The sequence below is a fragment of the Lissotriton vulgaris genome, chromosome 3_1 (genome assembly GCF_964263255.1).
Source record: "Lissotriton vulgaris chromosome 3_1, aLisVul1.2, whole genome shotgun sequence".
In the NCBI taxonomy this organism is placed as follows: Eukaryota; Metazoa; Chordata; class Amphibia; order Caudata; family Salamandridae; genus Lissotriton; species Lissotriton vulgaris.
In genome coordinates this window covers 1090216760-1090288848 of record NC_141689.1, presented here as the reverse complement: position 1 = coordinate 1090288848, position 72089 = coordinate 1090216760, and positions in this window count along the sequence as shown.

The window sequence follows — 72089 nt, the reverse complement described above, 5'->3', positions numbered from 1 at the left end:
GTCCAATTAAAACTCTTGGACCTGCATTTCTTTTTTCCAAAGATGCACATAACTTTACTTTTTGAACTATTGATTTTCATAAAGTGTGCATCGGCGAATTCATTCAATGTATGGAGACGATTAGAAAGGCCTTTCGGGGTCAGATCTAGAACAAGAATATCGTCTGCGTACATTAGAATGGGTATGGCAGTTCCTCCAATTTTTGGGGCTAATCCCTCACAGTCAGCAACAGCAGTTGACAAATCAGCCATATATAGGGAGAACAAAGTGGGTGCCAGTATGCATCCTTGTTTTAGGCCATTGCGGGATGGGATGGCTTGGGAGAGACCCCTATCACCTCCTTGTAGCACCCGACACCATGTGTTCCAATGCAAGGACTTAACTAAGTCCAATAAATGCCCCGGCATACCCAATGCCGACAGCTTTCTCCACAGCGTTGGTCTGTCCACCCTATCGAACGCTGCAGAGAAATCTATAAATGCTGCATATACGCCTCCACCACGCACACGAACATATTTATCTACAATTACCTGTAGCATGGTTAAATTGTCCAGAGTTCCGTGCTCTTTTCGGAAACCTGTCTGTTCCCTGGGTATAATATTATTTTTATCTGCCCATTCTGTTATAGATATTAATAAAAGTTTAGCGAAAATTTTCCCTATAGCATCCAATAATGCAATTAGACGGTAATTAGCGGGATTAGCCCGGTCTCCTTTTTTAAAAATTGGGATCAGGATGCTTCCCCGCCAAGAGTCCGGGACTGCTCTTGTTTTAAAACACACCTGAAACACTGGAAGAAGGATCCTACTCCAAGTAGTTACATCTTGCTTAATTGTGGACATAGGCACTTCATCTGGTCCCATAGCCCCTGAAGAGCGCATACTCCTGATTGCACTGGCTATGGTGTGCTCAGTGGGGAGTTCCATTATAACGTCAGAATTGAAATCTGGAGCCCAAACATCGGTCCCTACATGGTTGGACGCATATAGAGTAGTCACAAATTGGGTCCAGACATTTTCAGTGATTGCAATCGGAGTGGACGTTGTTACAGATCCACATCCTTGCCTTATTATAGACCAAAAATCTCTGACGTTTTTACACTTAGATGCCTCTTTTAGCTTAATCCATAAGATATCTTCTTTATCTCTTTTTAATTTGGCTCTCAATCTCACCCTCCTTCTTTTTAATAAAGCTAGTTTTAACCCAAGCTCTCCAGATCTATTTAGGTATTGCATCCTAACAACTTTATTAATTTCTTTATTCAACCTTAATAGAGGACTAGGAGAGAAACATTTCTTTTTAAAATTTCCTGAAGTCCTAACTATTTCAGTAATTTTTTGGATAAGGGTTTCGAGGAACATAAATTCCCTTCCCTGCCAATAGTCAAGCTCAGTTAGAAATTGGGTAAGGATGTTTTGTACATCTTTGTTATAACTAGATCTCCAATAACATCTATCTGAGTGACTATTGATGGTGAAACCTCTGTTCTTTAATGACCAGAGGTCAGCTTCAGGAGATGTTAAAGAAACAGTTAATTTAATGATTTTATGATCGCTCAAGGGGGTATAAGAGATTACCAAATCTTTGCAGAAAGAGAACATTTCAAAGTCTGTAATTACGTAATCCAAAATAGATTCTCCCTTGAATGAACCATGAGTGTAATTAGCTGGAGTATCAGAGGGCATTCTGCCGTTTATAATAATTCCCTCTATGGCATTGAGTTCCCCGAGGAGAATCTTGCCCCTTTTATTAGTTTTTATTTTATTGGGCAAAGAGGCTTGGGGGATATTATAAACCTCTTCCTTTGCTTTGTTTCGAAATAAATCTAGGGAAGTGTTAGACACTTTACAGTTTAAGTCCCCCACTAATAATAGGTATGGAGGATCATCCACCTCTAATAGACGCTTTAGATAGGAAAACATACGTTTTAAAACTACCGTAAAATTATCTTCAGGTGGAATATAGGCGTTTACTATGATAAACGAGGTCCGTTGGACACCAGGATCCAGGTTAGAAATAGTTATAACTTGGAATAGATTACTCTCGTCCTTATAGTGTGCGAAATGCCATTGTAGTGCATTAGATAATAAACAGGCAATTCCGCCTTTAGCATGGCCCTTCTTTGATGGCGTTGCGGCAGCCTCCAGGACGAAGTAATCATTTCCAACATGTGGGAAAATATGACACCATGTTTCTTGGATACATAACACATCTGCATTTTGGGAGAAGAGATAATCAAATTTTTCAGGGCAGTTAGTCAAGCCGGCAGCATTCCAAGAGACAATTTTTAAACAATGGTTAAAGATGTGAGGGTGACCGTGGGTTTCTCGAGGTGGTGTTTGAGAGAACTCCAGGTAGCCAGTTCCACATCGCAGAGTCTTCAGTAAATAGATTGTCTGTACTACTAGGTACAGGACAAACCTGGGAAACCATGCGTTTGCCTCTAGAGATCCAAATTTTTAGATCGTTATTACATAACGGAAGGACATCCTGTCCCATGTTTAACTTTGTGTTCCTTTCATTAAGAGAAAGGCACAAATTTTTATTAACATAGGGTAGGACGTCAATACCTCTACATTGAAATGCTTCGGCTTGTTGGAGAACTAGGTTAGTAATTATCTTCGAATAAAATTTTACCCTTATTCGTTGGCCATTTAATGATCTTATTGGGGTAACTAAATCTATATCATTTGATAGGACCAACTTTAAACTTTCAATCTCCTTAAAGCAGCTAAGTAGCAAAGATCTATTCATTTTTAGATCAGCGTCAAATAATGGAAGAAAATCTAGTACACAAGTATCCACATATGAGATTGGACTTTTTACAGATTGTGGTATTGCCTTCCTAACTATCTCCTTCTGAGGCAGAAAAATAGGAGCAGTTGGATTATATACTCGTGTTACTATCGGGAAATATTTATCATCTGTACTTGTAAGTTGGGGAACAGGGGCATCAACTACTAAACCAGAGACCACCATATCCGTGTTTACTTCAGCCGAGGGAAGTCCCTTGGAATCCTCTAAGATATTTTCCACTTCCACCTTCTCCGGACTAACAGGGGGAATACTATGCCCTCTTTCTATGGGAGCAGGTGTTACAGTTATTATATGTTTTGGAAAAATAATCTGTCTAGGTCTTTTCTTTTTATATTTACGTGTAGGTTTCCCCTTTTTTTCTCTTGATTTCATTTTGGTGACTTTTGGAGACCCCGAGGCAGCTTCTGGCTCCTTTTTATCCTGTACAAAAATAGGAAAGAGATCGTGGCCCCCCGTTGTAGGAGCTTCACAGACACTCTCTTCCTGCTCAGGTAACAAAGGCTCAATCCTCAAATGCGAGGCGGGTGAAATAGGTTGATTAAGTGACTTAAGCATCCCCGCCTCTGTGGAAGATCCCAGATGAGCCTCTCCCCTCTCTTCTATAATTTTGTCTGCCTCATTAAGAACAGAAAGACCAGTGTCAACAGGAATAGTGGGAGGCTTAAGTACCTTTTCTACCAATTTCCCATTTTGTGCCAACAAGGCCTGCAGAATCTCAGTAACCGTAGACAAGATACAGTCAGAATTTACAGCAAATTTTCCCATTAGCAATAACATAGAGGATAAAATTTGTTCCAGGGCAATGAGTGACTCTGAGATAGGTTTTTCGTTTTTTGGAAAATTTGAAGATGTGAGGGGACAAATCCCTGACATGTTAAAGTGCGGGGATTGTATCTCAAACTGCGGAGAAAGACTATCTTTAGATTTGATGGAGGGCGTACTACTATATAATAGTAGACCAGATGGGGTTTCACCACGAGGAGTTTTATTACCTACTAAGTGGGGTAAAGATGTCTTATCTATATATCGGCCGCAGAGTTCTAAATCAATGCTGTTGAGTATAGAGATATCGCCCTTATCCTCTTCCAGAATACCATTCCCTATAGGAGTTTCATGGGTCAAGGATTGCGATTTTAGCAAGGGGACAGCATCAATCATATTCACAGCACATGTTGAACGGTTGGCCTCTCCAGTCTGACTCAGAGACCCTTTTTTTCCCTCCGTAAGAGCTGGAAAACCAGCTTCCTCCATATTTGAACAGAGATTCAATTGCGATAGTAGTTCAGTATCATCTTTTCTAGGAACTTCAAGAGATTTACTCAAACTTTTCTCCCAAATTTGATTTAATTGCATCTGACCTTTCATGATGCCTCTATTTGTTTTCTTTTTTCCGACATGACTTAAATTAGGAAATGAATCATAATTCTCCATAACAACTTTCCCAGATCGTAATGTCTTACACTCCATAGTAGCGTATGGAAATAAAGCCTACAAAGATAACCACACTCTTAAAACAACAAACACTGTATAAAATACTATAAATATTCACTCAATGATCATGAGAGAAAAAGTTCATACAGTTAGTGGCGTTCAATCGTTCAATATCTCTAGCAATACTTAAGATTATAATATAATGGCACACCCGAGTATCACAGGGTATACAACTCAATAATCAAAATACCTGAGCCCGGCCCGGCCTACCTCGGCCACTGAGGGCCACAGAGGGCCCGCCCTTTGCCCGGGCTTAGCCCGGCGTCCCGCTCGCGTCCCGCGAGACGGGGGTGACTCTGTATTTGAGCGCCTCCTGGCGCGCGTTTGGCGCGATTAGCGCCGCTAGGGCAGCTGGGTAATGTAGTTTTGCTGCTCCTCTACCGCACTCCACACGGCTGCAAGACCCAGAGATGGAGCAGGGGTCGGCGGCGGGAGGCGGGAGGACAAAGGCACCAGAGTCAGCTGCTGCAGGTAGGTTCAGGGGCAGCCCGGGGTCCACACAGCGTCCGTTTCAGAAAGCAGAGAGTCGCCCCCTCGACCGGGGTGACTCTGTATTTGAGCGCCTCCTGGCGCGCGTTTGGCGCGATTAGCGCCGCTAGGGCAGCTGGGTAATGTAGTTTTGCTGCTCCTCTACCGCACTCCACACGGCTGCAAGACCCAGAGATGGAGCAGGGGTCGGCGGCGGGAGGCGGGAGGACGAAGGCACCAGAGTCAGCTGCTGCAGGTAGGTTCAGGGGCAGCCCGGGGTCCACACAGCGTCCGTTTCAGAAAGCAGAGAGTCGCCCCCTCGACCGGGGTGACTCTGTATTTGAGCGCCTCCTGGCGCGCGTTTGGCGCGATTAGCGCCGCTAGGGCAGCTGGGTAATGTAGTTTTGCTGCTCCTCTACCGCACTCCACACGGCTGCAAGACCCAGAGATGGAGCAGGGGTCGGCGGCGGGAGGCGGGAGGACGAAGGCACCAGAGTCAGCTGCTGCAGGTAGGTTCAGGGGCAGCCCGGGGTCCACACAGCGTCCGTTTCAGAAAGCAGAGAGTCGCCCCCTCGACCGGGGTGACTCTGTATTTGAGCGCCTCCTGGCGCGCGTTTGGCGCGATTAGCGCCGCTAGGGCAGCTGGGTAATGTAGTTTTGCTGCTCCTCTACCGCACTCCACACGGCTGCAAGACCCAGAGATGGAGCAGGGGTCGGCGGCGGGAGGCGGGAGGACGAAGGCACCAGAGTCAGCTGCTGCAGGTAGGTTCAGGGGCAGCCCGGGGTCCACACAGCGTCCGTTTCAGAAAGCAGAGAGTCGCCCCCTCGACCGGGGTGACTCTGTATTTGAGCGCCTCCTGGCGCGCGTTTGGCGCGATTAGCGCCGCTAGGGCAGCTGGGTAATGTAGTTTTGCTGCTCCTCTACCGCACTCCACACGGCTGCAAGACCCAGAGATGGAGCAGGGGTCGGCGGCGGGAGGCGGGAGGACGAAGGCACCAGAGTCAGCTGCTGCAGGTAGGTTCAGGGGCAGCCCGGGGTCCACACAGCGTCCGTTTCAGAAAGCAGAGAGTCGCCCCCTCGACCGGGGTGACTCTGTATTTGAGCGCCTCCTGGCGCGCGTTTGGCGCGATTAGCGCCGCTAGGGCAGCTGGGTAATGTAGTTTTGCTGCTCCTCTACCGCACTCCACACGGCTGCAAGACCCAGAGATGGAGCAGGGGTCGGCGGCGGGAGGCGGGAGGACGAAGGCACCAGAGTCAGCTGCTGCAGGTAGGTTCAGGGGCAGCCCGGGGTCCACACAGCGTCCGTTTCAGAAAGCAGAGAGTCGCCCCCTCGACCGGGGTGACTCTGTATTTGAGCGCCTCCTGGCGCGCGTTTGGCGCGATTAGCGCCGCTAGGGCAGCTGGGTAATGTAGTTTTGCTGCTCCTCTACCGCACTCCACACGGCTGCAAGACCCAGAGATGGAGCAGGGGTCGGCGGCGGGAGGCGGGAGGACGAAGGCACCAGAGTCAGCTGCTGCAGGTAGGTTCAGGGGCAGCCCGGGGTCCACACAGCGTCCGTTTCAGAAAGCAGAGAGTCGCCCCCTCGACCGGGGTGACTCTGTATTTGAGCGCCTCCTGGCGCGCGTTTGGCGCGATTAGCGCCGCTAGGGCAGCTGGGTAATGTAGTTTTGCTGCTCCTCTACCGCACTCCACACGGCTGCAAGACCCAGAGATGGAGCAGGGGTCGGCGGCGGGAGGCGGGAGGACGAAGGCACCAGAGTCAGCTGCTGCAGGTAGGTTCAGGGGCAGCCCGGGGTCCACACAGCGTCCGTTTCAGAAAGCAGAGAGTCGCCCCCTCGACCGGGGTGACTCTGTATTTGAGCGCCTCCTGGCGCGCGTTTGGCGCGATTAGCGCCGCTAGGGCAGCTGGGTAATGTAGTTTTGCTGCTCCTCTACCGCACTCCACACGGCTGCAAGACCCAGAGATGGAGCAGGGGTCGGCGGCGGGAGGCGGGAGGACGAAGGCACCAGAGTCAGCTGCTGCAGGTAGGTTCAGGGGCAGCCCGGGGTCCACACAGCGTCCGTTTCAGAAAGCAGAGAGTCGCCCCGAGAGTCGCAGGGACTAACAAGAACTATGGGGTATATTCCACAAGAGTAGTGTAATGCAACTTCCAACATCGCAGCCTATCGCGGGAAAATAACCCTGTGTCAACGTGGAATTCACAACACAGCGGTAGCATGCAATAGCCTGCTGAAACCAGGAACAATGTTCGCGATACAACCACCTCGATGGAGACAAAAACACAAACCACAACACCAAAAAACCTGCGATGGGCCAAAGCGCGATGAGGAAACCAGCGATAAGCAGCGCCAGGCCTGCAACACACACCTGGCAGGCGGGAAAAATACCCATAAGTGTAGAAGAAACACCCAAACACATACTGACCAACACCCAAGCACCACGGAGACAGCCAGAGCAGGTGCAAGGGACGACCACAACCCCACAAGCACCCCGGAAGACCAGCCTGGGACCTCGGGGACAGGGAAGGGCAAGGACAAGAAGAAGAGGAAGACAAAGTTCAGTCCGCAGGCGAACAGGATCATAGTCACAGAGGTAATGAAACACCATCAACAACTGTTTGTCACCTCCAACGTGTCATTGGGCACCAAAAACGGAATATGGCGGGACATCGTTGACAAGGTGAATGCCGTCGGGGAGAACAAGAGGACAATGGACGTGGTCAAGAGGCAATGGAATGACATCAAGTGGCGGACCAAGGAGAAACTCTCCGCCAACCAGAAGGCAGCAACGCAGACTGGAGGTGGGGCCCAGCGCCACAGCTCGAGCTGGATGACATGGAGGAGCTGTTGTCAACAGTCATCAGTGTGGAGACTGTGGCCAGAGTCGGGGAATCGGACTCTGCTTGACAGGACACAACAGCAACAGGATGAATGACCACCAGGTACTGGGGGGACGGGTGGAGATGACCACAATGGCAAACATGCACAATCAAGCAGAGCACAGTGCACACCCACAATGACTCTGGGTTCTCACCCAGATCTACAGACTGTCACAATGTACAACGCCATGCTGTTTGAATGTCAACATGTACAATGTGGCTACATACATGTGGACACATTGTATTACACCATCTCCCCTTCACATCACAGGGGCACCGTCAACATCTCCTGCAGAGCAGTCCCAGTCACTCTTCACTGATGACCAGGAGGACAACACCAGCATTGACACCCAAACCATCCAAGACATCCTTGCCCTCATCCGCCACTCACCTCCAGGATCAGGGCTGTCTAGCTACATCGAGGAGACCCCACCCACTACCCAAAGCACCCATCAGGAGGCACCCACAGCCCCGGCACTCCCCCAAGACCCCCAGGAACAACACATGGCCCTTCAACGCTGGGTGTTGGAGTGCCAGAGGGAGACAGCAGATCAGGTGCGGTTGGGCTTCGGCAACATGGCAACCAAACTTGACACCATCCTGGAGTGGCTCCAGTGATACCAGCCATGAGCTGCCACACAGGCGGAGGCTCATGGTGGACATAGTGCGGATGGAGGCAGCAAGGATGGCAGCCACCGCTGTACATCAGCGGAATGTAGCTGGGATCTACCATGCCCTGCAGATCCTCATCATGGCATTGCTGTCACAAGGCGTGGCGAGGTTGAATGCTGCTGCCCCCACACCTTCCACATCTCCGCCCCCTGGTGTGTCCATGCCTCCCTGTGCGGCAGGCCTAACCACTCCGGCACCTGATGTGTCAGTGGCACACAGTGTGGCCGACAATCCACCTCCGGCACCTGATGTGTCAGTGGCACAAAGTGCATCCAACAATCCACCTCTAGCACCTGAGGTGTCAGTGGCACACAGTGCCGCAGCCAGTACAGGAACACTCACAGGTGGGATAGGGCACACATACAGGGACGAGGACGTGGATGGGCATGTGATCAGAAGGACTCAGTAGCATTCATTTCCTCCGCCTGGCCTGTTCCTGGTTTGGTCCCTCACATGGCCTCATGACCTTCCACTGACCCCCGATTCACTCAGATGCACTCACCTTGGACAACGACATGGACCGCCACATCCAGTTTGATGACCAATGACATGGCGACCAGACTGTGGACTGCACCCCTCCTCTTCCGCAGTACTTGTCTTCCACGGATGGACTCTGGCTGGCCTCCATGGACCCATATAGTGTAGTGTATTTGGCAGTGCCCTGTCCCGCTCCAGCTGCGGAACTGCACTGGATGTGCAATAAACATCCAGTGGCGCACTGATGTGTCATGTCTCATCATTCATGTATATATGTGAGGATGAATTAGGGGACAGTGATTTCCCTTGTGTAAATGATGCTCATCCTGTGGGATGCCAGTCAGAGGGTTCTTCAAAGCAAGTTGTGTTACGGGTCCCGTGGACACCACAACAGGGACACATGCTTCAGCCACTTTTTTGTCCGGGCATGGACTGAACCACGCCCAGTGTCCACGAGTCATTTTTGCAAGCCCTGCGCAGTTCTGACATACAGCAGGCTAGAGCAATCCGCTCCCGCTCCCAGGGGGGGCCTCATTGCTACCCATTGCAGGCGTACTCGCTGGTGGTGTGCAGGTCACTGGGCTAATTGTCAGCCTGTCACAGCCAGTCCCTGAGGGCAGGTTTGCACACACACCACACCCACCCAGCACAGGCGTCACAGGCCATGTGACCCCACAAATATATAAATGGATGACGGTCCCGGGTCCTTGAGGCCGCATGGGCCTACCACCACGTGGCGCTGACTGGGGTTGAACAGGGTTTGTGGCACACGCTGCATTATGGCCGGCACAGGCACCCCGCCATGGGATGCTAACTGGGGTTGGACAGGGTTTGTGGCACACGCTGCATTGCGGCCGGCACAGGCACCCCGCCACGGGATGCTAACTGGGGTTGGACAAGGTTTGTGACACACGCTGTATTGCGGCCGGCACAGGTACCCTGCCACGGATCTGTGACTTTGGGTGCACTGAATCATTGGCACCTTGAGCTGCTGAGCGGGTGTGCAGCCTGCGATGATGCCCCGTCCCAGCAATCCGGACTGAACAAGATTTGTCTGCCTTGCTAGACTGCAGGGTAGGCCATGCCAGCAGGCTGCTCGGGCCTACTGCCACGTGGCCTCGCAACCGGGATCACAGAGTTAGTGGCAACCATTGGGCTGAGCGGCTGTGCAGGCTGTGATGTTGCCGGGTGCCCTGGTTTGTCCTATGCCATGGTGTAATCAAGTCCCAGCGCCAGAGGTGAGACCTGGTGGCCAGTGCAGTGTGGATGCATGGTGTCGATGGTGCCATGTCTGCGGGCGCCGGGCTTGTGGCTTGCAGTTGCACGTGGTGGGACCTGCAGTCTACACGCCATTGGAGGAAGGTGAGCAGTGAGACCCGAGTGTGCATCGGTGGGCATGCTCCGATGGGCGGCTGGAGGGACTGGGATGCCCCTGCCTGGGCGTGCGGGTGATGTTGTCTTGTACAAGTGTGTGTACTGTGCCAGTCATGTGTCTGGACTCTGTTTCAGATGATGCTCTGTCTCATATGTGTGACCTGGTGTACTGCTATTTGTGCCGTCAAGTGGTTGGAGACACACCCGTGGCAGCAGGTGAGCAGTGTGGCCCTCTCTTCTTCTTCTCTCTCTCTCCCCTCTCTTCCTCTCTCTCTCTCTCTCTCTCCCCCCTCTCTTCTTCTCTCTCTCTCTCCCTTTCTTCTTCCCTCTCTCTCTCTCTCCCCCTCTCTTCTTCTCTCTCTCTCTCTCTCTCCCCCTCTCTTCTTCTCTCTCTCTCGCTCTCCCCCTCTCTTCTTCTCTCTCTCTCCCTCTCTTCTTCTCTCTCTCTCTCCCCCTCTCTTCTTCTCTCTCTCTCTCCTTCGCTCCCTCTCTGTCCTTTGATGTGCACAGGACACACTTTCTCATCATGTTTTTTATCTTGCAGGCTGTGACTTGACGGATTGTGTCGTAGGGAGCCGCCATGTGTCTTCATTTAATTTTTGTGTTCATTTCAATAAAGTTTCATTGCTTTGAAAGTGAATGTGTGATGTTCATGCATGTCACCAGTTGTGTTTGTGCGACATCAGGTGGATTATTTCATACATGTTTCGGTATAGCTGATGTGGCATGTCTTTGGTCGGGGGCTGCCAGTGAGGGGTGGTCTTGGGGGTGATGTCGGTAGGTGTTGTGGCCCTCTTGGGTGTCCGTGCTGCATGTTCAGTTGCTCCATGGCATCTGTTTCTCTTCAGGTGTGGCTGTGGGCTGTGCTCCCTTTTGTGGTGCAGGCTGTGGTCCGACTTTACACCAGGTCAGAGCAGGTGTTAATTTCCTGCTGCTAACACGCCTTATCACATGTTTTGTGTTCTTATCGCAGATCTGGCTGGTCGTTGTGAATGTTGAGGTGTGGTGTTGTTGCAGCTTTTTACACTGGAATGCCTACTCTGCATCTCATTAGCGATAGTTGCGGGGGTCCTCTGTGGTGATGTTTTTTGCGGCTGCTATCGTGGGAAAACTGGTGCTGTGAGCTGTTAGCACCAGCTTGTGAATGGTGGGGTAAATTTATCACGACTTTGGCTGCGATAAAGTGCTGTTAATTTGGTGATAGCTCCTTGTGAATATGCCCCTCTGCCTTCTGGTTCTATAGTTTACATCTTACCTATTACTTAACAACTGTTGTGTGAGTGGCCCCCATGGTGACATTCGAGAACGACTCTCACCAAAGAAATGTCACTGTGATGTGGAACCAGCCCAGACTTTTGATAAAGAGTTCCCAACTAGCATATTTTGGCTAAAACTTTCCCACCATACCACATCTATTGGGGAAGATGGCGTGTTTGGGTCTACCCACTCAAGTGAATTGCACACCTTGGGGCCGATTAGGATCGCGGAGAATCCGCATCCTCCGGGCCGGCGGAAGCCACCGCCGGCCCGGAGGATGCGGATTCTCCGCAGCGGAGCCTTCAATGTCCCCCCGCCAGATTAGGATGGCTGGGGGGACGAGAAGTCCGTCTGCCGCTTTCCCGCCGTGGTCGCCTTCCGACCGCGGCGGAAAAGCTCTAATAAGGTGGCAGTGTCTATCAGGCACCGCCAGCCATATTAGGATGGTGTGAAAGACATGCTTTTCCGCGGCGGCTTTCCCGCCGTGAAAAAGCATACGGACTTTCACTTCGGGGGCCCGTTGCGGGCCCCCTGGGTGAAGGGAGGGTGGGGGGTGCACATGGGGGGTACCTATGGTACCCCCCTGCATTTGCATGCACAAAGCAGCAGGCACCACGCGGTGCCTGCCGCTTTGTGCATGCAAATGCGATGCATACTTTTTTAACCTTGCGGCGGTTGCAGCTTGAAGCTGCACCCGCCGCAATGTTAAAGATAGTGGATGTGACCGCCACCCTGGCGGTCACATCTTAATCTGCTCGGAGGGAACGCCGCAGCCCCTGCGGACGTTCCCTCCTCCTCAGGGGTCGCGGACGGACTCAAGTCCGTCCGCGATCCTAATCGGGCCCCTTGTTTGGGAGTCTTTTTCAAGGACTTTTCTAGCACTAATGTAACTGAGCCTGTTTCTAGGCACTCCTAATGTTTATGGATAAGAGAAAAAAGGCATAAAGAGATTGTGAGGTCTAAGATTCTATTTCATTCAAATTCAACAATCAACTTACTTCCTTTGTACACTTTGACTTGCCAAATGAAGTGAAACAAGCAACGAAAGCTTACTCCAGGTCAAGGTAGAAGCATAGCATTTGTGAGGCTTAAGATTCTATTTCATTCCAATTTATAATCAAGTTACTTCTGTTGTACACTTTGACTTGCGAAAGGGAGCAATATCAACCAGAGAACACTAACACCAGAATGTGTAGAAGGACAGCAACTCCTAAACAGCATAACACAGTCCCGTCAAATCTTTGACCCTTCAAGAGACTACAGGCTTAAGTTAGAGGGCAGTATGGAATGACATTTTCTGTCCACATCATGATCAGGATTTGCTCCATCTCCAAGTCTCTTACATCACCTACTACCACCCTGCTCATTTCAATGTGCCCCTCATCCAAATCAAAGTCTGTACTTTTTAGACACTGGGAACATTTTTGTGAGTATCCATCACACAGAAGGTGGTAACGGGAGTCTGGATATGGCAATCCCAATGTTTTGCTCATCATCATTTTCAGAAAAACATTCTTGATTCTCAGATTCAGTAGTGCTGCTATTATCATGCTGCTGATGGTCAGCCAATTTAAAACTTGAGCAAGAAGAATGGATTCCATGCTTGCTGTCCCCGGTTTTGTCAGGAAACCCACCTGGGTTTACTTACTGTGCTGACTGCCATTTTACAGTGAATTTCAGACTCGACTGTGTCCAATGCAGTAACCCCTGTTGGTGTCCTTGTTGCTTGGTGGGAGAGTCCAGGATGTCAGGCAAAGTAAGTGCTGTGTACACTTCCACCAAACAACTACCACGACCATCAAAAAATGTAGGTCATGTATGTGATACATGTGTAGGAGAGTAGGATCTGCTTACTATTGTTACCTCCACTTTTTGCTGTGTTTTACTGATTTATCGACTTCAGTCTGGATGGGGCCCTGCTAACCAGGACCCCAGTCTAGCTGCTTCCTCTCTAAAATGATTGCATGTACATTAGGTACACACCAGATTGGTTACTGGGTTACCCTTGTGAGTCCCTAGTATATGGTACCTTAGGTACCAAGGGCATAGGTACCCCAGAGGCCTACCAGGGGCTAAAGCATATCACCCCTGGAAAGTCCTCCAAAATGGCACCACAGGGTGGCTCTTTCAGCCTGGGTAAGGTGGTGTAAACACCTCTTACTAAGATATAGTATACCTATATCTACCCTTACATACAGACACATAAAAACCTATAAGTCACTCCTATGGCAGGCCTTGACAATCCTGAAGGCAGAGTGCTTGGTTTTGTGTGAGAGGGTGCCCAAGCATGAGCTGAGCCCCTCTGCAGCTTTCAGAATCATTTCTCTGTAGCTGTCCTGTGATACAGGCATACCATATACTCTTAAGTGCATTATAACCTTACGTTAAATGCTAACTTCGGAATGGCAGCATCAAAACATGTTGTGTTTGGTGTCAAACACTTTGGAATCCTACCCCTCCGCCAGTCCTGATGGCGGGGGTAGAATTCCACCATTCTAGAGGAAGTAGACATGTACACCTTTACTTACCCGGTAATAGTTTAAAAGAGCCCCAGCATCACAAAATGGATGCTGCTGCCACAGACACGAGTCTGATCTCCTGCTGCTGGATGAAACTCCGGCAGGGGAGGCCTGGACAATAGGTTTCCTGCCACAGGGAGGTGTAACCACCTCCCCAGACAGGCTTTAGTGTATTGGGGCTGGGTGGGTGCATTCCGTGAATGCTTTTCAGACAGTGCTTGGGGCACACAAGGTGTCCCTGTGCATTTCCCAGTTCAAACCGGTTGCTGGGACACTCAGCCCTAGCTCTGGTACGCAACTGGACAAAGGGGAAGGGGTGTAACCACCTCCTCCCCAGGTCCTCCCATAGGGGGGACCTTAGAGTTAGTCCATCCCATAAACTTAGTATAATTATTGGAACCCAGTCCCAAGGACTTTAGATTACACTGGACGAAACTCTGCAACATATACCCTGGAACTTCGACATTCTTTTTCGACTAGAAGACCGAAGGATCTCCCATGGGGTCAAGTAGTAACCCCCCTCTTCAAACAGGCACCAACGAAGCATCTTGCTGGTCTGTATTTTCGAGGCTCCCGCCGGATCCTGAAGAATCTGCAACACAGGACACAGACTTCCAGACATCTCCGAGGCCGACACGAGATCCCAGCAAAGCTGAGACATGTAGCCATCACAACAGATGTGGGACCGGAACTCCTGGACACCGTGCATATTTGCAAGTGCACCTACTTTCCGAGGTTTCCCGAAGTTGTGCATTGGGCTGCTTGTAGTCCAAGCCCTGAGCACCATTTGCACTGAAGATTGTGGGCCTACACACCACGAGTGTTCTGTGGGCCACTTCTAGCATTTCTGCTCGAGGCCCTTTCGCGATCCCTGGTCCGTTGACTGGTGGGTCCCCACAAAGGCAACTCTTTTGTTTCTTGGGCTTCCCTGGTTGCTCCAGACGTGCCCTGACTCCTCTCCAAAGGGTGAGTTCCTCAGACCTTGCTGGTCTGCTCCGAAACAATCTTTGCATTCTGCATGGGTTGCTGTTGCCAAGGCTTCTTGGGTCCAATCCGGATACCGATGCTGCAGCACTCGACATACAACATGGGGCAGCTCAAATCCAGCTCCTGGTTGTCGTCGACACCTCCTGGTCCTCGTGGCTGAAGAGTCAAGCTTCACCTCATGCACCTGAAACCAACCAACATCGGCTGGCATCTTCTTGTTGCCTCCCTGGTCACTGGCAAGTGACCCAGACTCTGTCCCTTCTACTTTCAGGTTCTTCAGATCTGGAATCCTCCCTTGGATCCATCCTGACACTTTTCATCTGATCGCCTACAGCACTTCTTTGCAGCTCTCCATAGGAAACGACGACGAAACCCAACACAAAAAGACACCTATGCACCCGGCTTCCCTGGGTGAGGTAACACGAGTACTTCGGTGCTCCCGTGGGTCTTGACTCTCGAACTGTCCAGTACTGAAGGGGTTTGTTCCTAGTCCACTCCTAAGTGTCCTTAATCTTTAAAAATCTAATCGCAACTTTCTCCATAGAAGTCAATGGGGATTCGCGTCTGTGTTTAGACACTGCACGCATCCCCCGTGGGCCTCCTGCGTCCCTACCTTGGGTGGTTCCTGGTTGCCCCTGCAGTTCTACAGGCCCTAGGCCTTGTCTCTATGTTCACAGCGGTACTTATACCACATTCTTAGTATATAGTTTGTGAGGTCCCTAGGGCAAAACGTATACTGTGCTAATTTACTGAGTGCTAATTAAGTTTAACTTGTGTACTTTTGCCTCTAGCCTCATAAAGAGACTAGAGGGATGTGTTAAGAATAAATACATATATATTTTATATATACCTGGTGTGGTTCTCCTTTCATTTGGTCATTCATGAGATTATAGACTGGTAAAACAAGCTGCTTTACATTCCTTCAAGACTTAGCCTGAAGGCTGCTCTCCACAGCTACCACTAGGATAGCTATCTATAAAGGCTGTCTTAAACCTACCATCAATAAGGATCGTTAGGACTGGTGCAAGGTGCCCACTACGATAGTGGACAGCATATGCCAGGCCAACTTCTCACAACATGCATGAGTGAATACCTCAATATGCAATCCAATGAGTAAAAATGACCACATTATCCTACCAGCAATTCACCATTCCTGCTGTGGCTGCCACTGACATTATTCCTCAATTAGATGTAATGAAAGAATGGCAAGACGATGGTGGAAATCAGCATGGTGGTGTAATGTCTTACCTAGGGTCCATTCAGTGGTGCCATGTTGAACCATTACTTGGCAGACACCTATGGACCCTGCAGAATCCATACGATCCCACCAACACATCTGTGTCTACTGGACTGTCCAGTGAAGCTCCTGGGATTCCCCCAGGCCTGGGGGAACACGGTATAATGGTAATCCACAGGATCAAAATACAACCTCATAGTGTTGAGAATTGTTTCACCATCCCCAGCCAGAGCACAGAGACTCCCAGTGACTTATCCTGGCAACAGGAAGGAGGAGAATACACTTGTAGGACTCAATACCATCCATTATACAGTCTTGGCATGTTTAAATGAAGCAGTAGGCATTACAACTCAAGTACAGCTTGGTGGGGTTTTGTTGGGTCACTGTGGAGGTGGGGAAGAATCCTCCCCTGCCTTGTAGGTGACAAATGGGAGGCCTGAGAGAGAACATTGACAGAGACAGGCTATTCCCAACATCAAGGTTAAAATAAGACTGAAATTCTTTGAGTTTTATGCAGCTAGTGATGCAGTTGAGGTCTTTTAATAGTGGGGGGGGGAGGGGGGATATAGTCCTATTTGCAGTGACCAGTGATCAAACAAGCTGTACTGTAAGAAGAACATCAGGGAAGCCTGCGAGTAAAGCGTTGCCCTGTCAATGTGTGAGCAGTCATTTTACTACACAGTTTTTTTAAATTTATTTTTATAAATCTTTTTTATTAACTTTGCAAGAAACAGTGGTGATCATCACAATTATAAAGTGCAAGATCTACAATTGTACCTTAGGAAAGTCAATCAAAAGAAAAGGGTTGTGTACCTTTGATATTACTCATTACAGTTTAGCATTAACATTCATCAACATGGTTGGTTCGTCAGCCCGGGTAGTCTGGGGGAGTTCGCAAATATGACCCCTATACTCGTTCCAGTTGGACCAGATACCGACCAATTTCTGTGGGCATCCCCTGGCTACATAAACTGTCTTCTCCTGGAGCATGCACCAGTCCATGTCCGTTTTCCAGGGACCAAGTTTACGAGGCCCCGCAGCCCCCCACAACCTAGCAATGTTCCTTTTTGCGATTGCAAAGCCCAGTATGGCCCACTTCATCCCACGGGTTGACAGATCAGTTGGCTCCCATATATTTAGTAGACACCTCTTTGCCTCAACCCACAGCTCCACCTCCCACACCTCTCGCATGCACTGGTGTATCCGTCGCCAATAAACCTGGAGCAAAGGGCACTCCCATTTAATATGGAAGAATGTCCCTATCTCTCCACATCCCATCCGGTAAAGCCCATCTGCACTGCGGCCCATCAATTGCAGTCTAGTCCCTGAAATGTAGACTCAATGAAGAATTTGGAGCTGAATCAAGCAAAGTCTAGCTGATATGGCCACTTCCTTAGGGGACGCTAGCACACTTTTCCACTCTTCCTCGTCTATTTCCAACCCATCAGACTCCCACTTTCTTTTAAGGGATTGCAATAGATCTGGGGAGTTGTTAATAATTTTTTTATATGTGAGGGAGATGGCGTGTTCGGGGAGGTGGCCATCCAATAATCTGTCCTCCAGGGGGGAGGAGGCTGGAGGAAGAGTCCCTGCGGGAATGTTGGATTGGAAGGAGTGCCGGACCTGCAGGTAACGGTAGTGTTCTGTTTGTGCAAGCTCATGTGTATGTTGGAGTGAGGCGAAGGACACAACACCCCCTGAACCCCATAAGTCTTTTATATGGGAGATCCTGATCAAGTCCCAGTTGCGGAACCCTTTGGTGCGGCTCAGGGTACCGAGTCTTTCAGAAGCCCATAACGGGGTAGCCATAGTCAGAGTGTCGGCCCATTTTACCGCACTGCTGATGGAAAGTATGGGTTGTGAGAAAGAATCAATCAATCAATCAATCAATCAGGGGGTTTATATAGCACACTACTCCCCCGTGAGGGTCTCAAGGCGCTTAGGGGGAAGGGGGGCTGCTCTAGATCAGTCAAAGAGCCAGGTATTGAGGTCCTTCCTGAACGAGTGCAAATTCGGGGAGTATCTGATGTTCACAGGGAGTTTGTTCCAGGTTTTGACTGCGATGTAGGAAAAAGCTCTCAGGCGAGTTCTGTGTCTGTGGATGCGGGGGACCTCTGCCAGGACGAGGTCGGCGGAGTGCGGGTTTCAAAGGCGACTGATCTAATATTAAGCAGTAGGAACGTATTCTGTTGTGTTATTAAAGGTGAGCCCTAGAGTAAGGTAAAAACTTAAGGAGTTGCAGAAGAGCAATAGCTGACAAGAAGCCAGCAAGTCATTCCTCAATTTTGGAGTGAACCTTGCCTCCATTAATGATGACAAACCCGGGTAGAACTTCAGTAGTGTTGATGAAAGAAAGATAAACTTTGCTTTTAGATATAACGACAAAGCTATTACAAAGCTGTCCAAAAAGCTAAAAGAGAGTTTTACCCGAATAAATCAATATTGCAGGTAACCAGCTGAGGAAAGACTTCTACATTTTCCTCCGCCTGACCAAGGCAAAAACAGGGTAAAACATTCCTTTGTGATCGAATAACATTCCTACAATCTGTAGACATGAGAAATCTCTAAAACAGCAAAGACAACAGAGGTAGGAATTTTAAAAAGTCCATGATTTCACCATACTGGCCTATTCCCTAACCCAATTTATTGATATCCCAAACTTTTCTAAAGCATATATGGGTTAAATTGCACTACATACAGGGGCGGAGGAGAGTTGTCTCACTGCCTTTCAGCACTGCAAAATGGAAAACACAATGATAATGCAAGTTCATTCTCATTGTATTACGGGGCGGGGCTAGGTTGTGCAGCACAGGGGGAGTAGTGGTGACACTCTCTAAGTGCCCATGACTGTTTGGCTGGCCTTCTTGGGCTAGCCAAACAGTTTGCATGTCTGAGTGCCGAACCATGGGGCTCACACCAATCCCAATGCTGCATTGTAACATTATGATTGACTTAGGGGAGCCTGGGTGCTTCCTGCGTCCTGTTCACAGAGAAGCCAGAAGAGGACAGAGAGAACAGAGATGGCCGGCCAGCTGGCCAGCCGGCAGGTAAGTGATCTTTTTTTTAAACCCCTTCTCTTCTCCCCACCCCACTTCTGCTTCCCGGGAGCAGCCGCCACTGACTACATATGACCACAAAGTATATAACAAAACCATGCTTGGCGCTATGTACACAACAGGTCTTTCACACTCAAGTACCTAACATAACAAATGAAGTGACCTTCTTCGTCACCAAGAGCAGACTTCCCACCCCTGTGAAGCAAGCAAATCCCACCTGCTTCTAAAACCTAAAAGATTTTATGATACAAAATCTTGTTGGTTTATTCATCTGTTAAACCCCTACTGTAGGTGTAAATTGACACACAATCCACTTAAAAATACAATAGAAAATGAAAACATTAATCTATAAAAAGACCATGCCAACTCATCATGTGGTATATACAAAGGTGGGGTCTAGTGGCTAGAGTTTACTTTTCATTAGGAAGAAGCCTGGTGTAGACTCTTCACAAGTATATAATACAACACATTTTAGGTAGGGTCAGAGGCAAAGGGTTTAAAGCCCCACTTTAACTATACAAACAACAATATCCCGAAATCTACACACAAATGGGACCACGAATGCTTTAGCTGACCAAGACTATCTCACAGAATAATAATAAATCCTGAAATAATATTCAATAATTTTTTTTGCTATCTTGAATTTGCACTGCACTTCATCCCATACACTCTATAACAGTGGTTCCCAAACTTTTGACTCCTGAGGACCCCCACTGAGCCACCACTGGAAGCCGGGGACCCCCAAGCAATTTGTAGGATTTAAATTTCAAACATTAAAACAGTAATTCAGAAAACAGTAACACACGTGTGCACACAAAACAAATACTTGACTTACTAATGATTTTGGGGCATATTTACAAGCCCCTATCACCATAGGAACATCACTTTTTGAGATGTTTCCGTGGCGATAGGGGCTTTTCCTTATTTACAAGGTAACGTTAAGCCACTTAAAGTGGCTTAACGGTGCCTTGTAAATAAGACCCACTTTAACCCAATGCTTAGCGTGAAAAGGGTGGGCAGTGGGTATTGCGAGGGGCGTTTCCCCTGCAACACCCATTGATTTTGATGCTGCCCCCTATTTACAAGGGCAGCGTAAATGGGAAGCAGCGCCAAAATTAAGACCAGGGAAAACCTGGTCTGAACTTGGCGAAACAAGGGGAAATGCTTCATTTCTCTTTGTTTTTGCAAAATACCTTGGCTTGTTTATGTTCAAGAAGGTGACCCTTCCTGCACATCAACAACCTTTAAAAAAATGACATTTTGTAACTTCCATGTGTGCTGCATTAAGCAGCACACATACAAGTGACAAAATTACATTTCAAGATTGTTTATGTGCAGGAAGGGGGACCTTCCTGTACATAAACAATCTTCCCCTGTTAAGTGTAGCGCCAGTGCTGGAGAAACGCAGGGCTGCACCATATTCTTGTAAATATGGTGCAGCCCTGCGTTTCTGAAGTGGCGAAGTGTGCTTTTAAGCCAAAGAGGCTAGTGACACTATCCGCCACTTCAGTTGTATTTTATATTGAAAGAATTTGCAAGAAAACAAAAAATGTTAATGGGAAGGTTGGTGCTGCATCTCCGTGACTTTTCAATGGTTGGCTTTATTTCGCAGTACAAGGCTCCTGCTCCTGCCCGGGCCAGACGGGAAATCCAAAGCAGCCCTGGCAAATGATTTCAGACCAATGCCCATACGGTGCACACGAGTGCAGTGAGTGAGCCTGACCCCTACAAAGGGGGCTTTGGGAGGCTCTCCCCTTAAGAAATTTAGGAAATAATGGTGCATTCTACAACACATTTATCATTATATATTGAATTGTATTAGCTTTTAAAGAATAGTAAATGAAGACCTGACTATGCACAAGAATGCGACAATCTTTCTGGGGGTTCTTCAATGATTCCCTTATTATCACACTCCAACAGGGCCTCTCATCGCTCCATAGCCCCTCTGTCATATGTATTTCATTTTTTATAGCATCTCTCATACCATTGTAGGATGTCAGAGCACTTTACATCACACACATATAGAGACAGTGAATCATATGTGTCGATCAGTGTATAGAAAATGTTACATACGGCAAAGGGGACTACAAGGTGTAGAATTCACATGTCATTCATACTGGTAGGCATTTTTAAAGAGTGCTGGTCTGGAGAAGCACAAAGTCAGGATTCAGAACATAACACAGTGGTTAGCATTGGCTTTAACAATAAAAATGTATTTCAACCCAAATAAACCTTTTTAGAAACATCAGGATAATGAAAGGCTGAGAAAAAACATAAGTCACTAACTTTTACTTGCAGTTTGCAAGCAGCTGTTTGATGACAGTTTCCATATAAAATATTGTTTTTGAAAATGCATGATACAAGTTCTTTGCAGTAGGCATATTAACCCTCTGTGCTACATTAGTTCAGTAAAAGCTGCCACTGGACAAAACTCTCATGTCTCTCCAGCAGGGACATTAATCACTGTTGTTATCTTGACACTTTTATTGTTCTTTGAACACAGCTAATTAAACAAGATACTTTGCAGTGCATTTAAAACTGCTGCCTGCGGACCCCCTGGGAATGTGTCAGGGATTCCTGGGGGTCCGCGGACCACAGTTTGGGAAACACTGCTCTATAACATGTCAGCTCACATCTGTAGACTACCAAGCATAGGGTCACAAAACATCCTTGTAGCCCTTTCAAAGGAGACCCAGATGATGAAGCATGTCACCTGGAATGGTGAGTGATGGGAATCTAAAAAATTATTGACTATTTTTGCAGGATTTATTATTATTCTGTGAGATAGTCTTGGTCAGGTAAAGCATTCGTGGTCCCATTTGTGTGTAGACTTCGGGATATTGTTGTTTGACTCTTCACAAGTGCCTACTTCTCTGTGGTGTTCAGTGGCATATGCCCATATAGGTGACAGAGAAGCTCAAGCTGGTTGCCATCCCCATGATCTTTGAGAAGCCTTCCAACCGCCATCTCTTTACGCTCTAATGCACACACCAGCAAGTGGTCTTACCACTTGCCTGCATGACAGAACGTGTGAGAAAGGAACACGCTGGCGTCTATTCTAACATTTTGGGTGCTCCCTGCTACTTCCTATCCGACTTCTGGTCCCACTTTCCTCCGTACATAGAAGGTCTTTGGTGGAAGAGCTGAGGTTCCTTCTCTGATTCTGAGATATCGTCCTCTATTGGTTGATTGTCCGCATGGTTGTTTTTGAGCATTTTCCTGGATATGTGCTTGAGAAATCTTATTGACATGTCTATTGACAGCTACGGAGGGTGACAAACCTTGCCCTGCTGACAGACCCTGCCATCATGGCAGTCAGTGTGAGCAGTAAGGCTTGTCTCGTTGCCACCACAAGCTTCGTAGCATTGCATCTGAACCCTGCCTGTTGAAATTTAGGAAGATCTGTTCTTTTAGCACTTTAATTCTCTACGCCTACCAGCTGCTCATTGTTCCTTTGGCTATGTCTCTCAGTGCCAAATCACTTTTGAAGTCATTCTCTTTCAAGCCACATAAGATGATATAAAAAATGTAACACGACATCAGTTTATTTATTTATTTATTTATTTATTTATTTATAAAGTAAAAAATAGGCCTCCAATGACCTGTCCTGGCTCACTTCCTTTGCCCTTCTAGACATTGTTCAACATAACGGCCATCCATCCTTCCAACTGTCTCTCAAACACCTCCCACAGCAAGACCCTCCTGACAAATAAGACATTCCTTATGACCACCCAACATTCTCCTCTCTTCCACACTCCTATTTTTCATTTCTCCTTTTCCCAGTCAGTTCCTTGGGATGCTGCTTCTCTGTCACCAGCTCAATGATGCTTGTTCTTGCTTCTCTGGCTCACAACATGCTCTCGCCATCTTTGTTCCCGACCTGCTTTTCTCTGTGTCACTGCTACTCCCCAGGGAAATCAACCGGAATGCATTGCCTTCCGCTGCAGCCCAAAACCAGTACCCCCATGTAAGTCCTTTCAGGCCGCAATCTCCAGGAGGAAAAGGTATGAAGGAAAAAGCAGCCACACGCATCATTGTGGCCGTTTGCGATTTCTTAATTGCGAAAATTAAGGAATCGCAATTAAGAAATCGTAAACGGTTATGCACCAAGAAATCGCATTTTTTTTTTGCGATTTCTTAAAATTCCTTAATTGCGATTCACAATTTGCGAATCGCAATTAAGGAATCCTTTCCCATTGATTCCTATGGGCCTAGAGACCCATTGGAATGAATGGGAAGTCATTCTCAATTTGCGATTAGCAATTTGCGAATCACAAATTGAGAATGCAATTTCAAGGGTGCAGTGGGGGTCCAAAGGACCCCCCCCTGCACCCCTGAAATATAACTTTAAGTGCATTTGTGTGTGTAAAAAGAAACTTTAAAAAATGCACTTTTGTTCATTTTTGAAAGTTTTCTCAAATTACCATGAAGGTCAACTTCATGGTAATTTTCCTCTCCCTATTTTCGAATTCACAAATTTAAAATGTTCATGCAGAGGGGCGTGGCCAAGATGGCGTCGGAGTAGGACGCTTTCTCGAGCCTCTCCGACGCCGATCCTGCACAGCGACTTACTGCGGGGTCCTGAGGCATCCTGCCTGAGCTGCTCGATCGGCGGGGGCTGCCGGTTACTGGTGGCGTGTCCCGGTGTCGTCGCCTCGGCGAGGGGTGACCGGCAGGAGCCGTTTGGAGGGAGCCGAGCTGAGGCCTGTGAAGCGGCGGCCTCGCGTGACCTGGAGGCCGGAGGAGGCGGAGCGGTCCTACGCCCTGGTGCAGCATCGGCGCGGGCTGTATCGCACTGAGCGGGAGAGGCGGGGTACTGACCTCGTCGGCCGAGGAGCGCTCGCTGAAAGGCGCTGAGAGGAGCACTTGGCGGGCCGCGCCGGGGGCTGGACGCCGCCGGGGGCTGGCAGAGGAGCCGACGACGAGTAGGAGAGCAGCCCCTAGAACGCCTGCAACGAGCGTTGTGACACAGGCCCGGCGGGTTCAGAGCGAGCGGATTCCCCCCCCCCTCGGAGAGCGGCGGACTGGTGTGTATACCGGAGGGGGAAGGAAGGAAGAGCTGCATGGTAGCGAGGCCACCTACCTACCCAGGAACGCACGCCACGTTGGGGCCTTCCGAACTTGGGCCTGGTGAATGCGAGTGGCTGGAGGGCCGGCGCGTGGCCCTGCACACGCCGGCATAACGCAAGGAGAGCCATACAACGCGGGCGGCCGGCCCCAAGTAGTGAAGGGACTTTGAATATCCAGTTGGCCCTGCTGGTGGACATTGTGGAGTGATCTGCCATTGCGCTAGTGGTACACCCTCCCGAGGGAAGCTCCGCCGGCGCAGCTGCGGCCTTCGGCTGTGCATTGGCACCAGGGAGAGCAGAGGGCTTGCGGCCTGCTGGCGCAGATTTTGGAGAGCGGAGCGCCTGGACTGCCACCCGCCTGGGTGGTGGGTCCTACTGGTGACTGAGCGCCTGACACCACCTTGGAGGGGCTCTGACGGTGGCGGACCGGGCCGGTTCCTCCCCGGTCTTGAACACTGGCGAGGACGCATGCTGTATTGGGACCCCACAGGCCCCGCGCCTGGTAGCCAGCTTTGGGGTGTAGGCCTTCCCGCCCGCTTTCTGCCCCTGGGGCCGGAAGGACCCTTGAATGCTAGCGGCGTCAATGATTAGTGGTGGCCTGGTGGAAGAGGGACCGCACTTTTGACGGTGCACCTGAATGACCTCCGGAGAGGGCGAATAGCACCTTCAGCGGACCGTCCCAACGCGGTGAATCACCGGCCCGAGCCTCGGCCTCCCGGCGGCAGCTATCCAGAGCCCAGGTGGAAGTGCGTGGGAGCAGACCGCAGCCATGTCCAACTCACAACGCAGAGGGGGGAAGACGGGGAAGGAGGTGGTCCCCAAATCATCGCAGCAACCGGCGTCGCCCGGTGCCAGCAGCTCCTCCAGGCAATCGGATGATGAGGCGCCGGCAACTAAAGCTTTCATGAAGGAACTCTTCGCGACTATCAAGGAAGACATTTCCGAGCTCCGTACGCAGCTGGCCTCGGACCTCAGGGAGGTACGGAGGGACGTAGATGGGATTGGAGAGAGAGTGGCGACGTTGGAGGACCATGACCTTAGCATGGCGAATGATGTCCATCAACTCCAACAGGATATCATACGCCTCACGGAGCAGAATCTGGATTTGCAAACCCATGCAGAGGATTTGGAGAACCGCTCCAGAAGAAATAACATTCGTATCAAAGCGGTGCCGTGGGACGGGGAAGCGGGGGACCTGCGTGGATACGTCCTGGCCTTGTTTCTCCAGATCTTAGAGGATGAAGAGGTGCGTGACGTCCAGATGGATAGGGTGCACAGAGTGGGGCTGCCCAGGAGGGGCGGGGGACCGCCGCCAGATATCCTCGTTTGCGTCCATGACTTCCAGATAAAGGAAAAGATATTGAGAAAAGCGAGAACCACTGCTTCGCTGCAATTCAGGGGCCATCACCCCCAGCTTTACCAGGATCTGGCGGCGACGACCTTGCAGAAACAAAGGGACTTTCGACCTGTGACCGCCTTTCTACGGGGGCGCGGAATATCCTACTCCTGGGGCCATCCTTTCCGGATCATCTTTAGATGGGAGAATCGGCTACGACAGATCAATTCCCTGCGGGAGGCAAAGGATCTTCTGGGCATTGAGGACACGGAACCGTCGCAGGAGGCGCGGGGTTCTCCGTTCCGGAGACGGCGTCGCTCTTCCTCATGGCACAGGGTGGGCACATCCCCGGAGCGGCGGCGGCCGGATTCGGCGACTAGTGAGCAGGAGAGAGGGGCCGCGGTGGCTTCGGTGGCCTCCGCTACCATGACGGATTCCCAGATGAGCTCTGGTGCAGCGTGACCCCAGTCTTATGGAGTGGCGTCGGAGGGGCTCTTGGCCTGAGGTCCTCGGGGTACTAAGGTACTTTTGGAGAAGACACCCCGGATTTTGGACCTGGGGGTCCCCAGGTGCACACCCCTGCCCCTACCCCAGTCCAGCGGGGGACTTTTGGACCATGACCTGCTGGAACTGAAGACTGCGAGGTTCAGGTTCAGTGCATTGAGTTGCATTTTGTTGTTCTTTGTTCTTGGGGGGGTAGGGGGTGGGATTGTTGGCGCTCTGAATATGGGTGTCATGGCGGGGAGTTCTGGGTTGGGGATGGGAGTTCGGGGGGTGGCGGCGGCGTTGTGTGATGAATGTGTGTTGAAAGGGCCTTTGTCGATATTTTCTTTTGTGTCTTGTATATGGTTTTGGGATCTGCCTTCGTTGACCCTTGCGTACCTTAGGACTGTGGATACCTCACAGGACTTGCGGAGTGACCGGGCGGGCCTCCGGGGTTGGCTGTGGCTGGGTTTCTTCCCTAGAGTCCCCATGTGTGTTTATCTTCCCTGGGCTTGGTTTGTGGAGCGTGTGCGGGACCGGTGCGGGCACCGTGGCTGTTTGGCTGTGAGCATGGCGTGGAATCTGTGTAATCCCTTATGCCTGTCAGCATAGGAACTTGGAATGTAAAGGGCCTTAACTCTCCGCAGAAGAGGCAGAAGCTCTGGAAGTACATCATAGATCACCATTTGGATGTAGCGGCCCTCCAGGAGACCCACCTGGCTAGGAAGGATGAGTTGAGGCTTCGGCATCGGCAGTTCCCCCTTATCTACAGGGCCTCTGCAGCCACGAAGCATAGAGGGGTGGCCCTACTCTTTCGAGCTTCCCTGCATTTTCAGCCCATGGGTGTGAGTGTGGATAGGGACGGCCGTTGGCTACTGGTGAAGGGACTGTTGCGGGGCCGCCTGTGTACTTTTGCTGTATTGTATGCCCCTAATGCGGGACAGAATGGCTTTCTGCAGGATCTACTGGACAAGATGGGGGACTTTGTGGAGGGTCATTTACTTTTACTAGGCGATTTCAATATGGTGTGGGACAGGGATCTGGATAGCTCTGGGGGCCGTAGGGCAGACACTGGCGTCTTCTCAGACGACACTAAACGGCAGTTGGGAGACCTGGGGCTGATTGACAGTTGGCGCTTTCTCCACACACAGACCAGGGATTACACCTTTTTTTCTAACGTACACCACTCGTACTCCCGCATTGATTATATCCTGCTTAGTCAGGCCCTTCGTGGGGACGTACAATTAGCTAGTATTTTTCCACTCTCGCTATCGGATCATAGCCTTGTGGTTCTGGGACTGCATTGGGCCGCCGGGGGGGGATGGTTGGCGCAAGTGGTATTTCCCGGCAGCTCTGGTGCGAGATGAGGAATCGTGTAAGGCCCTACGCAAGGCGATTGGTGTTTTTTTCCTCCTTAACCCGCCCTCAGACACGTCGGTGTATACCACGTGGGATGCGTGCAAGGCCTCCTTACGGGGCACGTGCCTCGCCCTCAATGCAAACCTGAATAAGCTAAGGCGCGAGGAGAGGGAGGCTCTGGAATTGGAACTGGCTACTTTGGAACAGGCCCACAAGGCGAACCCCTCCAGGGTGACCCTGCGCCCCCTGCCGGCGGTCCGAGGGAAACTGAGGGCCCATTATAATAACAGGGCGGAATTTACTCTTTTGCGACTTAGACGTACCTCCTACTCCCAGGGCAACAAGATCGGGCGCCATCTTGCCCGGCAACTCGGGGACAAACGCGAGAAGGACTATATCGGGGGTATTCGCGATCAAGCGGGCTCTGTTCAGCATAGAGACGCGGACAAAGCGGCCATTTTCGGGCGCTTTTATGCGGCACTCTACTCGAGTGACGCTCTCGATCCCGGTGCACAATCCAGATTCCTGGAGAGCCTGTCTCTCCCGAAGGTCTCTAGGGAGTGGAACGAGTCACTCTCCTCCCCCATCACTCGAGAGGAAGTCTTGGATGCCATTAAAGGCCTGAAGCTGCACAAGGCCCCCGGGCCTGACGGCTACACGGCCCTCTTCTACAAAACATTCGCTTCTGAAGTATGCGACTACCTGGTCTCCCTCTTCAACGCAATGGCGGTTGATGGCAGGACCACGGATTCTATGGCTGAGGCATTGATCAGTATCATTCCCAAACCGGGGAAGGATCCTACCCTTTGTACATCCTACCGCCCGATAGCGCTTCTCAATCTGGACGCCAAACTGTATTCCTCTATCTTTGCGGGTAGGCTGCAGGACCTGATGCCTGCCCTGATCCATCCTGATCAATCGGGATTTATTAAAGGCAGACAGACCCACGATAACCTGCGCCGCGTCATACACCTCATCGAAAAGGCGGAGCTATTCCGCATACCCGCGGTGCTAGTAGGGCTCGACGCAGAGAAGGCTTTCGACCGCGTCGACTGGGGGTTTTTGCACCAGACTCTAATGGCCTTCGGTTTCTCGCCTTCTTTCGTGAAGATGATTGAGGCTAACTACAGTGGGCCCACATCCCGAGTGCTGGTCAATGGCCATAGATCCACGAGTTTTCGCCATTCCCGAGGGACGCGCCAGGGATGCCCCCTCTCACCCCTTCTCTTTTCTCTTAGTATTGAGCCATTAGCGTTAGCGGTGCGAGATAATGAGAGGATTCTAGGACTTCCCTTTACGGGCGAGCAGCACAAGATCTCGCTCTTTGCGGACGATGTCCTGCTGTCTATCAGGGAGCCGGCACTGTCGCTGCCGCATGTCCACTCAGTGCTCTCTGCCTACGAGGAAGTGGCGGGTTTCAAGGTTAATTTCGATAAATCTTACATCCTAAACCTGACCCTCTCGGCGGGGGAGGTGCAAATGACCAGGCTGCTCACTCCACTAGCTTGGGCGTCGGAGTCCTTGCTCTACCTGGGCGTGCGGTTGACTTCCACCGTGAATGCCCTGTTCCACGCTAACTTCCCTCCGATGTTATCCTCCGTAAGAACTGAGCTGGAACGTTGGAAGCCTAAATTCATCTCGTGGCTGGGCAGGATACACGCCCTTAAAATGGTGCTCCTTCCCAAACTGTTGTATTTATTTCAGGCTTTGCCTATTCCGATAGGGCTAAACTACTTCCGCCGATTGAAGACCATGATACTAAGATATATCTGGCAGGGCGGCCGGGCGCGGCTTCCATTCTGCATCCTGAGGCGCCCACGCTTAGAGGGGGGGGTTGGCTTTCCGGACATGCATTTGTACTACAAAGCTGCCCAACTGAGGGTCATCGTGGAGTGGTCCCAACAGAAGTCGGAAAAGCACTGGCTCCACATGGATCGTAGCGTTGCGGGCCGCTCCATCTGGGATCTGGCCTGGAAGCCTAAGGCAGACCGCCCCAAGAATGCTTACATTAGCACCCCCACGAGCACGGTGCTGAAGGTATGGGACACGGTGAGCGGTGACGACCGTTGGACCACGTTCCCGTCCCCATTCACCCCGATTCACTTCAATCCGGCTTTTCCCCCGGCCCTGGCGGAGGGTCCCTTTGACGCCTGGAGGGAGGGGGGCTGTAGAGCCCTCACCCACTTGTTCCATGGCATCGAACCCCTCACTTTCCACAACTGTATGAGGGACTATGGTGTCCTCCCGATAGAACGCTTTAGACATCTCCAACTCCTGCATTGGGCGACGTCGCCTGCCGTAGTAGATGCGGCTACCAGACCCTTGTCAAAATTTGAGTCCTTCCTTCTTCACACTTCTACCATGAGGGGTACGATCTCTTTCCTGTACAAACTGTTATTAGACTCTGCCGTGTCGCCTCGACCACGATATCAAGACCATTGGGAATCTACACTGGGGAGGGACATTTCTGCTACCGAATGGCGGGCCCTATGGAGAGATGTGACAACGCACAATCACTCTACTGACCTCAGAGAAGCACATATGAAACTCATCTTTGATTGGTACCTATACCCCTCCAAATTGCACCGCATATTCCCGGATACTTCGGATAGGTGTTGGCGAGGCTGTGGGATGTTGGGAGACTTTAAGCGTATATGGTGGGATTGCCCCACCATCCAGCCGTTCTGGGCTGAGATTCTGTCCCACATTAGAGACATTTTGGGTTACCCGATCCCGAACTCCATGGACTTTGTCCTATTAGGACTTAGGGATCCGCTGCTTGAACACCAGACTAGGGCGGATAAGCGTGTTATGTGGTTGTGTTTGGGTGCGGCCAAGGTGACTCTAGCGGCAGCGTGGAAGTCCCCATCTACCCCGGCTATTTCCTTGTGGCATGCCCGACTGTGGCGTCTGTTGAGCATGGAACGCCTCTCTGACATCTTCCTAGGGAACTTTAAGAACTTTATGTACAATTGGGGCTCGCTTGTGAGATTTCTGTCCCGAGGTTTGCCTTCGGCTGTATGCCCGTCAACGCTGCGATCTCTCCATCTCTTCCAAATTTGATCTCAAGAATGTCTGTATTGTTTGCTATGTTTGCTGGTCGCCGCCACTGGGGGGGAGGGTGATGTTGGGGAGGGACGAGGGTGGGGGATAGTTGGGGTGATTGTCTTGTGTTCTTCTTCCTTCTTTCTCTCTCGCTGCGACTAGCTATGCTTAGGGCGGACTACTGGGCCGTGAGCGGAGTTTGGGCGGTTCTCTCGATCTGAGGGTGCCTATACTGGACTAGAATCTCTATTGCCTGCGGACTATGGAGCCCTATCGCCCTTCCTCTTTGGATGAGCCCCTCCCTTTTTTGCGCCCCCTATGTGGGGTTTCGTGGCGGCATGTCGCCTCTCTTTTTCTTCCCTTTCTGTTTCCCCTCTTACTGTCTCCCACCCCCTTTCTACTTTCAACTGATATACTGCAAAATAAAAATAAAAAATTTTTTTAAATGTTCATGCAATGCATTTAAGAAATCGCAAATTGCGATTTCTTAAATGCCATCGCAATTTTAGACATCGCAACATGATTGCGATTTCTAAAATTGCGAAAAACATGATGCATCCCAATTTTGTCAATTGCATTTGCAAACAGCCGAAATTTGCGATGCGCACCGTTTGCGAATGCAAATGACAATGATGCATGTGCCCGAAGGAACAGAAATGCCAAGAAGGTCATGGAAGCGCAACCATCAAGAGGAAACCAAGAGGGTGACCACGGAGTGCCTTGTGCAGTTATCGCTAAAGCTGGCAGGAATGGCGGACACAATAAAGGGGTTAGGTACGCAGAAAAAACCTAAGCACTCACTGGCCCTTGCAGGACACCGTCCCTAATTAATGACCAACAAAATGACTGAAGGGCAGAGTGCTGCAGAGATTTAGAAAAAGAGCATGGATCACGGTACAATTGAACTTCAAAAATTGTGTTGAACTTTTAGCATTTTGGAAGTAGAGCGGAAGTTACACCAAGGCTTAGAAAGGTAGCTAAAACAATTGTGCTTGGAGAATAGTATATTAAGATGGAGTGGAGTAATAGTAGCACCTGTTACTCAGGGTTCCTACAAACAGAGGATTTGTGGTATGAAGAACTATTGGAATGTTATGAGCTGTATACTGCACTGAATGGATAAGCAAACCATTTTATAGCTGTCTTTTCTTTCTCAATGACAGAGTGTGAATGACTTGAACCTCTTTCTACATAAACCAGAGAAGACACTTCTAACCCAGAAGCATCACTGATGCTTGCAACATGAAATCACCAGTTCGCAGATTTAAATAGATCACGTGGCACCAGAGCAGTTTAAAAATGTATTGGCATACTGTGAGACACCCGAACCTGTATTTATGAAACACATGCATGGGCGTCCGCAGTGGGGGGGGGGGGGGGGGGGGAAGGGGCGCTTGCCCCCCCTCCCAGCACAAGGAGGGGCGCTTGCCCCCCCCAGTGACCCTCCTTGCACCCCTGCGGACCCCCATGAAAACCGCGACTTCAAGACGGAGTTCTAACTCTCTTTCCTCTCCTTTCTTTTATTTTCTTCCCTGTGAAATGGATCCAAAAAAGAGACGCTTTTGCTGGAAATGTCATATTTTTCTGACATTTTAATTCCAAAGTGCAGCATTGGGAATAAAAGGCTAAAAATATATAAATAACTAAATAAAGTAAGACAGAGTGGTAGCAAACTGGCCAAACTGATTTTATTCACACTGAAACACATTAGCGCCACTTTTACAGAGTTTGCCAGTGAAGCGCTATTTTTGTTATCTTGTCTTTGTTTTCCCTGGACTTTGAACTAGTGCAACAATCCTGGAGGTACTGCAATGTGTGGATTGGAAAACAAATTGTGTGCTGCGGCTCTGCGCCCACGATGCGATGTGGTCATTTTACCATACTGCTTACGTTTTGTAAGGATATAAGCAATGGCCATTGAAATGGGTCCATTCAGGGCCCTGTAGTCTGTCCTTAACTTTTCAGGAAAAAGCACTCACGGATTTCTGAATAGTGAGCGCAAAAGCATTAAGGTAACCATGTTGTTCCTGCTTACATTTCCCATGGTTTGCTAAATTTTGCATTCCCTATAAGTGTTTGCTTTTTCCAGGATGTTGTTACTTTTTTTTTTAGGTCTCGCTAGACGAAAAGCAAAGCGAAGCTTTGCTGTCTAGGGAGACAACTAATGTTGTCACTTTCCGGGGAATGTGGACTGCAGACTGTGACGAGCCTGTCCTCCTGGAGATTGCAGCTCATGAGCGCGCACGTCGCGTCGCCCTGCCTGATATTCCCATTCACACAAAGGCTCCCGCACGCATGCGCACATACACACACTGCATACACACACACGCACCCCCCCTTTAACAGACACACGCGCAGACAGACACACGCACGCACAGACACACTACAACAGACACACGCGCACACCCCACCCCCACTCACCCCTCCTCCTCCGCAACACACTCACCTGTTCTGGCGGTGCTCGGCGTGCCTCTCGGGCGGCGGTTGCGCTTTGCGGGGCACTCTCACCACATGAGAGCCCCGCCTTCTTCATGCGCCCGGCCGCTCTTCACCCGGTCCCCCATCTCGGGACCGGGACTCGATCAGGAGCCCTCGGGGCTCCTCGGACAGTGGCTTCTCTCTCGCGCCGCGATGGGGGCGGGACTGCGATTGGCCGGCTGCCCAACCGCTTCCGGGTCGTCGCAGGCAGCGCGGCGGCCCGGCGGGAACTTGTTTTTAAATGTAGATGATCCTTTCACGGCCGTGCAGCTTTACTGCTGCGCGGCCAATGCTTGTTTTTAATGCGACAGAGTGTTTTCCTTGTCTATTGAGCACTGCGTCATGTTGTTCAGAAGCGTGCACACTTCATTTAAACAAGATCACAGTCGGGCAGATCGTTTGAACAATTAGGATGTGAAAGCATGACACGCAGTAGCAGTTTATCGTAAAAGTAAGTTGGAGAGTCGCCAAAAGGATAGAAATGGAGTCATGTTTGTTCGTTTTTCATTATTAACGCGTGACTCATGCCACCTTATTTATAATACGGCGGTGATCCTTTCACGGCTGTGCAGCTTTACTGCTGCGCAGCCAATGCTTGTTTTTAATGCGACAGGGTGTTTTCCTTGTCTATTGAGCACTACGTCATGTTGTTCAGAAGCGTGCACACTTCATTTAAACAAGATCACAGTCGGGCAGATCGTTTGAACAATTAGGATGTGAAAGCATGACACGCAGTAGCAGTTTATCGTAAAAGTAAGTTGGAGAGTCATGTTTGTTCGTTTTTCATTATTAACGCGTGACTCATGCCACTTTATTTAGAATACGGCGGCACACAGTGCTTTTGATTGACTGGCAGCGCGCTTGTATCGACTGCTGTTTGCATAAGTGTTTTTCAGCTTTCGTTCACAGAAAGCCTGCTAGTTATAGGGCTGGTACTGAATGATACCTTTTTTTGCTTTGCAGGGAAACTTATAATACCAATATTGTTGGTTCATGTGATTACCGGGTAGGTTTTAATTTGTTTAAGGTGTTCTGCTTAAAGCGTCATGTTTTCAGCACATGGGTGTTTAGATGTGAAGCGGTGACACATGGAAAAATGTTGCATGAAAATAAAGACCTCCATGTTTTGTGGGATACGTGGAACACTCACTTGGGAATATGTTTATGATGGGGGCAACACAACACATTTTTATGGTGTACGCAAGTGCTCTTGAGCAATAGCGTGAACTAATGGTGTCAACTTGACGATGATGAAATAGCTTAGGAAGTTCTTGAACTTTTTGTTGTTATAGTATGGTTAAATTCATGGATTATTTCTTATTTGTAGAGTTTCCCTTAACGAAGGGATTCCCAAAATGCATTGCGAACATGGCATTGGAAACTTCATGTTGAATTCACGAATATTAGAAAGTCAAGAGAAAATTATCACATTTACATTTCATGGTACACGAGAAATGTGTCAAATGAACCTTTTGTGTTATTGTTATTATTGCGGATAATTTGTTGATGTACTTTGAAATCAGTTATATTGAAAAAAGCTGTATAAAAAAAAATCACTTAAAATAAGTTATTCAATGATTGCACCTTATGGGGATGAGCAGTGGTGCATCTTGACGCATGTGACAGTTTGTGCACATCAATTTGTGGATAATGTTTTCCTGACAGGAGCGGGTCAGGTTTCAAGGTAGCACACAACAGACAGTTGAATCACAGATTATCTTCATTATACTGAACACGTAGGGTGCAGGTAATATCCACAGTTTGACAAAAATAAACGTGCCAAGCGTAACGTGTGTGTGAGGCAAAGCTCCCTAGATGTGCAGGCAAACTAAAATACGAGCAAACTAAGCGGGCCTCAAAGGAAACACACGATAAAAGAAAGGAGCTAGGAAGGGAGCACATTTTATATTGTTTTCAATTTGTGGGCATGCATAGCGTTGCCTAGGTTTCTGCATGTGCAGGACTTAAAACATTGATCCACAAATATGTGCACTGCTCAGGAAGATGGCATTCAAATCGCAGACCAACAGCACTATCAATGTGACCCCAATCCCTGAACTTTCAGCAGCCGGAACCATCCGTGAAAAGGAGACCAGCCCCTTCCGTGAATTCCCACTGATTCGTGGAATGGTACCCTGCCATCCCGCTGAGTACGGCAGGGCGTCAAGATTCCCCGTGTGCGTTCTTATGGTGCCCAACAAATTTCTTTCTCTGACAACCACCAGCTAGTGGCTGCCATCCCCTTTCTACTGCAAGTGTCTTTCCATTTTTGATAGAAGGCCTATGTTACACCGGTTTCCTGAAATCAGGCTATTTGTTTGCCTTTGTTCTGTATTAATGTGCAGTTTTCCATTTTTGTTTAATTTTTGGAGCAGGGTGCCCGATTAAAACTTACCACCGGATGCTCACTTTTAGGTCATGCGCATACGCTATTGCTGCAATGGGTATTATTTGCAGTAAAGGTCTTAGAGTCTACCCATTGATTACCATTCGGTTGGCTTGATTGCTACTCTTTTTTGCTACTTCCTAATTGGCCAGGTGTCACTTCCATTCATCTGTGTGGTGCACAGACCAAGCACAGAGTGATTAATTCTAAATAGAGTCCTTCTTCTGCTCCCGTTGTAATTCAGGTACTATTCCCCACCCCCTACCTCCACACTCCTTTGGCCTATCCCCCCATCCCTAGCCATAACAAACAAGCATTTGCAATGCAATAGGTCTCGCATTTGCAAAAGTTTAACGTATTGGCATTGTAAATGACAATGCCTTTTATTGATGTTGTAAAAACTAACACGTAAACAAAAGGCATTGCCATTTACAATGCCATTTACAATACCAATAGCTCCAAAACTCGCAGTTGCGAGACCTATTGCATTGCAAATGCTTGTTTTGTAGGCCGCATATTGCTCTTGTCTAGTGCATAATTTGAGCCGCATCCAGTTGTTTATAGCGGGCAACAATTGGGTTGTAGTTGAAGAGAGTGGGAGTTTTTCTCAGTGGGGCAGTACGGTGTTCAGTGGGGGAGAGGATGTGGCACTATGGTCAGAGCTGCTGAATTTGGAACTGGGAACCAGGGGCCTCATTTATGAGCCCTTGCGTCACTTTTACGCCGCCAGTGCGTCACTTTTTGTGATGCACCAGTGGCGTAAAAAATGTGCCTTGTTGCGCCATATTTACAAAGTGACGCATCTAGGTAGATGAGTCACTTTGTAAACCCCTGCGCCACATTATACCTGCGCCAGGTATAATGTATGCAAGGGGGGCGTATTGATGCAAGAAAGGGTTGTAGAAGTGACGCAGTGAAATCTATGAGATTTCACTGCGTCACTTCTAGGACGCTGTTTGCATAAAAATCTTGCGTCTGCCTCACCGCAGGCGTAAGACTGATGCAGGCCCCAAGCCCCATGTGAAAGGACGCATTGCTGGAGTTGCGTCACTTTTGTGACACACTCCAGCAATGTGTCACTTTTGCGCTTACAGATACGTCAGAAATACTAACGTATCTGTAACTCCTTGCGCAATGATGCGTCATAATGTAAATATGACGCATCATTGTTGTCGCTAGGAGGCCTCAATGAAAAGTGACGCATCGCTGTTTTCACGCAGCGAGGCGTCACTTTTCATAAATGAGGCCCCCGGTTTAGGCTTAATAACCAGTCCACTAGACCACTCTCCTGCGAGAGCACAATCACATGCTAGACCTTAGAAGGCTTCGCAACACCTTAGAAGTCCTGGTGTATTTGCACCAACAGGTGGACCCTAGCATGACAAGTGTAGGTTAACCTTCAAGGCTTGTCCACTACTATCCATACTGAAGTTCACCTCCAGTCTTGCAGGCAGGCCTATGAAGTAGCACACCCTAGAGCAACAGTGACCCTGTAAATGAGGTCACAGGACCCTTGAGAAGGGCCAGCTCTAGGGCGGTGCAACCAGTGTGACCGCACCGGGTGCTGACTTTAGTTGGAGGCATCCTGTGTGCAAGTATATTATGGTTTTAAAAACGGTTGCTGCCTCCTTCCTGGCCTCCAGCAATTTTTGTCAACAATAAAAATGTCATGATGACTCTGGTGATCAATGTTCTTCCTAGAGAGCAATCAGAATTTTGTCTAGTGGAAGTTTTGACTCATGGAAATGTAGCTCAGAGGGTTAATGTACCGGCTGCAAAGAACATGCGCCATGCAGATCACAAAGTGCACATAATGTAAATAGGTCAGTGGGCTACTGCTTTTGTCAGAGAGATCGTTTTATTACTTGCAGTTTATACGTTAAAGTCCTAACTTAGAACAGTGAGCTATTAACTGTCATCTAAGAGCTGCATACAGACTGCAAGGTATAAATTAGAGCGCTGTGCTACCCCCCCGTCTTTGATTATCCTAATGTCCCAAAAAGTGTTCTTTTCTGATTATTAAGGAGAACCCCCAACCATGGTATTACATTTCAAATTCCGGGTATTGTGTTTCTCCAGACCAATAACTATAAAACTATATGGGCTACTAGTATGGTTGTCATGTGACTCCTACACCTTGTAGTCCTTAGTCTTATGTAACATTTTCTATACAGTGATTTACACACATATTGATTGTCTCTGTGTAATGTGTGTGATGTAAAGTGCTCTGACACCCTACAATGGTATGAGTGGTGCTGTAAATCAAATTAAATGCATCTGAGAGAGAGTGGTCATGGAAACTTGGAGGGCACAGTTAAAGGGTGGTAGTGAGGGAATCCATGGCAGAGGTGGTCATTGGGGGGCACTAACAAATATTAATGCACAGGACACCACCAGTGCTATGGCTGGCCCTGCCCTTGAGGCCAGTCTGCCTCACCCATAGGTACCTCCATTGGCCTTGTTTCAGCAGTAGTAGCTGCAACTCACCAGGGATTAGCAATGCAGGACTTGCACGCACACCAAACTAAGTTCGCAAACGTACAGTCACCCGGCTTCATTCACAAGCACTTTTAACATCTGCTGCCTGCTGTGGGGCCACTGGAATTAATTATGCAGCAAAGGATGACAACATTATGCCCTAGTGTTGACTAAATTATGCATTAAAAAAAGGCTGCAGCGTAATGCAGTATATTTTCAGATATTTTATTATTTTGACGTGTGTACACATGCTAACAGTCTCTGGAAAGATTTTGCCTTATTAGTACCAGTGTAACATACAAACGCAACAGTGAGAAAGGTGATCCGTCAACCTTTACAATAGGCCATCCACTCCGCAGCAACACAAGTCACATTTTATATTAACTTTGGATATGTTTGAGCTACAGGCAATTTATTAGTTTAAATGGTCAGATCATGCAGCAGATCTTGCATTATGAGGCAAATATGGCAGAGCCATATTTTAGAGAAAACATTTGCAAAATAGGATATTTTGCCATTCATGTTTGAACTGCTGTTGTGGAAAAAGGGAGAAGTGCTGATGACAGAAACTCCATGGCTCGGAGACAAATGGCTTGTATTTCCACATTTTATCGTATTTGGTACATTCTGTGATTAGAAGCATATCCCACTTTGTGAATATATTTTAATGTCAATAACTCATTATAACCTTAAATAATCATGTGTATCCATTGTTTGATTAAACTGGGCAGTGAAATGCCAAACAAATACTAAAAATTGGGATGTCTGCGCATTCTGGTCACACCTCTGGCTCCACCCACAGATCCAATCCTTGTGTTATTCCCGCCCTTCCATTCTCCGCCCACTGTTCCCCTACTTTTTTCCCCCCACTTCGACCACTGTGTAAGACTCAGCATTTCTGGACCTGTGATTTGCCGCCGCTGACCAAGACATTTTATTTTGTATAAATTAATTGAATGTGTGTAAAATTTAGCAATGCCCGGGGAATTCTAGTAAAGGGAGCACCCATTGGCGAATCACTAGTGTGTGTGATTGATGCATTATTTATGACTAACTTTGACGTTTTGCTTTAACTTTGGATAAAAGTTATCATGAATTCTAGCACCAAGAAGCCAATATTAATAAATATGTGTGCTACAAATAATCCCTAACATACACTGTGCATACAGTATATTTAATCTATATTTAATCTGGTGCTTTAATCATAGACTGTTTTAAAGTATTCTGATAAAAATCGAATCGTGCTGAAGACAGCCTTGATTGGTGTTGGATCGAGGACCCGGAAGTCTGCACACCTAGCAGACAGGTGGTGTTTGTTGGCCTGTGGCAAGGTCAGTCACATGTCCTGGATTCCTCGCATTTAATTGAGTCTATCCCAGTTCTGCGCCCCAGTGTTTCTTGTGCCCCACCTGGCACCTGGAGGATGATGATTACGTTAACATTTTGCCCCCCCCCCTCCCCCTCCTGGAAAAATGTCTGCAGACGCCCATGAACACATGCTCTCCCCTTGGGCAAATTTGCGCTGAAGAGCAGGTGTTTGTTTCCCAATGCCACTAATTTTCTCAATCCTGAAAGGATGAAAACTAAGTGAATTCCCTAAGATTCAGACTTGTGACGATAAACTCAATCACGGATTTGTGGAGTGGCTCTATTAGTCCACTCAGCCCCTAGACCAAGTTAAATACAGGATGTTGTTATAACAGGGAAAAAACTATCGACTAAGACATGAAAGTAATATTCTAGAAAGCACAAACTATGCTGGATTAAAAACAAATATAGCAGTGCAGCCAATGCCTCAGGGTCCAGAAACTAATGCTGGGTGTTTGACTTAAATAAAAACAGTTCACCATTAGTCCACGAGTTAGAGGCTGATATTGGGTCTCTCGTAAGGACTTAGGCTTTTTCAGGTGCATATTTTCTTACGGCCTTTGTCAATCATTCCAAATTCCACTGCTTCTAGGTAGAGGGCATCAGCGGCCAGATTTATCTAGCAAGGGGACGCAAGGGCAAGGCAAAACCTAAGTGAGATTTATCAAGACGCGCAAGGCCACCTTGCATGACCTTGCATGACTTGATAAATCTAAAGTAACAAAAGACAGCCCAAATTGCTGACTCGCGTAACTCTGCAGCAGGGAGATGCTCCATGGGTGGAGTGTGGGTGTTCCCAATAAGGGGAGGCATTTTGGCAAGACCTGCTTTGGCTATCTCTGGGTATGTATGCCAGTGCGGAAAAAAACGTGACCTCATGAGGCAGGTAGACTTTGGATGGAAGAGGAATGCATAAAGAAGGGACCAGTAGGTAGTCATGCACTTTTTTAAACTAAGGGTAAGACAGAAGGTGCATACGTTGAAATCTTATCTGGAAATAAACAATATCGAACACAGCACAATTTAAAAAAAAATCTGACGGGATAAAATTAGATGAGATAGTGGTAAAAACAAAGAGGTGTAGGACAATATAGGCTTGGTCAGGCAACAGCGGAGTGGGCTATGACATCAAATTCAATTCACTTAATACTGTTCATATGGCGTACATGCAATCTGAAATAGTTATAGCATGTATACAGTGGGCTAATGAAGAAAGAGGATATAAGAAGTCTTTGCTTTGGAAACATATTTTGAGAAGCGGGCCTGGTATATGATATCCACTAATGTAAGTGGGCACCTTGCACCAGTCCAGACAACCCTTATGGTAATTTAGGATATCTCAGACAACCTTAGAAAGCTATCCAAGTGGTAGCTGTGGAGAGCAGCTTTCAGGCTAAGTCGTGAAGGAACGTAAAGCAGCTTGTTTTACCAGAATGTAAGCTTATAGTATAGATTAAATGAAAAAGAACCACACAAAGTATTTATACAAAATATGTATTTATTATATAACACTGTCTAGTACGGTATAGTATCTCGCACATAGAGATAGACATAAAACACACAATACCTTATCAAAAAAATCACAGTAAATACTAATACTAGTAATACACAGTGGGCCGGGGGGGGAACAAAACCATATACTAAGAAAATGGTATAAGAACCACAACTCGAGTCAGGACAATGTCGAGAGGACGTAGAATTGCTGGGGACCCACATAACCACCCAAGGTAAATAGATAGAGATCCCCCAGAGAGCATGTGTAGTGTGTGAACACAACCGCATGCTCCGTACAAGTCTATGTGCAAGTTACGTTTGGATTTTTAAAGATTAGGGACCCTTCCCAGGGGACCCTGAAAAAACCTGTGGAAGACAGAAGGTTGTAGAGCCGCCCCACCCATGGATACTGTGGTACCCAAGTTACCTATCCCAGGGAAGCTGAGTGCATAGGTGTGAAGTGGCGTCGGAAACCGCTGTCGAACCCAATGGAGGACATCAGGAAAGTGCTGCTGCTGGGAGAGGAGAAACTGACTGGAAGAATCAAACGTGGATTCTTGAAGAGGAGTACCTGAAAGCAGAGGAGACAGAGTCTCTGTCACTCAGGAGTGACCAGGAGCCCTGGAAGACGAATGCCCTGTTGGGGGTTTCAGGAAAGTTGACGGTGACCATGACTCTGCAGCTGTGAGGACCAGGTGATGCTGAGGATGACAAGGACCCAGATACGAGTTGTCCCACTAAGGATGTTAAGTGCTGAGGGGTCGGTGTCCGGCGGTGTCACCAAAAGGCCTTGAAAAATGCAACCCATGCAGGAAGTCAAGAAGATACACAGTTGGGACCAGCAAAGTCCAGGAGACTCCCCACAAGCAGGGGAGTTAGGCCAGGCCCCAAGCAATCAGGGGAGCCCAAGGAAAACAAAAATGGCCCTCAAATGGACCCACAGGCTGGAGGCACAGGAGTCGCGAGAGGACCTCAAGCAGCTCACCAAAAGATGCAGGCCACGATGCACACTATGTGCTGTGGTTGAAGATTCTAGTCACCAGAGGTGCTCAAGGTTTGGGCTACTTGGAACCTGAAGTTCTTCTTGCAAAGATAACAACAAGCCATTGCATCTGCGAAGGGGCCACGGTACTCAGGGGCTCAGTTATTGCAACCCCCACAAGGACTACTGGCCTCAAACTTGGTGAGAGGGTAGAGCAGGCCTCAGGAGCTGTGGAAAACTACCACCTGTGATGTAGAGTCCAGAGGAGCTCAGGATCACAGACACGTTGACTTAGTTGCAGTGCCTGAAAACGCAGAGGAGTGACTTCTTCATTCCAAGGGAGATTACTTCGATTGTCTTTGGTGCTTCACAGGCCTTGAAAGGTTCTTGTATGATGCACAGGCACAGACGATGCAGCAGACTGGAAGGGAGATGAAGTCTGTCTAAAGCGAAGTCCAGCGAAGTCCAGAGTCCCCAGATGGTAGAAGTGCAGTGGTTTCAGTTCTGAATCTTATCCCACAACAAATCTAAAGACCTACACCCAGGTAAGCCCTTAAGTACCCTAGGGAAAGGGTTGGGAAGATTCAGGGGACGCTCCCAGGGGAGGGTCTGGACAGGGGGGAGGTTACTCCCCTGTCTTTTGTCCAGTTTTGCACCACATCTGGAGCCAATAACTCCCAGGACTAATTTGAACTAGACTATGCACAGGGACACCACATTTTCCCCTCATGCAGACTTTCTGGCACTGGCAAGTGCACCCACCCATCCCTAATACACTAAATCCTGTCTGGGAGGTGGTCACACCTCCCTATGACAGGATACCTATTGCTCTACCTTCCCCTGCTCGAGCTTGGCTTAGCAGCATGAGGGCAGAAATGTGTCTCTGGTCAGCAGCAACCATTATGGGCCCGATTCTGATGCGGGTTGGAAAGCATTCCCACCCAGGGCCTGATTCTGATGCGGTTAGGAAGACCTCCTAATGGCATTTGCTCCTTCCAAATAGGATCGGGAGCGACCCAGTACCCAATTATGATGCGATTAGGAACATGTGCTCCCATTGAAGTCAATGGGAGTCCAACCAAATCGTATCTGGAAGCATCCGGATGCATCGTACTTGGTCGGTCGGACTCTCCCGATCCTAGTGGGTCGGTAACAATTTCCAACCTGATTTGGTCGGGAAGCATTTCCAACCCGCATCAGAATCAGCCCCTTTGTGCTGTCTGGGACTAGAAGGCTCGTACCGGGAACACTGAGAGTCTAACAGAGGGCTCTTCCAGTGCTAATCATACCTTCCACACCATTTACGGTGAGGAGGTATGATTCCAACATGTTTGATACCAAACATGATAGGATTCATTGCAACTGTTTTCGAGATGGTCATTGCATGATTACGCGGGCTCCCCTATATAGTATATGGCTGCTTCACTGACAACCCAGGAGAATGGACTCCGTGGGCTGCAGGGGTGTTCTGCTCATGCAGGGGCACCCTCTCACTTAGAACCAAACACACTGCCTTCAGGATTGTAAAGGCCTGCTATTGGGGTGACTTATAGGTTTTAAGCGCAGTGACCCTTAGATATAGTAAAGCTACATCTTTAGTAAGTGGTGCATGCACCAACTTACACAGGCTGCAATGGCAGGCCTGTAGTTCCATTGTGAGTGGTCTCTCATGAGTGGCATAATACATGCTGCAGCCCATGAGAGACCTCTGGGGTACCTATGCCCTGGGTACATGGGTACCATATACTAGGGACTGACAAGGGTAACCAAGTATCCAATCTGGGATGTACCTAAGTACTGAGCACAACAATTTAGGGAGAAAGCAGATCCACTTGGGTCCTGATTAGCAGGATCCCAGTCAGACTAGTCGAAAAAAGAATCACATCAAGCAAAAAGTGGGGGTAACCATAAGAAGCAGGTCCTACTTTCCTACACATATTAATTGCTGACTTTTGTTCACTATTTACAAAAGAAAGTATTGAAAGAGGACCATAGATGAGATACACAAACACTGTCAAGACTGGCAGGTGACAACCTCCTTTAAAGTTAAAAGAAATGGCCTGCAGCTCCTAAAACGCTGTTGAAGCTCCATGGTTTGACCTTTACACTAGAATTCAGAAGAGTCAAAAACCATTAAAAGCTTCCAGAGGAAAATATCACAAGATTTTTTAAAAAAATGTGTGGTCATGCTAGAGGCATACCCAAACAGGCAGCAAGAGCAGACATTGGTAAATGTATCAGGACAGATCACAGGAAACAGCAGAGAGCGAGCAACAATGTAGCCACATTTTAATATACCAAGTCAACTCCCTGCCCTGATTATATAGCGAAGATACAGAAAAACTTGAAATCCCAAAGGAAGTATAATTTCACCATGGTGGATTAGGATGACAAGTGAAATGCATGCGAGAAAATACATAGTTTCCCAAAGAAAAACTCGTATTGGGCTCCAAAGAAAGTATAAGCTGAGTTATATAAGTGGAACCAAGAAACTACAGGAAGGAAGCACCGGTGCCGCCATGAAGGACAACACTAGTTAGGACACACCAAACCCAGGTAAGAGAACCAAGAAGGCTCAGCTCGGACTCGAAATGGACAAGGGACGCACCTGTTTCAACTCTCAAGTCGACCTGAGGAGAGCATTAGTAATGTGGACAGCGTTGGACGACATCTTATGGTTTTGATGTGAGAAGAACAGCTTAACTTAAATATAGTGGCTGATGCGGGTAGCAAGGCCAATTCAAAAATGTCTAACTGACGCGAGGCTCTCAGCCAATTCAAAAGATTCATGTCCGACGTGAGCAACAGGCAACTCTAGGAAAAAAGCCCAAAGTGTGACAAGCAAACATTTGTAGCAAACTATCCAGTGGAAAATTTAAAGGGGAAAAGTGGAAAGCATATATTGAGATTAAAGAAACTGAGAAAGATCAGTGTGGATCCAGTCAGCTATAGGCTTAGCATGTACAAGGCTTGCATCTAAATACAGTCCTTTGATCTTTTTGACAAGAGCATTTACAGAATCACTTACTAAGGAAATAAATATCGGTAATGTAGTCAATTGCATGATCCACAGAAAAAAAATCACAGTTATAAAGCTGTGTAAGAAAAGCTTAATTGACATCCTTTTAGTGGGCGTCGAAGGTGAAATCAAGAGAAAGCAAGGTTGCTTGTGTGAAAAGTTTTGTACATTTAGGAAATTTGTGCTTTATTAGCAATGTGCAAACTGCGAAAGTTGAACATTTTTACATAAATTCTAACCTCATAATAAAATTCAAATGTGCTTTAGCAATAACATAGAAAATGTGTCAATTTACTGGTTAGGAAAAAAGTGCCTTTTAAATGTGCCAAAGAGAAAATGTTTTTTTAATTCTGCAGAAAGCTCCCATTTCTATTGTTCTTTCATTGCTAGACCTCAAAATATTCTTATTATTTCCTATACCTTTTTAAGAACATAAATGGCTTTTTGCAAATGATGACTTAACATTATAACTGAACTGTAGAACTTGACATCTTCATCAAATAGACCATTTACTGCAAAATGTATTTATTTCCTTCCTCACATCATATAACTTTACTGTATTTTAGATTGTTTCCTCTGCCACATGCTTGTGAACACATTTATTAATGAAAGAGGATGCTTGCTATAGTTTAAATTCCATGATCTAACAAGAACATGCCAGATATTAATGTTTCATTTCATAAAGCAGCTCACTGTTACACAATGGGACACTGAACAGCAAACGGAGTAGGCTTGCAAAGGTTTTCATGACAACCTTCCTAGATATATCTTTTTGTAATACGTTGTAGCATCATTCAAATAACAACATGGATGTTTACAGTTGGAATCGAAGAACAAGACGACGGACCATCGGAAGATCCTTCCTTATTGGCTATAGATGACATAACCACCTGTTTATGCAGCATGTTTTGTCTTTTTTTATATGGCATATGTTCCTAGCTAGAGAGTTAAGGCATTCGATGCACCCCATCCCTGCCATGTCCCGTAGCACGTTGTTGTGCTAGCCCGAATTGCCATAAGGTACTGCTAATGGTGATTTCTTTGTTTCCTTACACATTGAGAGGAGAGTTTCTATCTATTATGCTGATTAAAGCTACTGCTATGACTCATTCCTTCCACATGTTTTATTGGTTGCTACTGCAATTGTTAGGGAACTTGTTTGAGGTTACAGAACTACTCTTTATCTGGAGTTTGACCATTTCATAGCTATCAGGCTTTCGCTCAAAAATTTTACTTGCTCTTTTCTAAAAAGAACACTTTATGGGTTCTTGCTAGGATAGGTTAGGTCCTTTAGATTAGGATAGGGACTGGTTCCTTTATGAAGCATGCTGTTATTTTCTATTCGTGTTCTAACTACATTTTCTCGATATTTCCGTAATGGATTTATTTGACTAATCTGAATAAAAAGAAAAAAAAATATGGACTAATCTCTTAATGAGAAATAAGGCTTTTAAAACTTCATTAAACCTTTAATCATTGACTGAACATTAAATGCTGTAAGTGGATGATTATTTTAGCAATATATTCAGGTTGTGTTGCATTCTAACACAGTGGCAAAGATTTGTTGACTCGAAGATGTGTGGATATTGGAGGTCCGCTTAGTAAGTTTGAAGTGGAGCTACTTATAAAATGTTATTGAGATTTTTTGCTCGCAAATCAATAGATCTGCACTTGAATTTACATGTATACACTTATCTGATGCGATTGCTTTTGAAACAATGTTTCTAGGACATGGTAAAGCGCCATTTCATGGCTTATGAAAACTGGGGCTTAGTTAGGTTTCAGCACCATGATGTTCAAAGTGGCTGTCTCAATCTCCATGGTCACTGTTTAATTTTTCTGTGGCACACAGTCTAGTACAGTCATGTTGTTTATTTCCATTGCCCTTGTTCTAGCTGTTATCGAAGTAAACGTTCTCAACTTGGGTTCAGTAATGTTGCAATCATACAAGGTCTCTTCCATCTGCACACTGTACTGAATTCATTCACAACAGTTTGCATTTGTTTTGTAACTCATTTATTCTGCCAATTCCAGATCACATTAGCATCAAGTGGACTAAATCAATATTCCTGTAGTGCAATAGTGCTTAGATTGTAAGGTAGTATGATGTTTAACAATAATGTACTCAGATTTGCCAACATTTTATTTCTTTTGCACACACCTTGCTGATTTTGCAGAAATTAATACTTTCTTATGCAAACTGTACATAATACCGTGTCCCAGATTCCTCTACTACGTGTAACTGTTATATACAGATCTCACAGCATTGGTACGAGTGGCAAGCTTGGTTGCTTACATTTTCCCTGTTGGGCGAGGCACTCACCAGGACTGCCCTCTGTCCCCATACTTATTCATACTGGTGATGGAGCCATTGGCGGCATCGGTCAGGATAGATGCCCAGGTTCGAGGCTTTGAGTGGTCGGGGGGTTTGGACCGGATCAACAGATTCTAACAGATTTTGCTGTCCGTTGGGACTTGCTTGAATTTTTCAGATTTTGCTCACCACTGTTTATTGCCCTGTTGCTAAGAGCCTTCATGTAAACCACTTTATGCGTTTGCATTCACAACTTCTGCATTGAATCTTTTGAATTTTTGTAAGAAATCTTTCTACATTTTCTCATTTTTTATCTAGAACTCACTTATTGAGTCCGTACTTCATTGACTGTATTTTTGATATGTTGTGTGGTGCCTTGTCTCGGGACACATTACCTCACGAAATTGAGCATTAACACTGGTTCTAACCCATCCAACCATTGGTGTGTTCGTGAGGTGACCTTTTGGGGTGTACGATTTTAGGGGTTCTCCACACCTACACTTGTGGCAAGATATGAGACCTATTCAAAATAGACTTGTAGCAATTCCAGCACAGTTGGGAAGGGAGTGATTGTGCACTCTGTATTGACTGCTAAGGAATGAACTCCTTTCTGGCTAACATTAAGGAGTTTGGTAGTGGCTCATGAGTGTCTGATTCGCCCCAATGCACTCATTATGCACTTTCAGTTTGTCTGGCAGATACATCATGCACATTTGGGGAAAATACAAAGTTCTAGCATTGAAATGATACCCTAGAAGGAGCAGGAATCATTTGGAGCAATCGGAAATGTGACAACTAAGATTCACAATATGAAACTGATGCAGAAGAGTGATAAAGTATTCCTTTGTTGGCAGTAATAAAGACAAAAACAGTTAGGCCATCATTATGAGGCGGAGAAGATCCCAATTAAGCCAATAACAGGAGTTGCAGGCAGAATCAGAATTACAACTTATGCAGGAAAACGGCGAGTCATGATGGAGAATTAGAAAACACTTAGGGGCAGATTTATGATGCCCTTGCGCCTCCTTGCGCCGCAATTGCGTCACTTTATTTGACGCAAAGGCGGCGCAAACAATGTGCCCTATTTACAACGTGACGCATCTAGGAGATGCATCACGTTGTAAAGCCCTGCGCCATAAGGAGGCGTTCCTGCGCAGGGGGGGGGCGTTCCTGCGCAGGAACGCCTCCTGAAAGTGGCTGAGTGAAATCTATGATATTTCACTCAATCGCTTTCAGGCCAATGCTGCGTCAAAACCCTGCGCCTGCTTGAAGCAGGCGTAGGTATTGACGCAGCATTGTGAAGATGGGGCACCCCCGAGCCTTGCTGGAGCTGCGTCGCGCTTGCGACGCAACTCCAGCAATGCGCCACCTTTCCGGCACAGATGCGTCACGCATCTGTGCCGTTTTTGCACCATGGTGCGCCGCATTATAAATGCGGCGCACCATGGGTGGCGGAGCTGTGGCGCACTGTGCCGCACTTTAACTGGCGCATCCCTGGGGATGCGCCAGTTAACATAAATCTGCCCCTTAATAGAGAAATGTAGGGGTCATGGGAGGGACACTCCTCCCAGCTTAAATTAAATAAATGGTCACAAACTGAACATGAAGGTGGGGAGTTTGCAACCATACAGATAAAAATCATAGGTGGTGGACCAGGAAAGCCAAACATGGCTTTGTTTCCAGGTCTCAGACTGCCCCGAGGATACGTGATGCTGCCCATCTGGGGAAAGGTGGCACATAATAAAAAGTGACATAGGGGATGATATGGGGAGACAGACTGCAAGGTGGAGAATGGACTGTGGGAGAGTCACTGGCACATTTGATTGGAGGCAGTCCCTCAGTGAGCAGACCCAAACCAGTGAAAACGTTTGTTGTTCCTTTAACACCGGAAGGAGCATAAACATTTTGAAAAGAAGCAACACTGAACCTACAGAATTTCTACTGCCCTACAAATGGAGAATCAAGTCTGTTCTGTTTATCCTGGCTGAGAGGGATTAATCCATTGATACCACATTTGGTGGAAATAAGGATTGACCGGAAAATCTGCCTCTCAACTACTTTCTATGAACGATATATATTTCTCAACAATAATCTGAATCAAATAAAATGTTGTTCAATTAAAAAAGTTTGCTATGTTACAAAACCTGCTCTGCTGCGAGTTATGAGATTTCACTAATGAGCTATGATGAAAACAAACATGTAAGCAGCTGCAATCTTTGCAGCTGTGGTAGAGTTCATGCCAAGAGTGCACTTTTAAACCGGGTATAGCCCAGTTTTCTGTCTCTTTCTCACTCTTCACAGTCCTTTGATCTTCTCCAACAATAACGTTTTGCAAAAACCATGGCAAGCCAAAATGCAGACAGACAGCACCAGATCTATTTGGCTTTGCCAATGCTTATTTTAGATAGACCTGTCCTCTGGCTCACTCTCTCCACATTACAAGGAAATAGAAATAGAGTAATTTTGTCACACTGAAACTTGATGGCACCTGGGCAATATAACTGCCAGGCAGTCTGCCTAACAGGCAGTTGATCATCACGACATTATGCCCCAGTCTAGGGCACTCCACTCTACTCTGCACCACTTTACTATACAACACTCTACTGCACTGTACGCCGATGTACTCTATGCCACTCCACTCTGCATCACTCCACTCTATGTTACTGCACTGTAATCTACTCAGCAACCCTGCACTCTGACACTGCACTCTATGCCACTGCACTCTATGCCATTGTAATGCACCACTACACTCTACACTTCACTACTCCAGTCTACGCCACTTCATTGTACTCTAAAACAATTTATGCCACTGCACTCTATACCACTGTTCTCTACACCACTGTAATCCACACTGTGCCACTCCACTCTGCCCTACTCCTTTATACACCACTGCAATCTGCACCACTACAATCTGTGCTGCACCACTCTACTCTAAGCCACTGCACTCTACGCCACTCTACTCTAAACTAATGCACTCAAGCCATTGCACTCTAAATAACTTTACTCAAAACATATTGACTCTATGACTTTTTCGACCTGCAACGCTGTTAAGGAACTGTTGTGCTGCTGATGTGCTCTTTCTGTGCTCTACTTGCCCCTGGGTGCCGGTTCCTGCTGGGTGTGCCGATGCGTGATGCAGTTGCCGTGGCACTACAACATCCACAACCCCCTGCGTGACTCACAGCTGAACCGGATTAGCTCTATTTAAGAGCTGCTGACTCCTGCTGCGCAGCAACTTTTTCCTGGACTTGTAACACCATTAAGGAACTGACGTGCTGCTGGTGTGCTCTTTCTGTGCTCCACACGCTCCCTGGGAGCCGGTTACTACAATTCCATTCGATGACACAACCATTACTCAAATCACAAACCTTATTGCAACCATCCATATCCAACCTGAATTATTTCTGCCCTCCTGTGTACCCCATTTCAATTTCCAAAAGGTTTGACTGCCTCGCCTCCCTTACTAGCATGGACTGACTGAGGATAGGTACTCAGAATGGAGAAAATATCTGTGTAACTCCCTCTATAACACCCACCTATGTTATAAGCCCACCGAGAGATGATCGTTCATTAAATCCTCCAAGAAGTCCCAAGCAGGTTTCCCAGAGTAGTGAGGCAAATTTAGTGCCCGCTACCCAAAGTGCATGTGCCATCACTGTTTTATGCTGGAATGTAACGGGGCTTCGCAGTAAGCATAATTTGTCAGAATGGCTAGACTTCACAACAGGGTTTAACATTATTTGCTTACAAGAAACTTAGGCTGTCATGCCAAATCATCTCAATGGCTTAAAAAAATTACACCCTCCAGCCACTCCTTTGAGCTTTAGTAGGCCTAAGGGTGGTCTTTGCATTTATTTTCCAATGAACTCGTTTCCTCCAATATAGCTGTTAAGTCTACTAATTCATTTTACCAAATTGTCTCCATAATACTCTTAGGGTCATTTTTGCTAGTTTTAGTTCGTTTCTATAATAACACCCGTGACCTAGAAGCAGGGCTCAAGTCGGGGTACCACGCGGGTGGATGGCGTCCCCCCACTTATTTTAAGGGGTCTTACCGGGGGGATGCCGTCCCCCCTGTGCAAAAGCTGTGCTGAGCTGACGCTAGCGCTGTCTACGGCTCCGGGTCATGTGCTGAGCCGACAGTTCCCAAAGACAGTATAATTAAGGCCCCAGGAAGGGCGCCTCCACTCCAGCAAGTGAGCCATTACCGACACAGGCACCCCCGGCAAGCCCATTCAGTGATACGTAATGGCTGGAGTCATGTTACAAAAGTACAAACAGCCCCTCCAAAAGCTCCTCGAGTGCGATTCCGAGCCTCGCCCGCCTCTCTCGAGATACTCCTCTTCGAGGTAAACTGTCTGGTTAGCTAGCTCAGTGGGTAAAACCAACTGCATTAGACATCAGTTTATGCCTTGCAAGGCTCATGTTTTGTTTCTCACTTTTCCGCCGTCTAGTTTTACCCGAGTGCACTGGGCAAAAGTTGGGCTGTTGCAAACTTTGTCTACTAAGTAAGACTATTCTCGATTACGGGCATTCTTAGTAGGTCATTGCGTCAGTATCAGATGAGCTCTGTAGAATGATATATGAAAGGTTTCTGCAATAATAGGTACTTGTTGCCGTTTTGTAAATTATTATTATTTATTTTTTAACTGAATTTTGAACTGGTTGGGGTTTGCACAGGTGGAATGCGAAACGCCAGCGAGGCCGCAAGCCCCCTTCACACAAAAGATAGCCCCCTCCACGCATGAGCGTGCCACCACTTCTAGTTTTTTTTACCTTTCTTGACATCACTTCCGGTCGTGCCGTCACTTCACGTATTTGTGTGTCCCTCCACTTCTAGGTTTTTTACCTTCCGTGACGTCACTTCCTGTCGTGACGTCACTTCCGTCTCTGAGCGTCCCCCCACTTCTCTATTTAGGACTTGTGCCCTGCCTAGAAATATTAAATGTTTTATGTCAACTGGACTTTGACTTGGAATCACTAACTTCTAAGGAGCCTAGAGACCAAACCCTTTTATGGGGGGAGATTTTAACATTCAACTATGCCAGCTGCCATCTAATAAAATCTGTGGCATGGTTACCCCCACAAATGATGACATAATCCATTTTATACACACAGAGTACAGAGAGAAATTCAATGAGTTATTTTTTAAATACCACTTGGGCTTTGGTAATGAATTTGGACAAAGCCCAGTAGACGTAACCTGTACATTTAAGGGTAGTGTGGGTAACAGCGTTATTGACTACCTATTGTTCCCTATCCACTATTCTGACTTAGTTAATACATTTACTCTACATGACTTTGCAATGAGCGGCCACTTCCCTCAGAGTTTAGAGTTGGATACTAATCTTGTTGAAAATCAAGGGTTCTGCCATCACACATCATCAGTTGAGAGTATCGAACTCTCTCGTTTAAATGGTTTTACTTTGCGCTGGTCTATGTTTGATCTGACTACATTTTTAGAACAATTAATCCAACACCAGAGAAGGGCTTTTGACATCTGCTTTGAGGCGGCAGCAGCGGCTACTACTGTCATAGAAGCATTTAATTTAATCACCAAGGAAATCAAAGCAGGGCTAACCTCCCATCAGAAGTGAGTTGTAACAACTAAGGGCTGGTTGGATCCCATCTGTACTCAGGATCATAAAAACTTGAAACAGGTCTTAAACATTTTACCTAGGAACATCACTAAAGTACAAAACTGTAGACGGGCGTATAGGCTTGCCCTAAACCAACATAAAAAGGCTTGAAGGAGGAGGCCTGGGAAAAATTGCATGAGGCTTGTTGTAACAACAATAAGACTGCATTTTGGCGTGTCATAATTTTTCCTTTTTTTAGTGAAGACAACAAGCCCAGAGTTGAGATCGCAGTTACTAAAGAAGACTGGCTAGCCAATTATTCTAATTCATATGCCAGTACAACTGAGTGCAGTAGTAACTACCCTACCCGTCGACGTCGACTCGTCCACTCTCCCTTACAACCAGTTTGACCTCAACTTCACCTTGGATGAGGTCAACTTGGCTCTAGGGTCGAGTAAAGGTTGTAAAGCGCAGGGCCCAGACGGCATCCCGATTGATCTTTTTAGGGCTATATTGATTTCTGAGGCACCCTCCTGACTCTCGTCCTTAGATCCTAGCAGAGTGCTGGATTCCCAAATTCCTGGTCTGAGTCCCACATTGTGCCAATATTTAAGAAAGGTGCCCATAATTGTCCCACCCATTACAGACCCATCTCCCTGTTTAGACTCACTAGTCAAAGTGGTTGGTTGAATGTTTTTATGTAGACTACAGGAGTGGGTTGATTGTTATAACATCATTTCAGACTTACAATATAGATTTCGGCCGAGAATTGGGACAATGGAGCAGGCGATTAATTTGAATCTGTTGATAGGCAAATATGTACACACTAAGCGTGGTAATTTGTTTATGGCTTTTGTCAATCTATCCTCTGCCTCCGACTGTGTAGTTCATGACAAACTTTGGTCTGTCATGCTTTCAATGGGATTATATATCACTATAGTCAACTTTCTTAGATATCTATATTCAACTAGCACTGCAAGGATCCGCTATAATCTGACAGGCGAATGTACTCGATCTTTCAGGATCCAAAAAGGGGTTCGACAAGAGTGCGTACTCATTCATTTTTCGTCTAAATTGTACATTAACAGCTTGGGCAGCACTCTTGCTAATGAATGCTCTGATTTACCGCAAGTTGGACACCGGCCCATACCAGTCCTACTTTATGCAGATGACGCAGTGCTCATGGTTCGCACCCCGCTGGCCCTGCAGCGCCTACTCAATGAATTTGTATATTATATACATAATCTGGGGTAACAAATTAATACAAGCAAAACCTTTGTTATGAAAGCAAAAGAACAACAAAACGCCATAACATTCACATTTCGAAAGCCATTATACCACAAACTCCCTCTTGCTCGTACCTAGGGATCGTATTTGACTTGAGGGGAGAATTTGAGAAGTGCTGTAAATTCTAGAAGACTCCAATTTATAAAATCAATCATGGCCCTGTCCAATTTTTCAAGGAAACTGGGTATTAAACATCCAAAAGAAATGCTATTTACAACACCAAATGTCGATCTATTGCGCCTCTTCACTCTATGAAACAATTTACTCCACACCACTGCACTCTACGTCACATTGTTCTAAGCCTCTCTACTCCATTATGCGCCACACCACTCTGCACCACTCTACTCTATGCCACTTCATTCTATGCCACTGCAATCTATGCTGCGATGCTCCACTCTACCCTGCCAAACTCTGCTCTACGGCACTGCGCTCTACACATCTCTACTCTAAATGGCTGCACTCTATGCCAATGTACTATACACCACTGTGCTCTATGCCAATCTTCTCTACAACACTATACTCTATGATACTGCAGTTTATACCACTGTACTCTACACCATTGCACTATATGTCAATGCACTCTACTCCCCTCTATTCTACTTTGCACCACTCTATTGTACACCATTGCTCTCTCATTGCCACGCTACTCTGCTCCACTTCACACCAATGCCCTCTACAACATTACTCTGCACCACTGCACTCCATGCCACTGAACTCTACTCTGCACCACTCATCTACCCCTCTCTACTGCACTCTGCACTCTATGCTACTCTACTGCACACCACTGCAATCTACGCCACTCTACCCACTGCAGTCAACCCTGTACCACTCCGCCCTACCCTGCACCACTCCACTTTATGCCAATTCACTCTGTGCCAATCTAAACTACACTGCACCACTTCACTCAGACACTGCATTCTACACTACTCTACTGTATGTCACTGCACTCTACGCCACTCCGCTCTACCCCACTACACTCTACCCTGCACCAATCCACTCTATCATGCACCACTCGACCCTGAAATACCCTACTCTATGCCACTGCACTCTACACCACTCTGCGCCATTCCACTATATTCTACTCCACTCTACGCCGCAGCAGTGTACGCTGCAGCACTCCACTGCAATCTGCACTCTACGCCAATGTACTCTCCATCACTCTGCTCCACTGCACTCTACTCTATGCCACTGCACTCTACACCACTCAATTTTACTCTGCACCACTGTATTCTATGCCACTGCTCTCTAAGCCACGCTACTCCACACCATCCTATGCTAATACACTCTAGGCCATTACACTCTATGCCAATGCACTTTACACCACTGCACTATATGTCACTCTACTCTATGGCACTCCACTCTACCCTGCACCACTCACTCTATGCTGCACCACTACACTCTATGCTTCTATACTCTACTCTGAAAGAATCTACTCTCGACCCCTACACTCTACACCACTGCGGTCTTTGCCTCTCTACTCCACTTTGCACCACTCCAATATGCGCCACACCGCTCTACGCCACTCCACTCTGGTAAACAGCCCTTACAACAAATCTTCACCCTGCATGCAATTACAACGCAGTTGATACGAAGACCGCGTTGTAACAATGCATACTATTACCCCGTAAGTCGTAACAACGACTTGCGGAGGGGGGAGAAGGTGTAGGATTTAAAATCCAACACCTTCCCTACTGTCTGCACAGTCTGGAGTGGAATAGTAAATTAAATTGAAAACGCACTCACTAAGGCTACCCATGATGTCCCTGTATTTGATTCTCATCTGCTACCCCTCTTGGCATACGCGGATAAAGCGGTATTGATTGCTAGGACAGGGCAGAATCTTCAATGCTTGATAACCATGTATGTATACTTCATGGACTCCTTAGACCTGGAGGTAAATCATACTAAGCCCTTTTCAATCAATAAGGAACCATCTAAACATGGATAACAGCAGAATGTCGAGGTGGCTTGGCTACATAGAAACAGTCCTGAAGCAAATTGGTCTTTCTGAACTATCTGGCGGAGGGACACTGTGCAACCCATACAAATGATAATAAGGAACTGTCTAAACATGGATAATAGCAGAATGTCGATGTGGCTTGGCAACATAGAAACCGTCCTGAAGCAAATTGGCCTTTCTAAACTATTCAAGAATACATTGACCTGCAGAAGGGTTTCGAAGCAAAAGGTCTCTGTTGGACTTGGTCCTCTTGGCAGGGTCATCCTTGGACTTTTTTTGCCTTCCTCCAATATTCTCTCTGACCTGTTTGTGTTGGTTTAATGACTCTGGGCACTTAACCACTGCTGACCAGTGCTAAAGTGCATCTGCTCTCCCTACAGTAAAATGTATATGTGATTGGATTCCATGATTGGCCTATTTGGTTTACCGTCAGTCCCCAGTAAAGTGCACCAGGAGTGCCAGGGCTTGTAAATACCAATACTGCTAGTGGGCCTGCAGTGCTGGTTGCGCCACCCACAGAAGCAGCCTTTTAAAATGTGTCTAGGGTCTGCCACTGCAGAACCTGTGTGCAGTCTGGTACTGTCATGCTGACTGCGCAAGTACACCTACTTGCCAGTCCCTAAACCTTCCCTTAACTTCATATTAGTCACCCTTATAGTAGGCCCAAGGGCAGGGTGCATTGTAAGCATAAGGTAGGACAAGCCCTGATGTGTGTGGCATGTCCTAATAGTGAATTACAGCCAATTTCGTTTTTCACTATTGTAAGGCTACCTGTTCTCATGGGCCAGAATGGGCTGCTGGAATTATTACACTCTATAATCCCAGCAGGCTCAGGGAACATGGTAGAAGGTCGAATTTAGTATGCCTGAACTCAGAATAATAAAATACTTCTTTTAGTAAAGTTTATTTTAATATCCTGTGTTTGCAAATACTACTTTTAGAAAGTTAGCATTTGCTTGCCTAACCATTTCAGCCCGCCTCTGGCAGGATGGGTATCTGCTGTCTGGGTTGTGTGAGTGACAGGGCTGGGGATGACAGGTGGTGAATAGGGGGATTACACCAGAGTAGGTGGTGGGAGTGCCCCTTGACTCTGAATAGGGCTGTGCTCTGCCACCACAATGCTGGCTCCGCCCCCTGGGGAGGGACTGATGACTCTGCCTGACACCTGGTCCAGGAAGAGGGAAGACTGTCAACAGAGTGCTCCTGACTGTGCTCTGCCACCACAATGCTGGCTCCACCTCCCCTCCAAACGGTGGCATCTAGTGACCTGTGCGCATCGGACCCTGCAAATTGAGAGGTGTACGCCTAGAGTTGTACGCTGAGAACAGTGCGCTTGTGGCCCGGCTGCTGGTACACCTCGTGCAGTTAAAAGTGCCCAGTACGCTGAAATCATCCCGCAGTACGGGCCGCACAAGCCTGGTACGGCTCGTACCACTGTTTAACATTACCGAAGGTGTACGCGTCTCACGCGAGATGCGTGAGAGTTAGTAGGGCCTTTGCCGATAGTCGTACCGAGGATCTCCGAAGCGTACCAGCATTAACAAACTGAGTCAGCATGCTGCCCACAGTGCCAAGACCCTTGTGGGGCCCAGGTTAAGCTTTAAAGGGTCATTTTGAGACTCAGTGACACTAGTTTAAAGATTGAATAGTGCTCATTAAGAACGGTGGCATTTCTACAAGTGACTGGAATCCTGCAAAGTCATTTTAGTCTGTATTTAAAGCCTGCTTGAGAGTTTCTATATAAAGATATACATTTTTACAGAACAAACAGTCTTGAGTCTCTGTGTGGTGGGTTAACAGTTTATTGTGTGTGTTGTATAGATGCTTAACCACATGTGCCCATGAGATTAGCCTTGACTGCTTGCGCCACACTACTTAGAGGGTGAGCAGGGGTTATTTCTGGAGAGTAATCCTTTGCCCTGACTTACAGGAGAGGGTCCCACCTTGTCGCAAGTACATACCTGCGCCAACCAGAGACCCCCAATTCTAACAGTCTCCAACATGTTTTTGTCAATGGCGGGCTATAAACGAAAGGAACACCACAAAGAGAAACATGTAGTCGTTACCTATTGTCTGAACCCACCACTGACAGAGAAAGGGGACTTCTATTTAGCAAACGTTACAACCTCACAACACAGATTTATACAATTGAGGTTTCGTATGAACATGATTCCATTGATGTTAGGATATCCAGAGAAAACCTATAATCATGCAGATTTAAGCTTGTGCCCATGTGATAATCTCTTATTACAAACAGAACTGCATCTAGTTTTATTCAGCAGGCTCTATGAGAAAGAAAGGAACTACTATCTCAAGGCAATTTTAAAGCAAGGGAATTTTAACCAATGCTGAGTTGCACTTTACTTTTTAAAATTGTTATCCGATCCCTTGGTATTCTTTTCGGTAGCTGTTTCTATGGGCCTGCATGATAAAAAAGGAAGAGGGGGGCTGTCAGAACCCTTGGGCTGGTCGCTTTCTAATTTGTTTGCACTTTATATAGGGCTGATTAGGAAACTAGAGATTTAGAAGGTGGAAATAGTTCGATGCAGTACAGGTTTCAACTTTTTATTTTTAGATGAAACATGAATTATCCATTGTTTTTATTGACTATGAATTTTTATCATGTATTTATTCTTTGCTTTTATGTTTGCTTTTTAAATGATCGAATAAAGAATTGAATTGAATTGAATAGTAAATTATTCTATTCCAACATCCAGCACCCCCCTCCACAAGTCGTTGTAATGGTATACTCAGACATGAGTCCCTTGCTCACTGCTCCATCAGGATTCAAGCAAGCCGGGCCGACGACGGCTGAAATGCCAGAAACCGGTCCCCGGAAGCTTGTCTCCTTTCTGGTAAAGAATTGGCTTGGTAGTTTGGTCTGCCCTGTTCCCATGATGCACTGGGCCAGGGTCAGACTAATTTGCATATAGCCAAGTTCTGAGCTGGGATGGTGCAGTGAGCTAAAAAACGGTGATGGATCAAGCCCTGATCTTTGGACTGGGTAAGAGTGGTCTGCTTAATTCAGACACTCTGTTCATCACCACCCCCTTTTCTGAATCAGTGCCACACAGTGCAGCAGACAGACCACCTCCGGCACCTGAGGTGTCAGTGTCACACAGTGGGACACACAGATCACCTCTGACACCTGAGATGTCAGTGCCACACAGTGCGGCAGACAGACCACCTCCGGCACCTGAGGTGTCAGTGTCACACAGTGGGACAGACAGATCACCTCCGGCACCTGAGGTGTCAGTGCCACACAGTGCGGGAGACAGACCACCTCCGGCACCTGAGGTGTCAGTGCCTCCCTGTGCCGCAGCCGGTACAGAAACACCCCCAGGACGGGCAGGTGCACATATTGGGGGACGAGGATGTGGATGGGCTTGTGATCGGAAGAACCATTAATTTCCGCCACCTGGCCTGTTCCTGGTTGGTCCTGCACGTGGCCTCATGACCTTCATCTGACCCCGATTCACTCAGATGAACTCACCTTGGACAGCGATATGGATCGCCACATCCTGTCTGATGACCAATGACATGGCGACCAGACTGCGGACTGCACCCCTCTTCTTCCACAGTACTTGTCTTCCACGGATGACTCTGGCTGGGCCCAGATAGTGTGGTACATTCGGAAGTGCCCTGTACCACTCCAGTTCCTAAAAATCACTGGATGTGCAATAAACATCCAGTGACACACTGCTGTGTCATGTCTTCCATCATTTATGTATGTATGTGTGGATGAATGTAGGGACAGTGATTTCCCTTGCGTCAATGACGCACAGACTGTGGGATGGCAGTCAGAGGGTGCAACATGGCAATTTGTGTCACGGGTCCCGTGGACACCACAACAGGACACTAGCATCAGCCACTTTCTTGTCTGGACATGGAATGAACCACGCCCTGCACCCACGGGTCATTTTTTGCTAGTCCTGCCCTGTTTCGGCGTACAGCAGGCCAGATCACTCCGCTCACGCTCCCAGGGGGGGGCCTCGTTGCTACCCGTTGCAGGCGTACTCGCTGGTTGTGTGCAGGTCACTGGTCTAGTTGTCAGCATGTCACAGCCACTCCCTGAGGGCAGGTCGGCACACACACCCGGCACAGGCAACACAGGCAATGTGACCCCGCTAACATAAGGGCCCGATGACGTCATGTAACCCTCTGCCGGTGGTGACACAATGGCGGGCCCGAGGCCTTGAGGCCGGCATTGGCCTGCACCACATGGCGCTGACTGGGTTTGCACAGGGTTTGTTTCAATAAAGTTTAATTGTTTGCTTCAATAGTGAATGTGTGATAGTCATTTCTGTGCCGACACATGCATGGCACCAGTTGTGATTGTGCGACATCAGGCGGATTATTTGGTACATATTTAGGTGTAGCTGTTGTGGCATGTCTTTGCCTGGGGGGGGCCATGGGGGTCCTGGGTGTGTTGGCGGTGGGTGTTGTGGCCCTCTTTGGTGTCCGGTGGGCATAATCAATTGCTCCATGACATCTGTTGCCCTTCCGATAACCCCCTGGGCTGGGCTCCCTGTAGTGTAGTGCAGGCTGCCTTCTGACTTTACACCAGGTCAGAGCAGGTGTAAATTTCCTGCAGCTACCGTGCCGTATCGCGTGTTTTGTGTTCTTATCCCCTATCTGTCTAGTCATTGTGAACGTTGAGGTGTGGTGTTGTCGCGTCTTTTTGCACGGGTACGCCTACTTTGCATCTCATTAGCGATAGTTGCGGGGGTCCTCTGTGGCAATGTTTTTTGCGCCTAGTTTCGCTGGAATACTGGTGCTGTGGGCTGTTAGCACCTGCTTGTGAATGGTGGGGTACATTTATCATGACTTTGGCTGCGATAAAGTGCCGTTAATTTGGCGATAGCTCCTTGTGAATATGCCCCTAGAGTCAGGATTTACAATGTGAAGTATTTGTCAAATGCACTAGGATGTGGGTTTACATTGTGAATTTTCAGAGCATCGAGAAATGGAAGAGGAAGGGATTTTACACTGAGAACTCTATGAGAATTATAATAGGAGGAACTTCCTCTTATAAATACCATAGAGAGGGGTTATACATTGGGTAATACTAAGAGACCTTCTGACCCAGATCTCTAGTTAAGGTGGAGGTAGCAAGGTCTTGATTTCATTTTATATATTTGTATTCTTTTGTTCAATTGTGTGTGAACTAAAGTAAGCTTTATGATTACACATAAAAACGGTACACTGATTAATTCAGAATTACTGTGTACTTTGTGGAACTCTTTGACTTTTATTTAAATCCTTAATTTGGTTTGATTAATTAATTTGGCTTATTCTATCCACACTGTTGATATTGGATTCCTGGTACAAGAAAGTGGTAGTGACTCTGACATTCTCCTTAAACTTTGAAAATATCTTGCTTCAGTCACAGGTTTGATGAACATCAACACTTTGAAGTTGAATGGCTATAAAATGGCGGTGTTGGTTCTAGGGAATCATCCTTAGACCTTAACCTCCTTCTGGTAGCCACTGGATCTTGGCTCAATAACAGCCACTTGCATTGTGACCAACCATGTTAATGTTGTTATCAACTCTGATCTTACCTGCTTGTCAAGTCAACAGCTACTGTTTGTTACCTTCGGTTGAAGAGCTTAAGGGAAATTCTTCCTTGCCTCTGAATTCAAGCGAGAAGGTTGGTGATCCATGCAGCTATCTCACACTCTTTGGTTTATAGTAATGCAGTAGTGCGTGGCTTATCTAAAAACTTTATCTGTCGCCTTCATATTGTGCAAATGCGCAGCCACATCAGTTACCTAATTTACCTCAGCGTGCTTCTCTTAAATTACAATTTGACTTCCTTCATAGATTAGCAATGAATACATGGATCTTGTTTCAAGACTCACTGCTTGGTGCACAAGGCACTTGCTGGCACTTGTCCAGAGCATCTCGGCTCTTGGCTTCAACCCTACATACCTACTCATATACTTCATTCCTTTTCTCATACAACTCCTAGTTGTATCCATGTTCAACCAAATCAGAGCAAACAGACTCTCTATTTTGATTCCAACTCCTATTCCCAGTGCACCAGAGGTAATAGCCTCTGCCCATATGAGTAGAGGGTTATTAGTGCATCCATAAAAGTGCAGGGTGCAACACATTGAAGTTAGGCCTATTCAGTTGCCATTGCTTCTTCACAATTAGTAGGATAAAAAAGTCGAGACTCGCTGAGAGCGGGGATCAAGCAGCAGTATTAGACAGTGACATTTGTCTGATGTCTGGCACATGTGCATGAAGATGCCTGCACGAATCATTATACAGATTGCCCATGGCTGGCAAAGTCAAAGCCCTGCAGTCCAAAGCCAGCCACACCTCAGAGCCTCCCTATATGTAACTCACTGCAGCATCAATGTTAAAAATTGGCTGTACTTGACATTTAATGTACTCATGGCAACATGCTGGTGCTGACACAGTGGAGGTAATTCTTGGCACATAGTGCACCTTTGGCAAAATGCAGACAATGGCATACTAAAGGTAATACTTGGCATATTCAAATGTTAAAATGCTTGAGATGGCATACTATAGATAACACATGGCATTAGGGGCACCCATGACAAATGTCGACATAGGACTACTGGAGGTAATAAACATATAAAGTACCTGTAGCAAAATGTAGATCTTGGTATACTATATGTAATAAATACTTTGCATATATAGCATCAATGACAAAATATTGGTGCTGTAATAATCTTGATTATATGTGGTATTTGGTGCAGACATGGCAACATGCTGCTGCTGGCTCTCTAGAGTTAATTCTTGGCATATTGGCACCCATTGCAAAATGTAGGCCCTGGCATGCTATAGGCAATACTTAGTATAGGGGACATCCAAGGAAAAATGCTGCACATGCATGCTATAGGTAAATCATAGCATATGGGGCACCTATGGAAAAATACTAGCATTGGCATACTGGAGGTCATTCTTATTATAACAATCACCTGTGACAAACACAGGCACTGACATTGTAAGGTATTTCTTGGTGCATGGGGCGCCCAGACCAGAAAACTGACTGGAGGCAATTGCTGGCATATAGGGCACCCAATGTAAACTGTTGGCACCTGTATATTGAATGTAATACTTCGCATAACGGAGGACAACCAATATGACTTGAGGGGAGGTGTAGTGGGGCAATTAACCACGACAAAATGCTGGCAGTAACATACTATAGGTCATTTTTGACATATGGGCCAGGTGTAGTACAAGGACAACTTCAATGAGAAACTCTGCGTGGACATATTGCAAATAATTCTTGGGATAAGAGAGTTTTATGGCATATGGATGGCACCCATGACAAAATAAAGGCCCTAGCTCAATGTGGGTACTGACTGGCAAATGGGGTGCACCCATAACACATTTGAAAAAAAATGGAATCAACTCAGTGGGAGGGTCAGGCTTCAATTGCTTCTCACACAATAAAAGTACTTAAACATATTTAATGAGACCCTGTTAGAACCGTAAGTTTTATTTCCCACATGTATGTGAAAATTGTGGGTTAAATTGCTCCATTTGCAGCGACCTCATTGACTTTAAAGAGGGTTTAAGGGGGAGCCAGGGTTCTCCCTCAGAAAAAAACAAAATTAAAAATGGGGTCAAATCATTTGACCCCATTTTATATTTTGTGGGGTTTTTTTCAGAGGGAGAAACCTAGCTCCCCCTTAAACCCCTATAAAACCCTGAGGTCGCTCGCTTCTCTTGCTTGTGCAATTGGGGGCAGTATTACCCCCACCACTTTCAGAGATGACCAGCCACTGCTGATCCCAGGCACAGTACCGAGGACAGAGACCGTACTCAGGTCTCTGCTCATAGCTGAAGGATGTAATATCATCTAACAACTTCTTTTGGAACCTGCTTCAGAAGTTCAAGAGGGAATTAGGTCATCCAAAAATTGCAGCTTGTTCCAGTTAAGCATTTCAGTTCGTTCTGTTTCAGCGAATATTAACAGTTTATCTCGAAATATTTTACACGAAGAAACTGTATTCCCAAAACAGTGATGAAACTTTTCTACCCCACAATCTCTAATTCTAAGAAATCATCAGCTTCACAATTATGGCCCTAGAGGGCAGTTATGATTGTATCATTAAAAAATAAACGCACAAAAAAAACTCCATAAAAACCTGTCGACAGGACACGCGTTAAATAACCCAAGCTGTGGACTGTGCTCTAGGTTTTAAATATTCCTTAATGAAAAAAAGTATATCCCCGAGAACCAACTTTGGCTGATTTACATGGTATTTCAGAAGCAGTTTGCCAAAATGTTGCTCTTTCGTTTTTACACAGAGCCAAAGTCAGGTTTCATTTATGTAAACGCTAATGCTTCATCCGGACACACACTGGCTGCTTGCTGCCTTTAAATGAAACACATGTTGGTATTTGTCCTGTTGAGAGTTTGAGGGTCCTGCTGAGATCGTTAATTCTACCCATATGTTTTCAGACTGTACGGATCCTCTATGGCAATAGCAATCTCTTCATCCGTGCGCGCACACGTCACCGCCGGACACAAATGCAAATCTGTCAGATTTGGTTATTCAGTGCTGTCCTCTTTAAAATTCTTATCACCTCCATAAGCATATATTCCATCACACTGAACACGAATATGAACAGATTTTTTTTTTTTTACGTATTAGAAAAAGGAATTTTGGTTGTATGACACTACAACGCATGCTTTTACTACGCATGCCTTTACATCGCAAGTTTTACAACGCATGCTGTTACAACGCATAGTGTTGAGGGGTGCTGGATAGTGAATAGTTTAATTTACTATTCCAACTCCAGTCCCCGTGGATAGTAGGGAAGGTGTTGGATAGTACATTAAATCTATTCCCTATCCTAGAGCGCCCCCGAGCGCAATGCGTTGTAATGACATGCGTTGTAAAACTTGCGATGTAAAGGCATGCGTCATAAAAGTTGCGTTGAAAAGGATGTTCCCCAGGAATTTTTCATCAGTAAATGCTGAATGCTTCTTCAGTGATTGATGAGTTTCTGTTTGGTCGATAAATATGAGAATGAGCCAACCGTTAGATGAATGAGTGAGGGTATGGACGGCTGAGACCATGGATGAGCAGTTGAATGAGCGCATAATCTGATGACTGTGTGAGTGAAAGCATTTATGATTAGTGGCTCAGGGCCTCATTTACAATATTTTGACGCAGGGCAGTGCAGCAGCCCTCCCAGCTGCGCTGCCAGGGGCAAAAGAAAAGGGCAGGAATGCACTGAATCTACAAGAGATGGCGCATTCCTGTCCTTATCCCCTGCGCTGGCGCACAATAGGCTTTCATGCGCCAAAGCCAGCACGCTTGCGCCAGGGTGCAAGGGCATTGGAGGGTTGATTGTTTATCTGCACAAAAACAATCACAAGAGGTGTTTTCCTCTTTCAACTGAGAAAAAGGAAAAACAAGGAGAAATTAAGGAATTTCTTCTTGTTGCGCCTCCCTTATGCCTCAGGCATAGGAATCTGACGCAGTCCCAGGTTTACCAAACCTTGTAAATCTTAAAATGCATCAGGTTTCATGGATGCTGCGTGGTAGCGCCCACAGCAACACCCATGGCCTGCCCCTTTCATGCAGAGAAATGTGTGAAATGGTGCCATATTTACAAGGCCATAAAAAATCATGCAGGGTGGCTTTACGTTTGCCATGTAAATATGGGCATGCACACTGCGCCACTGGCGTGACAAAAAAAGTGATGCACCAGTGGCGCAATGGGCTTGTAAATAAGCCCCTGAGTACTTAAGTGGATGCTGGATGCTGAATTAATGGGTGAGTACTTGGATTAAATAATGACTAAATTGATGACCGAGTGCAAGGATGAATGAATAAAACGGTTATTCATCCACTCATTCCTATGCATTCATCATCCAATATGTCTATTGACCTACCCAATCATATTGTGTGTGTGCATTCATGATTCTACCAAGTAGACTGTTATTGTATGTGTGCCTGCATATGTAATGTTTGCGTTTGCATTTGTTCCGATATGGCGCAATTACATGTTAGACGAGTGGTATCACCATGGGGGATACAGCTCTGTCCGATCACAGCTGACCCTTGTTCCCGCACCCATATTTTCCAGGTGCAGCAACACAGGGGCCCATGTTCCTGTTTGAAAACCCCAGTTGCAAAAATTGCAGGGGGATCCGATAGGAGTACCATGTACGAAAGCAGCCTGACCCCTGCCAGACTCCATTCAAAAGCACAGGGGTAATAATGATGGCTCTACAGGCCGTCTTCAGTCTCCTCTGCACAAAAGCTATACTCACCTATCATCCACCACTCCCAACCGAGAGTGACCCCCCACCCGCTCCTATTTACAACCTGCTCAGAGAAGGTGGTAAACGAGAGCAAAAATACAGCCTGTAATTTCTTATGGAATAGGATTTGCCTGAAGATTCTGACCTTGAAAATAGGGGCAACATGTTATTCCCCATTCTCAGAGGAGTGTCTCAAAATAGTGGAATGAATGGGCTAGGGATCTCCAATTATCCAAAGCCTTCTGTTGGACTTGGCCCTTCCTGCAGGGTCATCCTCAAACTTTTTGCCTTTCTCCTATGTTTTTTGTTGAAGTTGTTTTTGATGGTCTTAAAACTCTGTGCACTTTACACTGATAACTAGGGCTACAGTGCTCATACTCTCTCCTCTAAATATGGTAGTATTAGCTTAGACCCACTTCCCATATCTAATTTACTGGCAAGTCCCTTGTAGAGTGGCACTACATGTGCCCAAGGCCTCCAAATTAAATGTTAACAGTGGTCCTGCAGCACTGATTGTGCCGCCCACTTAAGTAGCCCTTTGAACATGTCTCATGCCTTCACATGTATGCATGTGCAGTTTAAACTGCGACCTCATATTTTGCCAAGCTTAAATCTTCCTTTTTAATATGTATAAGTCACCCCTAGTGTAGGCCCCGGACAGCCCAGTGGGTAGGGTGCAGTGTACTTAAAAAGATGGAAATGCACTTTAAACATGTACATGCCCTAGAAGTGGAAACCTCTTGAACTCGTTTTTCACTACTGCAAGCCCTATATCTCCCATAAAACATTGGAGTTGCCTTATTACATGTTATAAGTGTACTTTCCAAATGGGATGGGATGACTAGTTCATTTTTGGGCATTTCTGTAATCAAAAAATAAAATCCTAACTTATGGTGAAGTCGGATTTTAAATTGCAATTCTGAAAATGCCACTTTTAGAAAGTTGGCATTGTCTTGCCTGAGCTATTTAATGCCTGTAGCCTGACTCTGGTCACATGACTGAGAGCAGTTGAAAATTGAACTTTATGCATTCCTCCTAGAAAGCCACATACAATAAGGAGCTTGAGAGTGGGCCATCAGTGTCAGGATGAAAGCGTGGAGCTAGGTGCAGCGCCACTTACACCTGAATAGGCTGTGCCCTACCTGCACACAAAGGGCTGCATACCCCCTATAGCTAGTCTGGAGCCAGGACAGGGGAGGCAGGATGCCGAGGCACTTTTTACTCACTCTTCAATCTTACCCACTCCTCTGGACTGACCACTGCATCATACCATTCTTCATCAACATACATTCAACAATTCAAGAAAGGCTGCATTTGGTGATACTAATGCTAGCTTCATGATTTGCTGTTGTCCAGGGAAGACATGGCTTGGCAGTTCGGGCTGGACTGTTCCCATGAGGCACAGGGTCAGACTGATTTGCATATGGCCATGTCTGAACTGGGGGGGCTGAGTGAGCTAAATAATGGTGATGGATTAAACCCAGATCAGTTGACTGGGGGTGAGTGTTTGATTGGCTCAAACGCTCCGTCCAACATCCCCTTTTGTATCGCTTTGTTCGCCTTAAGTTGGCAGGGTATGCTCAGACGTGAGTCCCTTGCTCACTTGGCCACTGGATTCAAGATAGCCTGGCTGATGAGGATTATGAATCCGAAACCGGTCCCATGATGCTTGTTTCCGGTCCAGGGAAGACATGGCTTGGCAGTTCGGGCTGGACTGTTCCCATGAGGCACAGGGTCAGACTGATTTGCATATGGCCATGTCTGAACTGGGGTGGCTGAGTGAGCTAAAGAATGGTGATGGATTAAACCCAGATCAGTTGACTGGGGGTGAGTGTTTGATTGGCTCAAATGCTCCGTCCATCATCCCCTTTTGTATCGCTTTGTTCGCCTTAAGTTGGCAGGGTATGCTCAGACGTGAGTCCCTTGCTCACTTGGCCACTGGATTCAAGATAGCCTGGCTGATGAGGATTATGAATCCGAAACCGGTCCCAGGATGCTTGTTTCCGGTCCAGGGAAGACATGGCTTGGCAGTTCGGGCTGGACTGTTCCCATGAGGCACAGGGTCAGACTGATTTGCATATGGCCATGTCTGAACTGTGGTGGCTGAGTGAGCTAAAGAATGGTAATGGATTAAACCCAGATCAGTTGACTGGGGGTATTGTTTGATTGGCTCAAACGCTCCGTCCATCATCCCCTTTTGTATCGCTTTGTTTGCCTTAAGTTGGCAGGGTATGCTCAGACGTGAGTCCCTTGCTCACTTGGCCACTGTATTCAAGATAGCCTGGCTGATGAGGATTATGAATCCGAAACCGGTCCCAGGATGCTTGTTTCCGGTCCAGGGAAGACATGGCTTGGCAGTTCGGGCTGGACTGTTCCCATGAGGCACAGGGTCAGACTGATTTGCATATGGCCATGTCTGACCTGGGGTGGCTGAGTGAGCTAAAGAATGGTGATGGATTAAACCCAGATCAGTTGACTGGGGGTGAGTGTTTGATTGGCTCAAACGCTCCGTCCATCATCCCCTTTTGTATCGCTTTGTTCGCCTTAAGTTGGCAGGGTATGCTCAGACGTGAGTCCCTTGCTCACTTGGCCACTGGATTCAAGATAGCCTGGCTGATGAGGATTATGAATCTGAAACCGTACCCAGGATGCTTGTTTCCGGTCCAGGGAAGACCTGGCTTGGCAGTTCGGGCTGGACTGTTCCCATGAGGCAAAGGGTCAGACTGATTTGCATATGGCCATGTCTGAACTGGGGTGGCTGAGTGAGCTAAAGAATGGTGATGGATTAAACCCAGATCAGTTCACTGGGGTGAGTGTTTGATTGGCTCAAACGCTCCGTTCATCATCCCCTTTTGTATCACTTTGTTCGCCTTAAGTTGGCAGGGTATGCTCAGACGTGAGTCCCTTGCTCACTTGGCCACTGGATTCAAGATAGCATGGCTGATGAGGATTATGAATCCGAAACCGGTCCCAGGAATTCTTGTTTCCGGTCCAGGGAAGACATGGCTTGGCAGTTCGGGCTGGACTGTTCCCATGAGGCACAGGGTCATACTGATTTGCATATGGCCATGTCTGACCTGGGGTGGCTGAGTGAGCTAAAGAATGGTGATGGATTAAACCCAGATCAGTTGACTGGGGGTGAGTGTTTGATTGGCTCAAACGCTCTGTCCATCATCCTCTTTTGTATCGCTTTGTTCGCCTTAAATTGGCAGGGTATGCTCAGACGTGAGTCCCTTGCTCACTTGGCCACTGGATTCAAGATAGCCTGGCTGATGAGGATTATGAATCCGAAACCGTACCCAGGATGCTTGTTTCCGGTCCAGGGAAGACATGGCTTGGCAGTTCGGGCTGGACTGTTCCCATGAGGCAAAGGGTCAGACTGATTTGCATATGGCCATGTCTGAACTGGGGTGGCTGAGTGAGCTAAAGAATGGTGATGGATTACACCCAGATCAGTTCACTGGGGTGAGTGTTTGAGTGGCTCAAACGCTCCGTCCATCATCCCCTTTTGTATCGCTTTGTTCGCCTTAAGTTGGCAGGGTATGCTCAGACGTGAGTCCCTTGCTCACTTGGCCACTGTATTCAAGATAGCCTGGCTGATGAGGATTATGAATCCGAAACCGGTCCCAGGATGCTTGTTTCCGGTCCAGGGAAGACATGGCTTGGCAGTTCGGGCTGGACTGTTCCCATGAGGCACAGGGTCCGACTGATTTGCATATGGCCATGTCTGATCTGGGGTGGCTGAGTGAGCTAAAGAATGTTGATGGATTAAACCCAGATCAGTTGACTGGGGGTGAGTGTTTCATTGGCTCAAACGCTCCATCCATCATCCCCTTTTGTATCACTGGGATACATTGCTCAGCAGAGAAGATGTGTTGGTTTGGCTGGCAAGCACCTTAGGCTCCCTTCCAAGGCTCCAGGACTAGGGTGGCACCACTTGGCATGGTAGACTCCAAGATGTCAGAGTCCAGGTGTCGTACAGATTATACTTTTCTAAGAAAAACTGTGCATTTGTTGGACAACATAACCCTCAGAACTGTGCGAGACTGATTCCATGCACACCATCGGGATATGTTGGTTGAAGTCCTTCTAGCTCAAAGTGCACCATCTTTACCCCTATCTTACAGGGTAACAAATGGATGTGCAACCTCAGAACACCATAACTATGATGCCCAGAGGAAATAGTGGTATCAGATCAAGAACCCTGTCACTTAGTTACTTATGCATACCCAAAGAAACCACAAGAAATACATAATCTAGCATTTCAATATTTTTTGAATAATTGTGATTCTTGAGTAAAATTCTTGTGCTGCAATAATCAATAGACGCAAACAGAATAATGTTATTAGCATTACAAGAACAGTGAAAAAGATGAACAGTTCAACCATTTTGCTTATTACAGAGGATATATGCTTGCATACAAGTATTGTAAAATATTGTACTCCTACCTAGCGCATTCTAACCTATCTTGTCTAGGGTGAGTGAATCTGCCAAATCCCTGTAGGCTGATCTAACTACCCATTACCAGTGGGTTGGTGTCATCAAGCTACCCATATTAGTGTGGAGCTGGACAGCATCCTCACATGAGGTAAACAGAAATTCTGGCATGGATCGAGCTCTCAGTACCAGCGAAATGCTCCTCTGCTTAAACAAAGGTCTGATGTCATATATATAATAACATCCTCTATATTACCATACTGAAGCCCGAGCCAGGCCATTATTGCCGATTCTATTGTGCTAGCTCTGTTGTCGAGCAGCCAAAACAAATAACAATATCCTGCGTGATGAACTTAGCCCTTGTACACAATGTTCAAGGTGTTCTGATAGAGTGTCTGCGAAGGGATAGTGTAAGCAAAACTCAGTTTATAGAATATTATTCTGTAGGTGCACAGAAACGAATGTGTGTCAAATGTCATTGACTTCAGGGAGAGAAGGCAACCTAAGAACATGAGCCTGTAAAATAAAGTTTCTTAACCTGGCCTAATGTATCCATGTGACACCCACTCCTTGGACATGAGACGACTAAAAACAAAGCTATCTAAATCCAATGCTAATCCTACACGTAAAAGCTTAAACCCCCTAAAAATTATAAAAGGGCACCATGCTAGTTTGAAGGTAAAAGCATACAGAAAGCCACATTTTAAAGTATAAAAGCAAATATAAAAACAAGTTAAATTCTATTCATACTCAAAACAATTTGGGATGTTAAAAATATGTCCAAATTAAAATGTTCCCACAACTTGAAAATGCCAGATTGTTTATGTGTTCCAAGCAGTAAACAAAATATTGATATTCCCAGCAACCCCAGACGATGTTCCCAGATGCACTCAATGCATCAAGTCCATAGCACAAGCATTTTTCAGTACATCCACCTCAGCGTCCGCCTATGGAGAAACATCTGCAGCTGATTCCACAGAAGACAAGCCAAAGCATCACAGGAGGGCTCATAGTATGCAATCAGGAGCAATGGCAACTGCGAAGGACAACGGTACAAGTGAGCAGTTAATGGATCCACCAGTAGGTCAATGTTTGATTGAGATTGAACCAGTTGCTAAGCAAAGCATATGTCTGGGGTACACTTGTAAGTGCACAGCAGATAAAGGCCTGCAGGCAGTATATGAATTATGTAATAACGCCGAAGACCATCTGGAAGGTGCTAACCAACCCGGCCCTAATTGTCTTAAACAAATATGCTACCCATGCAGAACTAGACATATTAAAAATGCGGTGTGCACAAGCTCTACAAAATGGTGAGGGAAATTAGTGCAAAGTAGTGACAGTATCTCAGAAGCAGATGTTGCAACTTAAAGATCAAACGTCTTCCTTGCATATGTCAAAGCACACATTTTGTAAGCTTTATTGAAGGCCAACGCATTGCATCCCTACCTGTGCAGGGAGTGGAAACAGTGCTTCTTTACAACAGGTCACAACCGCAGAGATCATTACCAGATA